This window comes from Melospiza melodia, chromosome 17, assembly GCF_035770615.1.
Source record: "Melospiza melodia melodia isolate bMelMel2 chromosome 17, bMelMel2.pri, whole genome shotgun sequence".
NCBI lineage: Eukaryota > Metazoa > Chordata > Aves > Passeriformes > Passerellidae > Melospiza > Melospiza melodia.
Window position 1 is genome coordinate 6,848,223 of NC_086210.1, and position 71,272 is coordinate 6,919,494.

General features: G+C 51.6%; 1 non-coding gene and 3 pseudogenes across 1 annotated transcript; 3 read left to right on the plus strand and 1 right to left on the minus strand.

The window, feature by feature from the left end:
- Positions 1-6,603: 6,603 nt before the first annotated feature.
- Positions 6,604-6,686, minus strand: LOC134426096 (small nucleolar RNA SNORD45). Its single transcript, XR_010029873.1, has one exon. It is a non-coding gene; the product is annotated as a small nucleolar RNA SNORD45 (small nucleolar RNA).
- A 6,249-nt stretch (positions 6,687-12,935) lies between these two features.
- LOC134425966 (antigen peptide transporter 2-like) lies at positions 12,936-44,790 on the plus strand (annotated as a pseudogene).
- A 21,234-nt stretch (positions 44,791-66,024) lies between these two features.
- Positions 66,025-66,177, plus strand: LOC134426066 (5.8S ribosomal RNA; annotated as a pseudogene).
- Positions 66,178-67,071: 894 nt separating this feature from the next.
- The window catches only part of LOC134426201 (28S ribosomal RNA), an 8,028-nt pseudogene continuing 3,827 nt past the window's right edge, over positions 67,072-71,272 (plus strand).

The following is a 71,272-nucleotide window of genomic DNA, read 5'->3' on the forward strand; positions in this document are numbered from 1 at the left end:
CCATCATCCACTTCTTCCTGCTGCCATTGGCAGACACGCGGCAGCTGCAGCTCCTGCACTTCTGCCTCTTGCTGGGCATCTCCCTGGCTGCCCTCCTGGGCAACGGCCTCATCATCAGCACCGTAGCCTGTGGCCACCACCTGCACATGCCCATGTTCTTCTGCCTGCTCAACCTGGCCCTCACTGACCTGGGCTCCATCTGCACCACTGTCCCCAAAGCCATGCACAATTCCCTCTGGGACACCAGGACCATCTCCTACTCAGGATGTGCTGCTCAGCTCTTTTTCTTTTTGTTCTTTATCACAGCAGAGCTTTCATTTCTGACCCTCATGTGGTCCGACAGCTCTGTGTCCATCTGCCAAGCCCTGCACCACAGGACCCTCTGCCCCCTGGCAGAGCTTGTGCCCACATGGCAGCAGCTGCCTGGGCCAATGCCTTTCTCAATGCTCTCATGCACACGGCCAATACATTTTCCCTGCCCTATGTCATGGCAATGCCCTGGGCCAGTTCTTGTGTGAAATCCCCCAGATCCTCAAGCTCTCCTGCTCACACTCCAGCCTCAGGGAACTTGGGCTCATCATGCTTAGTCTTTGGTATTTGGTTGTTTTGTGTTCATTGTTTTCTCCTATGTGCAGATCTTTAGGGCCCTGCTGAGGATCCCCTCAGAGCAGGGACAGCACAAAGCCTTTTCCACCTGCCTCCCTCCCCTGGCTGTACCTCTGTTTATCAGTACTGCAGTATTTGCCTGCTGTTGCAGGCTCCCAGCCAGGTAATAATTAGCATTGACTCCATGATTGCAGAAGGCTGATCCATCGCTTTATTCTACTACATTACATCATATCATACTGTACTTATTAAGAAACTCATCCCCTTTCAGACAGTCCAATACAGCTTTGATCTAATTGATCAATCAATCCAAACACCATGCAGTGGCCAGGCAGAGCTGTCAGCAAAGGAAGGGCCCAGCCAGGTGGGGCAGCCGGGGGATGCCGACAGCCTGCAGGGACAGAGGCGCAGGGCAGGGACACCGTGGGACAGCCTGGGCTGCACAGGGCACAGGGATGGGCAGCAGCTGCAAGACAGCCCTGCCAGAGCCAACTTGGGCAGCACTTTGGCCATGGCTGCTGGCCCTGGGGCCAGGAGGAGACAAGTGACCCTTGCAGGCCTGGGGCCTCATTGCCTCCTTGTCCCTGCTCAGCAGCCTGGCAGGGGCTGCCCCATGCTCCTGCCCCTGGCATTGCACATCCCCACATGCCAGTGCCCATCCCGGGAAGAGCCCTGAGGAAGCAGGGAGGGACAGGATCTGCCTGGCCAGGGGCTGGGGCTCAGGCCTTGGCCCTTTGCATTCCTCAAACACATCCAGGTGTGCTCAGCACCAGAGACACCTTTGCCTTGTTTGTCCCCACCTGCCTCCAGTGTTCTGCTCTAGCTGGAACCTGGGGATACTTCCTCAGTTGCGTCCCTCACAGGGATCTATTTTAAGTCCAAGAAACTTCAGTGTTTCAATAGAACTGAGTTCTTGAGGGTTCGGTGACATCACTGAGGCGGTTGTGACATCACAGAGCAGGATATGAGACTATATGGATATGAGGATATGAGGATATGAGAGCAGAGTCTGCCATCATAGAGGGTGGCTCTGTGGCATCAGAGTGGGTTGTGACATCACCCAGTGGCTGTGTTACATCATAGAGCAGGCTGTGACATCAGAGAACAGATTGTGAAATCACAGGGTGACTTTGTGTCATTGGTCTTCTGTGATGTCACAGCACTTCTGTATGACATCACAAGGTGACACAGAGTTGGCTCTGTGACAAAGCAGGAGGCTGTGTGACATCACAGATATGGCTGTGCGACATCACAGGGACAATGTGACATCACAGGACTGTGTGACATCACAGGTGCAGTGTGACATCACAGAGATGGTTGTGTGACATCACATGGTCTGTGTGACATCACAGGGGCTGTGTGAGGTCCCTGGGGAGGTCACTCTGCCCCAGCCCCCCTCACAGCTCTCCCCAGAGCAGTCCAACCCTACTTGTGCACAGCAGGATTCCCCGTCCCTCTGGGTCCCCCCGCCCCCGGCTCCACAGCCTCCCCCAGAGGATGTTCCACGAGATCGACCCCAGAGCCTGACACGGAGATGGGGGGCTGGGCCCTGGGGGTGGCACAGGGGGACAGGGACCCCCCGGCAGCGTCCCCGCGTCCCCCAGGGCCAGAGCCTGGGCCAGGGCTCCTTCACCCTGTTACGAACAAGGGCTTGAGAGCGCTGAAAAAATCCCCAGCAAGGGAGCAGCAAAAACCAGAGTTAATATTAAGGGACAGCAGCACAGAGTTCCTTGGCAAGAGTCACTCTGCTCCTGACTGGGCACTTCAGGCACACCAGGGAAACAAAGCAACAACAAAACCAAACAGAGTCCAGGTAATCAAACCAGAAATGAACTGAGAACTGTCCCTGTGTGTGTGACACAAAGACAGTGAGGGCAAGGATAAAAGGAATACAGCCTAAAAGCTTAACAGAGCTCAAACTTAACAGGACTTAACTTGTACCTTAATGTTAACTGATACCTTCAAGTTCACAATTTAGCAAAAGAGCAGAGTGTAACAGCATTTAACCTAATTTAACCTATGACTTTGCAATTTAACAGAGGAAAAACACTTTACAATATTTAACTTAGCTTATAACTTATATTAAAGGTAACAACTTAGTTACTAAGAACTACTCTTAGCAGCATTTAAATTCACTTACAGCTTGTGATTTAACCTTACCTACAAGCCTGAGTGGCTCAGTTATCCAAGGCACTCAAACCCCTCAGAGAGCAGCATTTCTGCCACATTTCCCCAGCACAGGCACTCCTGTGTGCACACAGACACAAAGAGTCAGGGCAAGGCGCCTGTGAGCAACTCCCCTGAGGGCAGGCAATGCTCCCTGAGAATGCTTTGGCATCTCCCCAGCGGGCAAAGGATTGAGCCTGGAGGAGTGGGGGGATCAGCCCACGCTCTGTCCTTGTTCAGGATCCCCGAGTGCAGCAAACAGGGGAGTTCCCAGCTGGGAGAGGCCCCACTCAGAGGGAGTCGCTGGCCCAGGAGAGCTCCAAGGGCTCCTTTTGGAGCAGGGCCCCAAGAGAGGGGCTTCAGTCCCAGCAATGGTTCATCCTGGCCGCACTTGGCACCAACAGCTTTCTTTGGCAGGGTGAGAACAGGGATGTTGTGCCACTGAGGGAACAGAAACAGTTCCCAGGGCTGCTGCTAAAGGAACCAGGAGCTGGTTGGGCAGCAGCAGTGCCTGGAGCAGACAGTGTTTGTGATGAGCTGCAGAGGAATCGAGCCCAGCAGCTGTTGGCCAAGGCCGAGGCACAAGGGGAATTTCTCAGCTGGCAGGGTGGCCTCAGAAGGGGAAGGGGGGATAATTCACCCTGTCAGTGAGCTCCCAGTCACTCCCAGTATTTCCACATCCGTGCTCCAAGTGCTGCTCCCAGCCCTGATCAGTGGGGATGGGAATGTCCCGCTCCCTTGCTGGGGCAGGGTCACACGTGAGCCAGGTGTGCAGGGCAGGACCTTGTCCTGACCCCAAGCACTGTCCCAGCTGCAGGATCTGCTTCCCATCGGCCTCTTCCTCCTGCAGCCCCAGCCCAGCTCGGTGCTGAACAAAGGGGCTGGGCTGGGGCCATCCCCCAGCAGGGGCTGCTCACCCCCTCTGCCCCCTCCCCAAATTCTCTCTGGGGCAGCAGAGCTGGGGCAGCCCTGTGGGGAGGGACAAGGGGATGACACCGGCATGCAGGGGTCACACACGGCCCCTGGGGATCCCCCCTCACTCCCACAGTGCCAGGAACACAAACCCCTCCATGGAGCCCCTGTCCCCCAGCAGCACCTTGTGCGCAGGGTCTGGGGGCAGCTCTGGGGGTCTGGGGGTCACGACTGCCCTAAAACCCCCTCCCAGCCCCAGAGCCACTCCAGCTCCATCAAACCAGCCCCCAGATTCCTGCTGTCCCCCACACCCCGAACCACTCTGTGCAATAGAAATGGCCCTAAGATCCATCAAAACTCTTTCCCACCTCTGCCAAGACCCACCCAAGTTCTCTCCAAGCCACACAGCCCTTCCAGAACTCCCAAAACTCTCCCATAGACCCCTCTAGAGCCCCCTTAACCCCTTCCCAGCACCACAAATGGAGCCAAGAGCCACCAGAACCCCTTCCAATCCTCTCAGGATCCCCTAAATTCCTTCCCAGCCCCCCGTGGCACTGACCAGGAGAGGCTTGTGGACAGGAACATCCACAGGTGAGAGCAGCTCAGGCACTTCAGCAGCGTTTTAGGCACTTCCATCCCTTTGGGCTCTTCCCAGAGGCTTAAAGATGTTAGAGGGAGGACTGCAGAGGGGGATGAGGGATGCCAAGAGTGGGATTTTGGGGACTGGCTGTTCCTCCTGCCTGACTCCATCTCTAGAATTCACCAGGTGTTTGATGTCCATAAAAACCTCCAGACCACCAGGATTCAGCCACCCTCAAAAAACCCCAAACCACCAAAATTCAGCAAAAAAACACCCACCAAGGAGTTCCCCTCTCTGGTCTCCCTACTTTGCAGTTCAGGGGCTCCCTCCTGTCTGGGCTCCTGCAGCCCCAGTGTGTATTGGTGTCCCCTCTCTCTGGGCTGCTGGGGCAATCCCAGAGGTTCCTTCCCTGGGCTCCCCAGGTGAGTCAGAGGGGCCCAGGGGTGCTGCCTGTGCAGGGTCCTCATTTCAGCACCCAGGGTACCCAAGGGTGAAAAACGCCAATCACTTGTTTTTAAAATTTTAAAAGTTTAATAGTAATAAAATGGTTATAAAAATAGTAATATAATTAGAGCATTAGTAATTTGGACAATTAGGATTTAGGACAATATGAGACAACAAAAGCAAAGAGTAACAGACGTCAAGGTACCTTTTTCTGGGCAGCATAAGCCCAAAAATGGACACACATTAACCGAGGATTAACCCTTAAAAATAATAACCTGTTGCATATTCACACACCTCATACATGATGCATAAATTCCATTCAAACACAGGATTCTGTCTGGTCAGTGTCAGCTTCTCCCTCTGAATCCTGACAGCATCTTCAAGCCTGAGAGAGGCAGGAAGCAGTTAGTTTCCCCTGAGGTGAGAGCAATAAATTCTCTTTCTCTGAAAGATTTAGGTGTCCTGTGGCTGCCATCTTGCTGTGAGTACCTCATTCCTTTCTTTAAAAAATACCTCACATACACAGTTTCTATTTTAACATTATGTTATAACCTAAACTATATTTAACACAATTAAAAATCAATTAAAAAATCAATACAGCATAACATCCTAACATAACACATAATATTCGTTTTAATATTTGCAAAGAGCCAATCATAAAATATGCATTCTTCACACCATGGGTGTCCCTTGTCCATGGTGCCACCATCTCCAGGCTCCTGGGCTCCCCCTTATCGGGGCGTCTGACACCGCAGGCTGCAGAGGCTCCCCCAGCTCCGGGGCCCCCTCTCCGCTGTGCCAGCCCCCAGCCTGCCGGGCCCGGGCCATCCCCCCGTGGCTGCGGGCTGGTGCTGCAGCGCCTGCCCCGGGCAGCCCGACTCTCCCCCAGGGAGGGTCCCCCGCACCCCCGGCCCAGCGCTGGTGCTCTGCCGGCACCAAACACCGGGACCCCCAAAATTCTGCCAGGCCGGAGCCGCCAAGGGGCGCCCGGCCCTTGGCCTGCTATAGATTGCAGTATTGGCTTTGTGCAAATGTTAACATGGATTTTATATGGGTGCTGTTAAAATAACTTTCTATATGGGTGCTGTTAAAAAAACTGTTATAAAGATACAGTTTTTATTTCTGTTGTTAATTACCAGCTATCAGCACTCATCCTCTGAAGGCAGTGTGGGCAGCGGCCAAAACTGAAGATGATAAGAAAGGACCAAAACCACAACCAAGGAATACACATGCCCTAAAAAGGTGGAACTGAGGAGGACCCATGCTAAACAGCTCTTGGAATACGGAAACTTCTTTGGGAAAAAAGTTTACTATGCATAAGTGTCACAGACATCTTTTATGGAAAATCCTTTCCTTAGGATTTTTCCTCCTGAAGAGCTGAGAGGCCTCAGGAACAAAATGTAAACATTGATTATCTGCTGCTGTGGAACACAACAGGTGGATCTGTGATTGGTCTCATGTGGATGTTTCTAATTAATGGCCAATCACAGTCAGCTGGCTCGGACAGAGAGTCCGAGCCACAAACCTTTGTTATCATTCCTTCTTTTGCTATTCTTAGCTAGCCTTCTGATGAAATCCTTTCTTCTGTTCTTTTAGTATAGTTTTAATATAATATATGTCATAAAATAATAAATCAAGCCTTCTGAAACATGGAGTCAGATCCTTGTCTCTTCCCTCATCCTTGGACCCCTGTGAACACAGTCACAGTCAGACTAAACAGCAAGCTGCAGACTGAACTCACAGATGCACATTTCACCTCAATCCAAATGGATTTCTCCTCTGGAAAATTCCACCTCTGCCTCAGAGCCCTCTCCCCAGGCTGCGCCCCAGCCTGGCCTGAGCACTCGATGCCAGTAGTGGGAAAAGCTGCACTGCCAGAGGGATCGGGGGCGGGCCGGGCCTCAGAGCAATTCTAGAGCTAAAGCGTGAAAGACATCAGAGCCGCTCAGATAATACATGCCAGCGCTCATCCCGGGCCCGGCCACCGCCTCCTCCTCCTCCTGCTGCTGCTGGGGCCCTCCCAGCCCGGAGCCGCCGTTTCCAGCGCCCAGGGCCGCTCTCTGTGGCTGCAGCCCGGCCCTGCCACAGCAGCCCTTGGCCCGGCGCTGGAGCCGGTGCCGCTGTTGGCAGCAAAACCCACCCCGGGCAGAGCCGCCCCGGCCCGGCTCTTCCCGCGGCCTCGGCTCGGCCCCGCCGCCCACATCGCCCTCAGCGCCCTCAGCCCTCCGCCGCCTCGCCGGGCCCTGGGCCTCAGCGCCCTTCGGGGACCGCGCTCGGAGCAGCGACCGCTCGGGGCACCGCGGATCGGCCCAGCCCTGCACCGGCCCCGATCGGGTACCGCGGATCTGCCCGGCCATGCTCGGCCCCGCTCGGGCACGGCGGATCTGCCCGGCCCCCCCAGCCCCGCTCGGGCACCGCGGATCCGCCCAGCCCTGCACCAGCCCCGGGCCCGGCCCGCACCACGCACCCGCTGCCGCCGCCGCCGCTCCGCTGCCAGGGACACGCGGCCGGAACGGGCAGGGCCGGGCTGGCAATGGGACCCGCCCGCAGCCGCCTCCGCCTGCCCCGGCACCAATCAGCGTCGTCCACCCAACGCAATGGGCATTTTGAATAACGCGCGGTTTCTGATTGGCTTTTGGCAGATATTCAAACGAATACTTTGTGTGTTACGTTAGAAAGTGATGCTGTATTAGTTTTCTTAAGTAGTGTGTTAAATCTAGTTGTAGATTGTAACAAAGCGTTAAAATAGAAACTATGCTATGTAAGATACTTTTTTTTTTAAAAGAAAGGACGCACACCAGTCAGCAGCCAAAGGACACCTCAATCTTTCAGAGAAAGAGAATTTATTGCTCTCTTATCAGAAGAAACGAACTTCTTCCCGCCTCACTCGGGAAGAAGCCGTCAGGATTCAAAGGAAGAAGCTGACACTGACCAGACAGAATCCTGTGTTTGAATGGAATTTATGCATCATGTATGAGGTGTGTGAATATGCAACAGGTTATGGTTTTTTAAGGGTTAATCCCTTGTTAACGTGTGTCCTTTATCAGGCTTATTTTGCCCAGAAAAAGGTACCCGGACATGCATAACTCTTTGCTTCTATTGTCTCTTATTGTCCTAATCCAAATTGTCCAAATTATTATTACTCTAATTATATTGCTATTTTTATAACCATTTTATTATCATTCAACTTTTTGAAAATTTAAAAACACGTGATTAGCGTTTTTCACACTTTTTAACACCAATTCGTACATTAAAAGCAGGCATAGCTTTATTTTGTCGCTGGGATCACCCAGCCCCAGCTCTTTCACTCCCCAGCTGGTACCTGTGTCACAGGTGAGCCGGGAGATGATGCTGCCCTCAGGAGCTGGGGCCCAGCACCCAGGTGCAGGTGAGGTGCAGCAGTTCTTTTCAGGGATTCTGAAGGTGAAGGAAAAGGAAGTTTATTTTCTGACTAACATTTATAGGTTTTTAAAAGTGACCATGGATTGGAGGCTGAAAGTGCCATCTCTCAATGACACTGGACAAACCAACAGTTTAATAAATTTCTTTTCTTCTATAAAAGAATGCAAAACAAATCTCAGGAGCTCATTCCTTCCAGAAAGATTATTGATACTGCTCTAGAAGGCACCTGGGAACAGCATCTCAATCCTGCCCATGTTTTCCCAAAATCGCTCCCTGCAGCAGGAACAGCTGGGTGCAGTTGTCACTGCAGATGTTCAGGCACCCAAAGCAGCTGCAGCTGTTTGTGAGCAGCAGAGCAGATATTCCCTGTGCCACCACCTTTCCATAGGGATACAGAAGCTCTGGTTCTGGGGTATGTGATCCTGGCTGCTGAACTCCAGGGAAATCCACATTGCTCATTGGAAAACCCACCTGAACTTTTCTTTTAAATGTGATGGAGAAATGTCTCTGCATCCAGGGGCTACTGTGGTGCTAAATCACCTGAGGAGTGTTGGGGTGTGCAGGAACCCTACAAGTAAGGGATCAATAATCCCTGGACAGAAGCTGGGTAGCTCAGGATCAATAATCCCTGAACAGGAGTTGGGCTGCTCAGGATCAATAATCCTGGACAGGAGCTGGGTAGCTCAGGATCAATAATCCTGGACAGAAGTTGGGTTGCTTGGGATCAATAATCCCCACACAGAAGTTGGGCTGCTCAATCATCTGAGGAGTACTGAGGTGTGCAGGAACCCTACAGGCAAGGGATCAATAATCATTGGAGAGAAACTGGGGTGCTTGGGATCAATAATCCCTGGACAGAAGCTGGGCAGCTCAGGATAAATAATCCCTGGACCGATAATGGGCTGTTTAGAAGAAATAATGCCTGGACAGAAGCTGGGCTGCTCAGTTTTAATATAATATATGTCATAAAATAATAAATCAAGCCTCCTGAAACACGGAGTCAGATTTTCATCTCTTCCCTCATCCTTGGACCCCTGAGAACACAGTCACATAGCTCCCTCTCAAATACGTCTGCATGCAATTTCACAACAAGTTCATACATATTCATTCTACTGATTTCCTGTTACATTTCCTGTGAATTTTTCTTTATCAGAAAGAATTCCTGGGGTCATTTTGACCCTGCTTTCCACAGCAGCCTCTCTCTCTGTTTCAGAGTTCAAGGGCCCCCCCTTTATCTCTGTCTTGGGCTGCAGCAGTTTCTTAGAGCACAGGCTTTTGTCAGAACAGGCAGTCAGGCTGTCACAGACATCTCTCCTGAAAAATCCTTTCCTTAGGATTTTTCCTCCTGAGAGGCTGAGAGGCCTCAGGAACAAAATGTAAACATTGACATTATTTACTGCTGTGGAATGCAACAGGTGGATCTGTGATTGGTCTCATGTGGTTGTTTCTAATTAATGGCCAATCACAGTCAGCTGGCTCAGACTCTCTGTCCGAGCCACAAACCTTTGTTATCATTCCTTCCTATTCTATTCTTAGCTAGCCTTCTGATGAAATCCTTTCTTCTGTTCTTTTAGTATAGTTTTAATGTAATATATATCATACCATAATAAATCAAGCCTTCTGAAACATGGAGTCAGATGTTCATCTCTTCCCCAACCCAAGAACCCCTGTGAACACAGTCACCGTGAAGTTCTACCTGTTTGTTATTGTAATCACCAGTCGTTTTAGTTAATCGCTTCTTTTGTATCGGGATGGCCCTGCCTGAGGCTAAATTGATGGCCCTTCTCTCCAAACAGTGAGAGGACGGGATATGGGGGGGGGGGGGGGGGGGGCATCAGAGAAAATGCAAAATAACCTCGGGACCAGCATGCCATGGGAAGCAACCCCACCAAACTTACTGAAAAAAACCCCAAAACAACGAGCCAATACAGAATTAAGAGATCAGAGTGATGTCTGGAGGTGAGGAACAAAGTACCGAGCCTGCAGAGATGCTGAGAACCTTTGTTGCCTCTCACCCTGAGCAAAGACCTCAGCTGCCAGGCTGTCACAGCCCAGCTCTGTGATGGCTCAGCGGGGATGGACAGAGGGGTCAGGGGTGTTATAAATAAAAAAATCTGCCAATTTTTTGGGCAAAAAAGGGTTGCAGAGTGAACCAGTTATACCAGTTGCTGCCAAGGTGAAGTGTCACAGACATCTTTTCATGAAAAATCCTTTCCTCGGGATTTTTTCTCCTGAGAAGCTTAGAGGCCTCAGGAACAAAATGTAAACATTGATTATCTGCTGCTGTGGGATGCAACAGGTGCATCTGTGATTGGTCTCATGTGGATGTTTCTAATTAATGGCCAATCACAGTCAGCTGGCTCAGACTCTGTCCTAGCCACAAACCCTTGTTATCATTCTTTCCTATTCTATTCTTAGCTAGCCTTCTGATGAAACCTTGTCTTCTATCCTTTCAGTATAGTTTTAATGTAATATATATCATAAAATAAAAAATCAAGTCTTCTGAAACATGGAGTCAGATCCTCATCTCTTCCCTCATCCAAGAACCCCTGTGAACACCGTCACAGGTGGGACCCCCAGCTCTGCCCTTTAGTGGACAAAGCTGCACTTTCCTCCTCCTCCGAGTCACCCTGGGAGCAGTTTCGGACCCATCGAGCTTCCCAACCTTGAGCTGATCACTTTTAATAAAGGCATTAAAAAGGAGAAAAAGTCTCCTGCCCTGTTTATTTCACCCGGTGTCACCCACCTACCCAGCCCCAGGGGCCACACAGCGCCTGAGGCGTCCTCCTCCTGTGCCACCAGGTCGGTGACATGGCCCGTGAAGTAGGGGGCGGCCACCTCACCGGTGGGGACACAGCATCAGCATCACCACGATGGGTGGTGACCCCTGAATTGAGGGAAGAGGACTGGAAATTGTATCCTGACCACTGCCAAAATTGTGTGTTGAACCCCAAAATCAGATCCTGATTTCCCAAACTGGGTGCTCAAAACCTCTAAATTGGGTCCTGACCCCTCAAATTGGTTTCTGACCTCGCTCAAATCAGATTCTGCCTCCCCCAAATTGGGTCCTGACCCCTCAAATTGGCCTTGCAACCCCCCACGGCATCCTGTCCCCCTCCAGTTATGTCCAAAAAGCCTCAAAATCAGATCCCAAAGCCTCTCAAAGGGGTCCTGTTATGTCCAAATCGGATCCCAAAGCCTCTCAAAGGGGTCCTGCTATGTTCAAATCCTCCAAATCAGATCCCAAAGCCCCTCAAAGGGGTTCTGCCATATCCAAACCCACAAATCGGATCCCAAATCCCCTCAAAGGGGTCCTGTTATGTCCAAACCCACAAATCGGATCCCAAAGCCCCTCAAAGGGGTCCTGCGCCTCCGGTCGGGGTCCCCCCGTACCGAGAGCAGAAGCCGACATCAGCTCCCCACCAGCGTCCATCGCCCGCCCTCGGGCCCCAGCAGGGCCAGGAACCGGCGAATGGGGGGAGACAGTATCGGGGACACGGGGACCGGTGGGTTCTGCTGTGTCCGGTGGGTCTCGGTCTGTCCTTCGGGCTCCCGGTCCTGCTCCCGGTTCTTCTCGCCGGTGGTTCCGGGCAGTCCCGGGGGCCCGTGCGGGCCCCGGTGCTGCTCGCAGCGTGTCCCGGTCCGGACCGTGTCGCCCTCGGACGGTCCCAGTGTGCTCCCGATGCCGGCCCAGTCCCTTCCCGGCAGCCGCCGCCGTTTCCCGGAACGCGCGCGCGGGAATCCTCGCCTGACACGCCCACGCCTGAAATGGCGTCTGTGATAGGTCAAAGCGGAGGTGACATCATCGGTTGCCAGGCAGAGGGGGCTGGAGTGGGTTTGAGAGGCGAAGGAGGCGGTGCCCTGAGGGGGCGGGGCCCGGGCAGGAGGAGGCGGGGTCTGGGCGGGGATGGGGGCGGAGCAGGGCGGGGAGAGGGCGGGGCAGAGCGGGATGGGCGGGGGCTCGAAAGCGAAACCTTGACGGAGCTTTTGGGAGCTGGACTGGGAGCACTGGTGTGAACTGGTGAGTGCCCCAAGCTGGACTGGAGACATTGATGTGGACTGGGGAGCTGAGAGGGCTGAACTGGGAGCACCGTAGTCTGGACTGGGAGCACTGGTGCGGACTGGGGAGTGCCTTGTCTGGACTGTGGAGAGTCCCAGGCTCGACTGGGAGCACTGCTGGGGACTGGTGAGTGCCCTAAGCTGGACTGGAAACATTGATATGGACTAGAGAATGCCCCAGGCTGGACTAGGAAGTGCCCCAGGCTGAACTGGGAGCACTGGTGTGGTCTGGTGAGTGTCTTGTCTGGACTGGAGAGTGCGCCAGGCTGAACTGGGAGCACTGGTGTGGACTGGCAAGTTCCCCGAACTGGACTGGGACCACTGGTGTGGACTGGAGAGTGCCCCAGGCTGAATTTGGAGCACTGGTGTGGACTGCTGAGCTCAGGGGTCTGAAGTGGGAGCACTGGTGTGGACTGCTGAGCTCAGGGGGCCAGACTAGTAGCACCGTAGTCTGGACTGGGAGAACTGGTGTGGACAGGGGAGCGCCCCAGGCTGGACTCAGGAGCGCCCCAGGGTGGACTGGGAGCACTGGTGTGGACTGGTGAGTGCCCCAAGCTGGACTGGGAAGTGCCCCAGGCTGAACTGGGAGCACTGGTGTGGACTGCTGAGCTCAGCGGGCCAGACTGGGAGCACTGTAGTCTAGACTGAGAGCACTGGTGTGCACAGGGGAGCGCCCCAGTCCTAACTGGTTTTAACTGGTGTCTCCACAGGTTGTTGCTCATTCCCCGGGAACCCCACAGAGAGCACTGTCCGTACTGGTCCCACCATGGCGCTGCCACCCGCCGCTCTCCTGCCCAGTGTGCTGCTGGTGTGCTGACGCCCTGGCACTGGTGTTACTGGTGCCGCTGGTGCCGCTGCTGGCGCCGCTGGGCGTGCTGGGCGTGTGGCTCGAGGCTGCCCTGCGCTTGCCCATCCTGGCCGCGGCCACCCGGCTGCCAGCCCCTCGCCGTCCTTCCGGAGCCACCGCGGCCGCCGTCACGGCCACCGCCACCCCCGCGGTGTTCGGAACCTTCCGGAGCCTCCTGGGGCCGCTCGGGGCCGGCCCGGGGCTGTTGGCGGCCGCAGCGCCCGCCTGGCTCGGGGTCACCCACGCTGCTGCCGTGCTGGCCTGGGCCGCGCCCCCAGCCCCCGGCAGCGTCCCTGAGACCCCCGGAGGCGTCCCCAAGGCTCCCAGCAGCGTCCGGCGCGCTCTGGCACTGACCTGGGAGCAGAGGAACGTCCTTGGAGCTGCTGTCCTCTGCCTCATGCTGGCTGTCGTTGGTGGGTGACTGTCTTGGTTTAGGGCAAATCTGGGAGAAAACCTCCAAAAGGGGCCCCTCCAGAAAGCAAACCCACACAACCCGTCCCCAAACCAGTTCAGGAAAGATTCCTCAGAGAGAAGTGGGAAGAACCTGTTTATTTAACAGGCAAAGCACACAAAATGAACAATACCAGATGACAACATTCTTTCACCACTCTGAAAAAGATGACAAATTCAGAAAGTCTCTCTTGGGGGTGGTCGCTCTGTTGTCAGTCCCTCTGGTCCTGGGGCAGCTGCTGCAGCCACAAGGTGCAAACTCTCGGTGTTCCCAGGTCCTGGTCTGGAGCAGGCTCAAGTAGGTCCAAAAAAGGGAAAGGAGAAACAGTCCAGGGAAAAATTCGGACTGCTTAGCTAAACTAAATAATGAGCAGAAACAAAAGCAAGAGCGAAGCAGGAGCAAAGCAGAAGCAAGAGAAAAGCAAAAAGCCAAGCAAAAAGCAAAAGCAGCACCATCTGTGTCTGTGTCCCGCCAGCCGTGGGGGAGCGGCTGATAGCAAAACCAAAGCAAAACTTTCACTCTTCAGAGCCAGTCTTGAAAGCACAGAACATGATATCCAGCATAAACAGAACACACAGATGGGGATACAAACATCCTAACGTCACCTTAGGACGTTGACATGTGGTGACAGGCGTTGACATCCCCAATTTGGGCTCTGCAGCCCCAAATTGGGAACCCCCCAATCTGGGATACCCCACCAAATTGGATGCTGGTGCCTTAAAATTGGGTGTTGAGCTCCTAAATAGGTGATGACCACCCTAAAATAGAGTGGTGACCCTCCTAAATTGTGAGTTGACCCCTTCAGTTGGGTGCTGACCCTGCAAAAATGGGGTGCTCACTTTCCAAATTGGGTTCTGACCCTGCAAACTTGACTGTTGGTCCCCCAAAATTGGGTGCTGACCATCAAACTAATGGTCTGATGCCCAAATATGGATGTTGACCTCTAAGACCTGGGATCTTAAGGTCCTGATCTCCTATGTTTAGGTTCTGATCCATAAAATTGTGTGCTGAACCCCCCCAAAATTGGTACTGACACTTTAAATTGGGTGTAAAATCCCTAAATTTTTTCACGAAACCCCCCAAATTGGGTCCTGACTTCTCTAAATTGTCTCCTGCCCAAATCGTGTCCCGCCTTTCCAAAATTAGATCCCCGCTCCCCAGACTGGATCCTGCCCCCCACAAATCAGGGTCCCCCTGTGTCAGTGGTCTCACCCGTGGTGATGCAGCCTCGGTGACACCCAGGGGAGATGGCGGGGCCGTACACCACCGGGAAGGTGCTGGATGCCATCGGGAGTGGGGACGGAGTCACCGCTGGAGCTGTCGGGATGGTGGCGGCTGCTGGAGCCACAAGGTGGGTTGGAGCATTCCCAGGGCCTGTCCCCATGTCCCCAACGTCCCCGATGTCACCGTGTCCCTGTGTCCCCACAGTGTGCTGTTTTCTGGCTGCCGGGGGTCTCTCTTCATGCTGTTGATGGCGCGTCTCCGTCAGAGCCTGAGCCTGCGGCTTTTTTCCCACCTGGTGCACCAAGACCTGGACTTCTTCCAGGGAACACCAGCAGGTAATGGGGTACGGCCCAGCCCCATCCCCCCCGACCCATCCCACCTGTTCCATCCCATCCCAGCTAGTCTGTCACCCCAGTCCCATCCCCACCATCCCATCCCATCCCGTCCCGTCCCGTCCCGTCCCGTCCCATCCCATCCCATCCCATCCCATCCCATCCCATCCCATCCCATCCCATCCCATCCCATCCCATCCCATCCCATTTCCACCATCCCATTCCCACCATCCCATCCCATTGATCCCATCCCATCCCATCCCATCCCATCCCATCCCATCCCATCCCATCCCATCCCATCCCATCCCATCCCATCCCATCCCATCCCATCCCATCCCATCTGTCTGTTATCCCATCCCACGACTCCATCCCCATCATTCCCATTCCCACCATCCCATCCAATTCCATCCTATGCCATCTTCCTGGCTTCATTCTACTCCAGTGTTCCATCCTGTCCCCATCCCACTTTCCCATTCTAGCCACTGTTCTGTCCCCATTATTCTCACTCCCGTGCCTCCACCCTGTTGCATATCCCCAGCTGCCTCCCACCATCCCATCACCCCATCCCACCATTTCCTTTCCCACCATCCCATTTCCCCTGTCCTGCCCCATTCCACCCTGACCATCTCCACAGCCATTCCCATCATCCCATCCCACTGCTCCCCATTACATCATTCCCATCCCAAATGGGATCATCCATGATGGGATCATGGTCTCACCCACCACAATCCCAACCTCTTTTCCCACCCTGCAGCTGAGCTCCTGGCTCAGTTTTCCATGGAAGTGCCACGGGTGTGCAGGGCAGCACCGAGTGGAGCCAACCAGCTGCTGCGGAGCCTGGTGATGGCCCTGGTGGTGGGGGGGTTCATGGTAGGACTGGCACCGGAGCTGGCACTGCTGGCACTGCTGGAGGTGCCCCTTGGAATCGCCACCCGCCGCATCCAGAGCACCCGCAAACAGGTCAGGAGTAGGAGGGAAAGAGTGGGAGGGGACTGAAGAAAGGTGGGAATGGTGGAGCTGGGATGGAGGCTAGGGGAATGGGATGGTGGGGATGGGATGGTGGGGATGGGATGGGATGGGATGGGATGGGATGGAGAATGGAAAGGAGGATGATGGAGGTGGAAATGGTGGGATGAAAGGGGATGAAGACAAGGGGAATGGGATGATGGGGATGGGATGGAGAATGGAAAGGAGGATGATAAATGGTGGGATGAAAGGGGATAAAGACCAGGGGAGTGAGATGGTGGGAGTGCTGACATGAGGATAGAACAAAATGGTCGAGATGGGACTGGTGTGGATGAGAAGAGAAGGATGAGATAAGGTGGTGGGTATGGGATGAGACAGTGGGGATGGGGATGGTGGGATTAGGAGAATGGATGGGAATGGTGAGGGTGAGAGAGAAGGGCGTGGGATGGCGGGAATGCAATAGTGGGGATGCAGTGGGTGTGGTGGGATGGGATGTGGATGGTGGGCCCGGAAGGTGATCTGGGAAAGTTGGAGATCCCCTGTTGCTGCCACAGGCCCTTCAGCGATCCATGCTGGAAGCATCCGCCCGCACAGCCACAGGGGTGCAGGAATCTGTTGCCGCCATTGAGACCATCCGAACCTTTTCGGCAGAGGAGGAGGAGGAGGAGCAGCACAGATGTAACCTGGCCAAGGAGCTGAGGCTGAAGGAGCAGATAGAGCTGGAGCTGGCAATCTTCGTCCTTGACTACAGGGTCAGGGGGGACTGGGAATGGGAACAGCAGAGAATGGGGATGCCAGGATCAGGGATGAGGACACTGGGAATGAGAACACTGGGACCAGAAATGGGAAACCAGCGGCTAAGATGGGGGCACTCAGAGTACAATGGGGACACCAGGAATGGGGACAACAGAACAGGGACATTGAGTTCAGGAACGGCATGGCAGGAATGGGAATGGTGACATTAGAAACAGGATGGGGACACTGGGATAACGGTTGGGAACATCAGTGTGGTGGTGTTTGCAGGTCCCCAGGATGAGAAAAGAGACAAAATTCTTGACTTCATGTTTCAGAAAGCTGATTTATTATTTTATAATATATATTATATTAAAAGAAAATTATATACTAAAGAAAGAGAAAGGAGACATTAGAAAGCTAGAAAGGAATGAATAATAAAATCTTGTAACTCAACAGAGAGTCTGACACAGCTGGACCTGTGATTGGTCATCAAGTAAAAACAACCACATGAGACCAATCAAAGATGCACCTGCTTCATTCCACAGCAGCAGATCATTATTGTTTACATTTCGTTTCTGAGGCCTCTCAGCTTCTCAGGAGAAAAATCCTGGTGAAAAGATTTTTCAGAGAATATGTCTGTGATAGATCAGGATCAGGAATAGGGACATCAAGAGTAAGATGGGGACATCCAGAACTGGAACAAGGACACCAGGAACAGAGATGAGGCCACCAGGAACAGAGATAAAGACACAAAGGAGTGGGATGGGGACAGGCAGAATGGGGACACCAAGAGTGGGTTGGGGGCAGATGGAATGGGGACACCAGGAGTGGATTGGGGGCAGATGGAATGGGGATACCAGGAGTGGGTTGGAATGGGAGCAGATGGAATGGGGACACCAGGAGTGGATTGGGGGCAGCAATATGCCTGTCCCACCTACAGGTGATCAAACTGGCCATCCGGGTCATGGTGCTGGAGCCACCAGCAGCTCCGTGACGGATCCATCACTCCTGGGGTCCTCGTCACCTTCCTGCTGTACCAGGACAGAGTTGGTAACCATACCCAGGTGATCCCATGGAATGCACGTGTTTGTCCATCCGACCGTGCTTCTGTCCATCCCGGTGCCACCCCCTTCCTTCTCCCCAGGTGCTGCTCTACGGCTTCAATGAATTCCTGACCAACGCAGCTGCTGGACAGAGGATCTGGGAATACCTGGATCGGAAACCCGCAGGGAATGTCGGGGGGACGCGGGAGCCCCCCGAGCTTCAGGGCCATGTCACTTTTCAGAAGGTCTCCTTCACATATCCTGGAAATCCAGAGCACCCTGTGCTGAAGGTGGGTCTGGGGGGAGGTGGGGTTTCCCAGGGGTGGGAATTTTGGCATCACCTGCTGTCACAATCCGTCCTTACAAACGGGTTTCTTGATAGTTCATGGATTGATCTCAGGGTGCAAAAAAACCAATACGGCACAGGAGATTTGCAGTAATAAAACGAATGCAGCTTTATTGAATGACCACCACAAAATGCAGTAGAGGGATTAAGGGAGAGAAAAAGATAGAGAGAGAAAAGAGAGAGAGAGAAGGAGGGGGATATAGCTACCAAATGCAGAGACAAAATCCTTTGGTCCAGTCCAGTCGAGGATCCGCCTATTACGTCGGGGAGATCTCAGGGTTGCAGTCCATCTGGACCCCAATTATACTCTTTTTCGATGGGGGAAGGGGAATGGATTTTGCAACCGAGTCAAAGGTAGTTTATTGTATCTTCGGGAAGGAAAGAATAATGTTTGGAAAAGGGGTACACACAGTCCATGTTCAGCAGTGGGTGTGAGCCATTGTTTTCGTGGTCCACTGCTCACACCTGCAACATCCATCTTGCTTTGGTTAGGTTGCCTCCCCCACACACCTCTCCCAGGTTGGGGGTCTCAGTCCCAGTCCTTGGAAAGAGTGTGGGGGGCCTTTTCGCATGGGGGTTTCATGTCTTGGTCTTTGATGGAGAGGCTTCTTACATCTCAGTTCGTCTGTCACGGCAGTTGTAAGACAAGTGAAGGGTCTTTTGTGGGGGACCACCCAAAACTCAGGAGAAGTCCAGCCAGGCAAAGAGGGGACAGCTTCCAAGGCTACTGTTGCAAAAAGGCAAGGTGCCCCCTTCTTCTTCTCATTGGGCTCAGTGTAGCATATAGTAAATACACCTGTGGACAACAGCTTAACAATGCTCTCAGGTCTCGGGGCCTTGTTGGCATGTGACTTTCTCCTTCAGAACCAGAGATTTTAGACAGTGGGGACTCTTCAGTGGTCCCCCAATGATGATGGTGAGGCAGATGAGGAATATTTCAGACAGACTCACACACCTGTCCCCATCCCACAGGACATGAGCTTCGAGGTGCGCTCCGGGGAGGTGACGGCGCTGGCGGGGCCCAATGGCAGCGGGAAGAGCACGGCCGTGGCGCTGCTGGAGCGGCTGCGGGATCCTGGCAGCGGGACAGTGCTGCTGGATGGGATCCCGCTGCCAGAGTATGAACACCAGTACCTGCACTGCAAGGTGGGACAGCAGAGACACTGAGAACACTGGGCATGGAATGGGGAAAATGGGGACAGGGGTCAGGGGACAACTGTGATGGTGTTCACAGGGGTTTTTGGATGAGGGAAGAGACAAGGATTTGACTCCATGCTTCAGAAGGCTTGATTTATTATTTTATGATATATATATTACATTAAAAGTATACTAAAGGAACAGAAGAAAGGATTTCATCAGAAGGCTAGCTAAGAATAGAATAGGAAAGAATGATAACAAAGGCTTGTGGCTTGGCTCTCTGTCTGCGCCAGCTGGGTTGTGATTTGCCATTAATTACAAACATCCAACATGGGCCCATCACAGATGCACCTGTTGCATTCCACAGTAGCAGATAATCAATGTTTACATTTTGTTCCTGAGGCCTCTCAGCTTCTCAGGAGGAAAAATCCTAAGGAAAGGATTTTCCATAAAAGATGTCTGCAATAAACAATGAAATGGAACTGGGACCACAGGAGCATGGGAGCAGAAATGAGGATACTGGGAAGAGGATGGGGACATCAGGAATAGGGTGTGGACAACAAGAAATGGGATAGGAACATTGGGAAATGGGATGGGGATGAAAGGAATGGGGAAAAGTGGAAAGTCAGGGGTGGGGACACTGGGGACACAGATGGGGAGAATGGGATCAGGGATGGACACTATGGGGACACCAAGGTGGCATGGGGTCATGGAACAGGGGTGGGGACACCAGGAGCCAAGACAGCATCATAGGGCTTGGGGCTGGGGCAGGTGGTGCTGGTGGAGCAGGATCCCGTCCTGTTTTCTGGAACGATCCGTGAGAACATCCTGCTGGGGCTGGAGCACTGCAAAGAGTCAGAGCTGCGGGAGGCCGCCATTGCTGCTGGAGCCATGGAGTTCATCCAGGGGCTGGAGCAGGGCTGGGACACTGGTGAGAGCTAGGGGGATGGATGGGGCACCCCTGGGGCACATCCCCCTGATCCCAGGATCCTCTGGCAGCGATGGGAGAGCGGAGTGGGTGGCACATGGTGGGGTGTGCGGGGGATCCCTGAGGTCACATCCCACTGATCCCATGGGATTGCTCACGCAGGTCAGATCCCACTGATCCCATGGGATTGCTCACACACTGGTGAGGGAGTGTGGGGGGCAGGGGAAGGGGGGGGAACCTCTTGTGCTGGGATCCCACTGATCCCAGGGTCCCCCCGCAGAGGTGGGGGAGTGTGGGGGGTGGGACAAGAGGGGAGAACAGGGCTGCACCCCACTGATCCCCTGTGGTCGCTCCCACAGAGGTGGGGGAGCGCGGGGGGCGGCTGGCAGCGGGGGAGCGGCGCCGTGTGGCCCTGGCCCGGGCTCTGCTCCGGCGTCCCGCCGTGCTCATCCTCGATGAGGCGCTGGATGATGGAGATGATGGAGCGGTGAGTGGGGTGGGATGGAGGGGGTTGGTGTGGATAGGGGTGTAGTTGGTGAAAATGGGGTATGATGGGATGGCTGGGATGGCTGGAATGGGATGGTGGGATGAGGTAGTGGCAATAAGGGATAATGATTGGCATGGAGTGGGAATGATGTGATGAAGACAGGGATTGGATGGGGTGGTGTGGGTCAACGAGGTGGAGAAATAGGACAGGATAGTAGGATGGGATAGAGACCAGGGGTGTAGGATGGCAGGAAAGTAGAATCAAAGGATGAAGACAAGAAGATACGATAGGGTGGGGTGGGATGGGGTGGGAATGAAGGGGATGGGAATGCTGGGATGAGGACAGAGATGGAGTGCAATGGGAAGAGTTGGAGTGGTAGGAGTAGGATGGGATGGGACAGTGGGAATGGGGATAGTGTGGGCAGGATGGCATAGTGGGCATGGGGATGGGATGGAGAACAGGGAGATGGTAAGAACAGGATGATAGGATTAGGGTAGGACTGAGAGTGGGATGGTTGGTGCGTGGTCACTGCGGCTCTGGCACCAACTAGGCATTGAAGGCAGTGTTGCTGACGTTTGAAGAGGTCCAAGAGCAGCTAACACCTGATTTTGAGAGGTCTTTGCCTGTTCTTGTAAGCCTAGCCCTAACTGTGCTACGCATTCATTTACAAGCCCTTGCCAATGAGCATTGAATAACAATTGCTGAGGCTGAGTAAAGATCAATTTAGCTATCCTCATGACAATCATTCACCAAAAGAAGAAGACTGGCATCAAAAATAAAATCTAACATCTGTTTGGCTGGCTCACTTTTCCCTCCAAACTGACTAACAGTAGACCTCAGTTGAGACAGCAATTTCCAATCAAGGGCTGTAATAGTAGCCTGCATGCCCCCTCCTTCTTGCAGATTGAATACAACAGGACAAGCCAGCTGGGTAGCAGCACTGATAAGCTCCCCATCCCCCTTTTTCATAGCGTCTCTGGCAAGTGCAGCCCAGGCCAACCTCCACTCCCTTGCAATAGCCCCTGCTAGGTCATTTTCCGCCCCAGGGATCGGCTCATTGATTTTCGGGAGATTATCGGGTGGTCTTGGCCATAGTTCATGTTGTTCAGGGGGTGTGGAAGCCTCAGAAGCGCTCTGTGTAGCCTGGCTTAAAGCAGAAGAGGGTGGCGAAGCAGGTAATAAGACCGTCCTCATTGCAGGGGCTAATGGTAATCCCCTATCCTGATCGTACCCCCTGTCCTGATCGTAATCTTTATTACACCCATGAGCAGCGGTAGCCTGCTGGGCAGCCTCTTTCTCAGCCTGAAACTGCAATAATTCATTGCGAACGACCCGCCACAATTTACCTAACTTCTTGGCAGTTTTATCGCCCTCTAAAGTAGCCTCCCATAATAAATCACCAAATTTACGCCACTCCGTTAACTCGTGAATCGTATGGGGATTAATAAAAACTCCCCTATCGTAGCCATAAGCCAAAAGCCCTGGTAAATCCTTTTGCAAATCTGTCCCCTTAACCTGCCTTTTTTGTAAAAAGGCAGTCAATAAATCATATGCTGCTTGCCTTTTCATACCTAAAATCGTCAGTGCTGTTGCAGCCTCTTCAAGGTCCATGCAGCACGTATCACTCGGGCTTGCCTGTACGACACCCGAGGCACGACGCGTCTCAGCTTCTTTTTTATCTGCTTTTTTTTTCTGTTCTCCGCGTTTTCTGCCGTCTCAGCTGCTTCTCAGGACCTGAGCCGTGTCTTCACTCCTCCATGGTGCATTGCCGTATCACGATCGGGTGTCACCATTTGAGGAAGCAAAGGGAGCTGACCCATCCTAATTGATCAGCATCGAACTCCGATTTATTGATCTAGCTTACACTCTTTTATAGTGTTGTTAATTAAGCTTATATATATTACAAAACCCGAGCTCATCATTGGTTGCAGATTACACACCAACCCCTCTTTGTTGCCGATACCTGTGGTTTTCTTGTTGAGACTAATACTTGCTTTTCTCATCCTGTTATTGACTTGTTATTAACTGTTCTCAAGGCCTCCATGTGTCCCTGCCACCACAGTGGTGACAGCTGTGTCCCCTCAGTGTGACTGTGTCGGTGTCACCCCAGGTGTTCAATCCTCTGAGGTTGTCTGGAGAACAGCAAGGGACAGTCCTTCCTGCCATCCTTCATCCCCTTCTCTGCTGGCCCCAGGTATGTGCTGGAGTGGGGACAGGAGTGTCCCCAAGTGCCACCCCTGTCCCTGGCTGGGTTCACAGTGGGATGACAGTGACAGTGGGGACGTGGTGGCAGGAACTGCATCAGGCAGAGCTTTGCCATGGCTGAGATGAAGGTGGTAGTGGCATTGACACCGTCCCAGCTGGTGCTGCGGAGGGACAACATGAGGTCACCCCTGTGCCGCAAGCCCGAGCTGATCCTGCGTGCCAAGGATGGGCTCTGGCTGCTGCTGGAGCCACTGGTGGGAGTGGCCTGAGTGACACGGGTCACCAGGACATGGGGACATCCCACAAGGCGGGTGTCACAGCCAGGGGAAGAGCAGGGAATAAATGGTAGCATGAAAGGGACAGTATCATGGTGGTGGTGGGGATGTGATGTCCTTGGCCATGGGACACCTCATGGCATGGACATGACAACCCATGGACTTGTCCCCTAGGCCACTTGTGTTGCCATCCATGGCCATGTCCCCCTGTAGAAGTCCATCCGAAAATCCTTCATTTTTGCCTCACAATTGTCATGAGAAAAGACTACCGAAGGGTTAAAGCTGTTGAGCCGGTTGGGAAAGAAAGTCTCCTGCTTATCTACTGTGTTCACAAGTGATGTTTGCAGAACACGCCATGCTGTACTCGAAGGGGGCATGCTGCCCTTTTCTGGACAATTGAACTGGACTTTCTTCCAAACTTCTGATCTGGCTGGGCTGAGCTCTGGGGTGGTTCCCCTCCGCTCCATAAGAAGACCCCTCTTGCCTGTCTCCAACCACCGTGACAGACCAACAGAGATGCGAATCCCCTCATCAAGGAACCAAGAACCCCTCTGGCACCCTATTGTCACCCCCATGGCACCCCCATGGCACCCCCATGGCAACCTCCTTCCAGAGACTGGGACTGTACTCCCTCCCAACTCAGGGAGGGGAAAAACTTAACGTACATGTGAGCATTCGGCCATGAAAACAATGGACTTCTCCCCTCCATGGAAACCTAATTTCAGTTACCTTCCCCCAACCAAGAACAGTATATATATTGGGGTTCAGTCCGACTGTCCTTTGAGTACTCCCCAAGACGTGTACCAGCGAGTTTCGGCGGCGGGACCCCGAAGACATCACGTTTTGGTAGCTATACCCCATTCCCTGATCTTCTTTCCTCCCTTTTTCCTTGTCTTACCTTTCTCTTCCCCAGATCCCTTAACCTAACACATATTTAGCTGTGGTTATAATCAATAAAACTGCACCTTGTTGATTTGTTACTGCAAAACCCCTGTGCCTTGTGTTGGTTATTTTTGCACCCAAAAATCATTCGTCACCCGTTTATTTCGGGCGGACCTTCACACCCCCATGTCCTCACCATGGCCATAGAGCCCCATGTCACCATCTCTATCTGTGACACCCCCCCATGCCCAATATCGCCATCCACAGCCATGTTCACACCCATGTCCTTGTCCCCATCCCTAACATGTCCCCACCCATGTCCCACAATGTCACCATCCGTGTGATATTTAAATGTCTTTATATTTACCCCAATGTTGGGTGAAGGGCAAAGAAAAATGAGAGAAAATAAAGGCCAAAATAAAAGCATTTACGTGTCCATGCTGGCTGAGGATCCATGTGCTTGGGTGGGTAGAAATGACCTGTTTAAAGAGGGATTTCCACTCCATTGTCTCCAAAATCCTGGTTTTTTGCCCCAGTCCATCACCATTTGGCAGTGGAAGATGCTGGTGGGCCAGAGAGAATTAGAATCATGGAATGATTCAGGTTGGAAAAGACCTCCAACACCATTTGGAATTGCTGGATGCCACCCGAAGCAATGATTGGATGCCAAAGGTCAGACTTTTTGGTGTCAAAAGTAAAAAAAATGTGCTGTCCCCTATGAAATTCTGATGTCAGTTTGCATCCCAATGGATTTTTCTATGGCTGTGTCCAAGTGCCCAAGGGAAGCCAGGAAGATGTGGAGACCACCAGCCAGGTGTCTTCCCAACATGGATCACCAGGACCATGGATGACCAAGTCTCTGCCTAGCGAGGGTCACTGTGGACTATCCAGTGGAGGTCCCCAACGGGGGATGGAGTTGAAGCAGCGCTCAAAGCTCTTCCTGTCACTGTAGGACACAAAACAACACGAGCACACACATTGCTGCTCTCAAGAGGGAGAAAAGGTGAGTTTATTTTCTGACTCCAACATTTATAGTTTTCTGAAAGTGACAGTGGATTGGAGGGTGAAAGTGCCACCTCTCCAATGACACTGGACAAACCAACAGTCCATCAAATTTTTCTTCTTCTAAAAAAGAATGCAAAACAATAAGTTATTTACAGAAACTGTGTGAGAAAATTTGCTACAAGAATGTAAACATCAGAAGGCCTAGAAAATCTTAAAAAATCAAGGCGACACTCTTCCTGCACACAGGGCACTTGTAGGGCATCCCTTACTGCTGCCTCCCTTGGTGTTGGGTCACAGCAGAGTTCTGGGAGAAGCTCTTCCCACACTTAGGACACTGTCAGGGCCTCTCCCCAGTGTGGATCTGCTGGTGGGTGACAAAGGTGGAGTTTTTCTTAAAGCCCTTCCTGCAGTCAGGGCAGCAGAAGGGCCTCTATTCTGTGTGAATCTGCTGATGCTTGAGGAGACAGTATTGGCTCTGAAAAACCTCTCCCTACACTCAGAACACTCATAGGGCCTCTCCCCAGTGTGGATCCTCTGGTGCATAATCAGGCTGGAGTTCTGGCCGAAGCTCTTCCCACATTCTCCACACTTGTAAGGCCTCTCCCTGGAGTGGATCCTCTAGTGCAGAATCAGCCCACTGCTCCTCCTGAAGCTTTTCCCACATTCCCTGCACTTATAGGGCCTCTCCCCAGTGTGGATCCTCTGGTGGACATTCAGATGGCAGCTCTGCCTAAAGCTTTTCCCACATTCCCTGCACTTGTAGGGCCTCTCCCCAGTGTGGATCCTCTGGTGCAGAATCAGGCTGGAGTTCTCGATGAAGCTCTTCCCACACACTGAGCACATGTAGGGGCATTCCCCAGTTTGCACTGTCTGGTGGATGATCAGGCGAGAGCTGTCACGGAAGCCCTTCCCACATTCTCCACACACAAAGGGTCGTATCCCAGTGTGGATCATCTGGTGGAGTTTTGTCAGTTTCTGGGCTGTTTAGGTGACCTGGAAAGGCCCGGGGTGGCCTTGGACAGCCCGCGATTCAAAGGACGAGAAGAGACTTCAGATCTTTTCTCGGTCTCGGCGTTTATTAATTGTTTATCTAAAAGATTTTCTTTCAGCCCAACAGAGGTCTGCTCAGCAGCCAGCCATGAGCACACTGCGAGCCCCCGGGGCAGTCACCTATCTTTATACTCGAAGTTATGTATACAATATTTATCATTTTTCCCCAATACCTTTTACCCTTATTAACCAGTGCACTTTTAGTAATAACTAATCCCAAAGTGCCAACATCACCACAGAAGATGGAGGCCAAGAAGAAGAAGAAGAAGAACAGGACACGCCCCAATTCCTCCATCTTACTTCTTTAGACCACCCTGTACAGAAATCCTAAACCCTGTGTTTCACTCTAACTAACTTATCCCTTCACCATTTACCCCAGTGAAATCCTCCTATCCTCATACAGGTGTTGTCTCCTGTGTAGGATCAAAGTCCAGCCACCAGACACTTCTGGCAACATTCCAGAACTCCCGAGCCCCCCAAGGGTGGGCTCGGTCACTCTGCACCTCAGTCCTGAGGCACTGAGATCCCACATCTTAGCTCACTGTTTCCAGAGGTGTTGTTTGCTATATGCGACACTGAACTCGAAGGAGCACCCTGCCCTTTTTCCTGAACAATGGTCCTGGAATTTCTCCCCGCCTCCTGGCCTGGCTGGTTTGAGCTTTAGCGTGGTCCCTCCTCCAAGAGAAGACCCCTCTAGCCTGTTCTCAACCATCGTGATAGACAAGTAGAGATGTAGGCCTCTTCATCAAGGACGCGAGACATGAAACCCCTGTGTGAGAAGGCCCCCTCTCACCTTCTTCCAGGGACTGCGACTGAAACCCTCCCAACTTGGGGGAGCTGTGCAGAGGGCAGGGAGGAAAGCTGCCCAGAGCAAGCACAGGTGCAGGCACTGGGCCATGAAAACAATGTTTCTCGCTTACTGCCTGGCTCGATTTTGTGTACCCCTGAACAGACACCATTCTTTCCCCCTTGTTGCCTTCTCAAGGCGTGGCGACCAGGTTCTTAGTCCAGCACAGTGGCCGTAACCCCAGGGTCACTCGGTCCATATGCTCCTGACACCAACGTGGTGGACAGCAAATGGCGTTTATTGAGGGGTCACAAGGATTTTTATAGCTTGGGCAGTCAGTGTCATTTCCTTCTGCTCACGTCCTGCTGCTCACGTCCAGGTACGGAGCAAAGGTCTGACTGCAGGGTGGGGGGGATGTCCTGACTGACCGTACAGCCCGACTTCTTCCGCACACATATCCCTAACTCTCCACGTTTCCCTCCTCCCTCACAATTAGTAAAAATCGTATAAAATTATAAAATGTAGAGGTTACAAAATTTCATGGGTTAGTAAAATTAGTATAAAATTTTAAGTGTGTTAGTAACTGGTATGCCTTAAAGTAATTGTCGGCGCTCGACAAACATAATGTTAAGCGTTTCTAAACGCTTTTTAATGAATAGCACCAGTTTGTTTAATATGCAAGGCCCAAAGATTAGGGTTAGTAAGATTATAGCAAGTGGGCTGTCGCCTTCTGATGCAAGGCGAGGTGACCTGGTTCCGAGGAAACGGCACGGCGACCCAAACTCTCCAGGGTCACTCGGGCCAAGAACACACACAGACACCAGTATGGTGGACGGTTCAAGACCTTTATTGTCCCGTTTCGTCGGGTTTTATACCGGGAAAGTTTTTTCCCTACGTCAGGGGGCTTTACTTTACTGTAATTGGTTAGTAAGGAGTAGAAAGTTACTAATGTTAGGGGGGACTACATTCTTGGGTGATCTCTTATCACTAGAAGTTAGGGGGAGAGGAGCTCTACTGCTTTCCGTAACATCGCGAGATTTTCCGAGCATTTGACCCTATCTACTACATCTCCCCCCCCTTTTGTACAAATGAACGAAGTAGTCATATACATGGGTACTGAGCTGAGGCATGGGGTTGTCAACAGAGAAAGGGGTTCGGTGAACCTGGGTAGAAAATCTTGTGACTGGCAGTGTTCTGTGGTCGAATTCACAGCAGTGAATTGCCGGCCTATGAACAGGATGTTGGCCCGTTCTAGGCGGGTCTGAATGAATGAGATCAGCTTGTTCAGCAGGCATGGTCTGAAGGTGACAGCTAAAAGCAGCACTGCCAATGGACCTGTTAGGGTAGAAATTAGGGTGGTTAGCCATGTTGATCGATTGAACCAGGACTCGAACCAACCCTGGTGGGCTTCCCTGTCTCTCTGTCTCTGAGCCAGTCTGTTTCGGAGTTCTGCCATGGAGTCTCTCACGACTCCCATGTGGTCTGCATAGAAGCAACACTCCTCTTTCAAGGTGGCTGTGGAGAGCATTATTAATAATTGGTTAGCTGAGAAAGGCCACACTGATATAATGCCACTGGTTAAACTGAAGGAGAAAAGTCAGCAGTCAGCAAGCTGAAAGGAAGAGTCAGCAGTGACCTTGCTGCAACATGAGGATAGGGAGTTGAGATTAGTCCTGAATACATCCTAAGAATATGTAGAAAGTATCAAAAGTAGAACCATAGGAATGTAGAAGTAGGCGTAGGTGCTGATATGTAAGCTGACCAATCCTGAGCTCAACTTTTGCAATATGTATGAAGCTCATTATTAACTGTATTTAACCCGCCGTACTGATCAATAAAACCGAGCCTGTGATGATCAAAATGATGTCCTGGTTCCCTTCCGTCGACAAATGGTGGAGAATGCGGGCATAACCGAATCTCTGCCCTTTTTCTCGGATTAAAAGAAAAAGGGATTACGCCACGGTCCGGAAGTTGGGTTTGGGTCCCAGCAGCCGGGACGGTGCCGGAATTTGAAGCACCCTTAAGGTTCACAACTGTGACTTAAGCCAATACGTGTCCGCCGGAGCCTGGAGAGCTGCAACAGCGCGCGCTGATTAATAGGTATGGATAGGCAAGCGGCATATGATTTATTTACCGCCTATTTAGAGCGGCGTGGGATAAAAGGGATAGATTTAAAAAAGGAGTTACCAGGGTTATTAGCTTATGGCCATGCTAAGGGTATCTTTTCTAATCCTCATACAGTTCATGAGTTATCAGAGTGGAGAAAGTTTGGGGAAATATTGTGGGATACAGTACTAGACGATGATAAGTCAGCAAAGAAATTCGGGAAGTTATGGCGGGTGGTGTATAACACGTTACTTCAGCAGGTCTCTGAGAGAAAGGCAGCAGAAAGGGCAACAGAAGCTCATAAGAGGAATATAGGGTATGGTCGTGAAGATGATCCCCTGGCACCCTCTGTAACTAAAGTACTTATGCCTAAGAGTCCCCAGCAAAGTGGTGTGGAGGATTTCTCTATAGGCGCAGTGGAACCGTCTGCACCTTTTCTGTCAGAGGGGGAGGGCGAGTCGGATGGTGGAGGTAGGAGCAAGCCAGCTTTGCCTCCGCCACCAGCTTCAGGCGGGTCGGATGGTGGGGGTGGGAGCAAGCCAGCTTCGCCTCCGCCGCCAGCTTTGCCTCCGCCGCTACCCCTCAATGAGCCGGCTCAGGTTACAGCTTCGGTGGGGGGGTCACCTCCCCCGCCCGAGGCGGCTCCAGCGGGGGGGCTGGTTCCCCCCCGCAGGCTGGCTCCGCGTGAGCCGGCTCCGGTTTCACTGTCGGCTCCAGCGGGGGAGGGGGGGCTCCCGCTTCCCCCGCGCGAGCCAGCCTCTGCTTCACTGCCCCCCCCGCGCGAAACCTCGGTGTCTGCACCGAAGCGCCAGCAGCATAGCACCCTTAAAGGGCCAGATCCCATCCCAGGGGCACACCGTGATCCATGGGGGGAGATGGCTAAACAGAGGAGGGAAGCTTGGGCTGCTTTGGCAAAGGAAGTAATGCAAATGGGGGATGGTGAGGCGGTGGAAATAACTTCTAGTCTTGCATGTCCAGTTACATACACACCACAGTATGATGCACAGGGGAACCTTACGCATAATATAGCAGAATATACTCCCTTAGATTGGAAGCTGTTAACTCAGCTACGTTCTACGGTTAGTCAGTTTGGAGTAAAAAGTGAACCTGTTAAGCAAATGTTAGATTATCTTTTTAATACTCAGATTTTATGTCCTAATGATTTAAGAGGAATAGTTCGGTTGATATTTACTCAGCATCAGCAGTTATTGTTTAATGCACATGACCAATTACATGGAGTAACAGTAAAGGAGCTGATGGGCTTAGAGGCATTTTTACGTACAGAGGCACAGATGATATTGGGAGCTCATAAACTTACAGAGTCTATGTGGTTAGTGCGTGCTGCAATAGATATGGTTAAAGAGCCAGGAGGGTTACCGGCTTATATGGGTATTAAGCAAGGAAGGGAAGAATCATTTGGAAATTTTATCGATAGAACAGCTACTGCTATAGATCGGGCTGGTGTTGCAGGGCGCTATTGAAGCAGGTGTGCTTTGCAAAATAGCAATCCAGCAACCCAGAGAGTGTTAGCTACTTTAGGGGCAAATTGGACTATTGAGGAAGCATTAGAGTGAATGGCATTAATGCCAACAGCTTCACAGGCATTTATAGCAGAAGCCTTAAAGGAATTAGGATTAGGGTTGCAAAAGCATAGTCTACTCAAAATCGGGTGTTAGCTGCTCTTGCTCCTCTCCGAAGAGGCTCACTGGCAGTCATGTAAAGAGGCTCGAGACCATTCATCAAGTGTTACCGATGCGGCAATGAGGGACAGACGCAAGTTGCCGCCGTGACATCAGAGACACCAGCTGCTGCCGTAACATCGCTGCCACCTCCTGTCTGCAACCCGCAACAACCGGGAGCCTCGGCTTGGACTTATCAGCAGCAGTAGACGTCACACTAATGACAAACCGGCCTGAGAGGATACCCACTGGAATAAAGGGTCCTCTTATACTAAATGGACAAACATGTGGAGCATTATTGCTGGGACGTTCCTCTATAACTATGTTGGGATTATTTGTTTTGCCTGGTGTTATCGATGCGGACTTTACAGGGGAAATACAAATTATGGCTTACACCCTTTATCCTCCGATTAAAATTACAAAAGGACAACGCATTGCACAATTGGTACCACTGTCACAAATGACATCAGGAATACAATCATTTACTGGGCAAGCACGGGATGAAAAAGGTTTTGGCTCTACTGGTGTTACACTTTTAACTGTGGATTTACAAAATAGACCAAAACAAAAGGTTGAAATTACCTATGGGCATCAAAGCATAACCCTTTATGGATTATTGGATACAGGAGCAGATACTAGCATCATTTCTCCAGAAGCCTGGCCACAACATTGGCCTCTATTTCCCTCATCAAACATGCTCACAGGAGTGGGAGGATTTACATTGGCAAGCAGGTCGCCGTCTTTGTCTGTGTGCATTGAAAATCAACAAATATCTGCTGTGTTTTCAATTGTTCAACTGCCTCCTACAGTTTCCTGCTTAATTGGAAGGGACATTTTAACACAATTGGGAGTGGTGTTAACTAATCAGCACCCTTTGGGGTAATTGCCATTGCTTGGACTTTCCCCATTCCACTCACCTGGAAAACGGATACACCGGTGATGGTTAAGCAATGGCCATTAAAAGGGGAGAGTCTTATGCATGCCCATGAATTGGTACAGGAGCAATATACAAAGGGACACCTGCGACTGTCCACAAGCCCTTGGAATACACCTATTTTTGTAATCAAAAAGAAATCAGGGAAATATCATTTGATACATGATTTGAGGGCTGTAAATGACCAAATGGAACCAATGGGGGCCTTACAGCCTGGTCTTCCAAATCCAGCTATGATTCCAGAACACTGGCCACTTTTAATTATTGACCTAAAGGATTGTTTTTTCACTATTGGCCTGCATCCTGATGACATGAAGAGATTTGCTTTTACTTTACCAGCAATAAATCGTGGGGAACCAGATAAAAGATTTGAATGGACGTCTCTTCCGCAGGGCATGCGCAACTCTCCCACTTTATGTCAACTTTATGTTGATGCAGCATTACAGCCACTACGTCGTAAATGGCCAGCAACTATAATATATCATTACATGGACGATATTTTGTTTGCACAGCAACAGCCATTCTCCTCTTTACAGATTAACACCATTAGAAATACTCTTGCTGCATATTCACTTGTTATTGCTGCAGAGAAAATTCAGACTACAAAGCCCTGGAAATATTTGGGATGGACTTTGACGGATCAAATAGTAATACCACAAAAATTGGAATTACAATTGGACATTAAAACTCTACATGATGCACAGAAGTTGCTGGGAGACTTACAGTGGCTGAAGCCTATTGTGGGAATACCAAATCACTTATTAGAAGCCCTACGGCCTTTGTTAAAAGGTGTGGACCCTACTACTCCTGTACACCTGACAAAGGAGCATCATCTTGCCTTGCAGCAAATTAGTAACTGTGTACAGCAAGGGTATGTGTCTTGTCGACAACTCGACCACCCCATTGACCTTACTATCTGGAATAGCCCTTGCCACTTGCTTGGTGCTCTCTCTCAGTTGCAAAAGAAAACGGGGGAGATACGGGTGTTGGAATGGTTATCACCGCCACTACAGCATAAGAAAACAATACTTTCAAAAATTGAACAATTGGCTGCATTAATCAAAAAGGGGCGTCTCAGAATTCTTGAAGTGGATGGTAGAGAACCTGCTACTATTAGATTGCCTATGGAAAAAGAAACCTTGGACTGGTACTTGATAAATTCAAAGAATTTACAAGAAGCATTATTGATGTCACCTGCTAAAGTAGAGACTAGTAAATTAGTGCCTAGAGTTTTGCAATGGATGACAGAATGGAACTGGATTACTCGACCTTTAAGAGAAGAAAACCCCATAGAAGGAGCTATTACAGTTTTTACAGATGCAGGAAAGAAATCAAGGCGTGCTGCTGTTACCTGGCAAGAAAAAGGACAATGGAAGCATCAACTCCTCACAGCAGACCCTGCAGATAGCTTACAAACTTTGGAATTGTTAGCAGTAGTATGGGCGGTGTCCAACTTACAGGAGCCTTTAAATGTGGTCACAGACTCTATGTATGTTGCAGGAGTAGTCAAACGAATAGAGGAAGCAGCAATTAAGGAAGTGAATAATAAACGATTGTATGAGTTACTGATACAGTTAAGGAAAGCTTTACGGGAAAGAGCAAACGGTACCCTTAAGCAGTATATTGAAAAACATCAAGATTTGACAGATCCACAAGCATGTTTGGCTAAGGTTTTGTATGTGATTAATCATTTATGCATTTTTGGGGAAGATGATACCCCCCCTGCAATGAAACATCATCCAAGGTCAGGTCAGGAAAATACTAAGGAAACAGAGGTCTGGGTTAAGTATAAGAACCCAAGTTCAGGATTATGGAAAAAACCTGCAAAAGTATTATATTGGGATCGGGGGTATCTTTGTGTTTCCTCACCTACAGGGCCTTTGTGGGTGCCTGCTAAGTGGACTAAACCTGGTTTTGATGCAGCCTCTGGTGGATCGCCTTATGGAGGAGGACAAGGAGCGACTGGGGAAGAAACTGCTTCTAGTCCTACGACCACTACTGTTACAATTGAAGGGGTACTCGGAAGCGGTGGACAGAGCACTGACACGTCACTACCGGACGGCCCAGGAGTTGATTGGTTTCATTGACTCATTATCAACTTTTCACTTAACAGATCCAGCGAAACTACATTGCCTTGACTGTCACAATTCACATTGTGCTGCCTGGATAGCTCTACGTTGTGGGGGTTGTAAAAGAACTTTTTGGATAGAACAATCATTATTACGGGATTTGTGGTGTCATACTTGTGAACACGAGCATACATGGGGAAAAAGCTGGCAAGATGAATTAAGGAGACAAACGGGGCAAAACGCATATATAGCTTTAAATCTTTATGAGTCTCCTGAACAGAAGGTTCTTGCTTATTATCGATGGGAAATACAATGTATTGTAAATAGAATTAAGGTTCAAAGTAAATCACGTATAGTTTCTATAAGGTGTAGGAAATTAGTACCTTTAACACAGCATTCAGTTGTAGGACCCTTCCAAGGGGATCCTGATAGAGCATTAGATTGCTGCACTGATAAGTTGAAAAAATTAAGTTTGAAAGTGGCAGGACCAGTGAAATTAGGAGCAGCAAGATTGAAGACAGATAAGAAAAAGAAGGCAAAAAAGGGAACGGTCTCATTTGAATAGGGGTATCAGTGATTGCTAATTAATTTTCTATGATTAGAACAATTTTACTGTTGTGGGACCCTCGGGAGGATATAGTTGTTGAGGAGGATAACGAACAAGAACTACGATTACGAAATAAGATACACCTTGTGTTAAAGAAAGACCTTGAGCTGTTCGCCTCATATAGTAAAAAGGCTGAAGAGGCTTTGCGATCACCACCATTGAATTGGTTGCTTTGGGTTGAAGATACACAATTTTATACTGGTCCTTACTTACATTCGCTTCCTTGTTATGTTTGCAAAAAGGATAAAGATAAATGCTATGCATGGGTAGCTTTGCATTGTGCAGATTGTAATCAGGTTTATTGGTATTCACAGAAGTCATTGGGATATTTATGGTGTACATCTTGTTTTGGAAAGTGGATTCGAAATCATATCTGGGTTAGAGCTCTTGAACAAAGTACTGGCCTGCCAGGACGGACAGGATTACAGCTCTTTGAGAGTGCAGAACAAGTGGTTATAGCATATCTTAGGTGGAAGTTACAGGAAAACCTTAGAATATTTGAAATTACTAAAGCCTCACGCATCATAGCAGCTCGCTGCAAAGCTGATTTGCCTTCAAACTTACCTCGTGCTGTACTTGTGAGCAAGGATGCTGATTTAGAATTAGATCAGTATATCCAAGAATTGACTCAGCCTTACAATAGACAATCTAGCAAACCAGGGAAAAGACAGCGAAGAAAGAAAAAACAACGTAAGCAGGAGGAAGAAAAGGAGAAGCAAAGTAAGCAGAAAGAAAAATGAGGTTTGTTTTTGTTATACTGCTCAATGCTGTAGCAAGTGAAGCAGTAGGAGTAACACACTTTAGTCAACCAAGGGAAAATTTATGGGTAACGCTTGCTAATCAAACTAACCAATCATCACTTTGTCTTAGCCTTGGAGGAGTCACTAACCCATTTCGAACATGCCTGGTGGGACTTCCGGTGTGGTCTCCTGGAGAATTTTGTAGTTTGATAAACAATCAAACCTTATGTATGTCTAACATGTCAAACATCACATTGCCGGTGCAACAAGGGTATACTGCAGGTCAGAGTGATGGCTATCGTCAATGCTTACTAATCCAATCACTTAACACCTCTTTGCATTCTCCTCCTGAAGAATTGGATCTTTTTGGAAGTACAAATGCCAGCATATCTAACACTACAGCTGGTGGATGGTTTAGCTTCAAACTTTCGGGTGCTCAGAATTTAAACCAACCTAAAGAAACATGGGCCACCCTAGATTCATCCCTGAATGTGAGTGAATTCTCTCCACAGCATTACAGTCAATGTAACGGCACAAATATCACAGCACCAATGAAATTACCCACAGGAATATTTTTGATTTGTGGAGACAGGGCATGGAATGGTATACCAGCTAAACCACAGGGTGGACCCTGTTTTTTGGGAAAATTGTCACTGTTTCATCCTAATGTGTCCTTGCTAATGCAGCTGAGTCAAAATTCAAACAGGAGAAAACGTAGCATACATGACTTAGACTGCAGCAAGATAGGAGATCCACGGTGTTGGGGCACATTCAAACAGGTGGTGGTTTCAACTATCTTACCAGGAGGATCTGCCAATAAAGCCATGAATTTAGCAAAACAACTAGGATGCTGGGCAAGGGATGAGCTGAACAAGACATCACAAATTCTAGACATGTTAACTGCAGATGTGCAAAGTGTTAACCATGCTGTTTTGCAAAATAGAGCTGCTGTAGATTTTTTGCTCTTAGCACAAGGGCATGGATGTGAAGAGTTCGAGGGAATGTGTTGCATGAATCTGTCTGATCATTCAGTGTCCATTCACACTAAGATAAAAGAGTTACAACAGGGACTTCACAAACTTAAGGAAGAAGACGGTTTAGGAATTGACGAATGGCTTAAAGGCCTGGAACTCGGACCGTGGCTGAGGAACCTTGTGATCTATGCTATAAGACTGCTGGGTGTAATTTTACTGTTTTTGCTTATTTTGCCTTGTATCTTTAACTGTATCCAAAACATGGTCAGCCGTACAATAGCAAAAACATGGCAAACTAATCTCCTTGCTCAAGAAGAAAACGGGGGAAATGTGGAGAGCATTATTAATAATTGGTTAGCTGAGAAAGGCCACACTGATATAATGCCACTGGTTAAACTGAAGGAGAAAAGTCAGCAGTCAGCAAGCTGAAAGGAAGAGTCAGCAGTGACCTTGCTGCAACATGAGGATAGGGAGTTGAGATTAGTCCTGAATACATCCTAAGAATATGTAGAAAGTATCAAAAGTAGAACCATAGGAATGTAGAAGTAGGCGTAGGTGCTGATATGTAAGCTGACCAATCCTGAGCTCAACTTTTGCAATATGTATGAAGCTCATTATTAACTGTATTTAACCCGCCGTACTGATCAATAAAATCAAGCCTGTGATGATCAAAATGATGTCCTGGTTCCCTTCCGTCGACAGGCGGCACACAGGCCCCCTTGCTGCATGAACAGGAGGTCTAGTCCTCGCCTGTTCTGCAAGACCACTTCTGAGAGTGAGGAGACTGACTTCTCTAAAAAGGAGATGGATTTCTCGATCCTCTGCGGGTCCTCGTCAATTGTTGTCTGCAGCTGTGACAGTCTTTGGTGCTGGGTCGCTAGGGCTGAGACTCCTGTGGCCATTCCTGCTGCTCCTGGGCCTAGCAGCATTGCGACAGCTACACCTGTTGCTATTTCTCTTTTGTGGAGCCGGCTGGGCTCCCCGAGATGGCGATACACTTCTTCATCTGCGCGGCACAGGGCCCTAGGAACAATCAGAACTTGGACACAAAAGTCGTTAGAGTCATCGAATTTGGCAAGGAACACACACGGACTCACTCCAGATTGCTGGCAAACCCACATCCCAGACACGGATGGGACTGCCCACTTACTGTTTTTCCCGTTGGGTTTGACAACTTCGGTGCAGACATTGCCTTTCCGCCTAGCTAGGGTTACATTGTCAAAGCATCTGCCCTTGCCTGTTACTTGACTCAGGGTGATTCCTTTGTGGGGGGTGTCCCCTCTACATTGGTTGGGTGCATCTGCTGTGGGGTAACTTAAGGGAGTGTTTAAAGCGACTCCTTTCTAAAAGGGAGGTTCGACGTTGTAACAGAGCCAGCAGGATTCGGTTAGGTTAGGGTTAGATTCGTTCAGGGATAGGAAGGTAGCTTCTAACACACGAAGGATTGGATCTAAATCTGACTCGGCTAAATGGTCTACCTGAAAGGACATGTGTGTGGAGTGTGGGGAATTGGGGTCTACCTTTGGCCGTCCTGGAAACAGGTCGGTGATGCGGAGCACGAAGGATGGGGTGTTCAGTGTGGTGATTTCTCTGAGCACCTTGTCACTACTAAGGTGTTGCGTGACCCACTTGAACGGCCGATGGGGGTTGTGGTCTCGGCTGACTTGCCCTCTGGCAACAAGCCCCAACAGCAAGATCACACAGAAACACCATTGATGCTTGGGTCTCACCCGTGCGGGTCTCTCGGGTGCTGCCTGACGGCTTGGTGGTCGGTCACTTTCCTCTGGAATCGGGATGTACGTGTCACGAGAACATCCCATGAGCAGGTCCTGTAAACAGAAACTCGCAACTCTCGTCAGTCTCATTCTGCTCGCTATGGAGGTCCGGCTTAATTGGCTTAAGTGGACACCACCTGATTTGCCGTCCCTTTTGACAGCTGCGTCGTGGCTCTTGATGCGAATGACTGACACGGTGCCCTCTCGTGAGGAGAGTGCTTCTTCCAGCATTAGGGCTGCTGCTGATGTTGACACTCCTGGTCCCCTTTTTGTGTGAAGCGTTAAAGCCACCAACTGAGTGCTTTTCCACGCCCGGGACTGCCCTCCCACTCCGTTCACTGGAAGGACTTCTTTGAATTGCCAGTGTCCGGGCCAATGTGCTTGGGGAAAAATCGTGCAGTCTGATCCCGTGTCTGCCCAGAACTGAAACCCTATGACGTAGGGATGCTGACTGCCGTAAAGGCGGCATGTCCCCCACACCATCAGGGGTTCCTTCCCTATTCTCATGGCCAAGGCCACCCAGGGATCCCACGCTGGGGCGTCCCCTGCTGTTCCCGTGACTCCGGCGCGGCTTGTGGCGGTGGGGGGTGCGAAAGCATTACTGGTGGTGGTGTGCAGTTCTGGCATTGCGTTGTAGGTGGGGATGTAAAATTGACTGCTCCCTGTGGGGGCATGGGGTACGAGGGCCCCCTGCCCCACTGGGGGTTGCTGTAGTTGGGCCGCTGCACATTCCAGATGGGAGGGGGCTGAACACGGCCCGGCCACCCCCTCCCTCCCCCGTTTCCCTGGGGCCTGGATCTGCATTCCACAGCTAAATGTCCCTTCTTCCCACATGCCCAGCACGGTCCCCTAAGTTCTCCTTCTTGTGGTGGAGCAGCTGCTGATAGGCACCTTGGCTGGGGGCAGTTTGCTGCCACGTGGCCTGCCTGGCCACACTCAAGGCATGCCATCGCACTGGTTATTGCAGTGTGGATCGCTGCTTGGATGGGAGCAAGGTGTTCCTCCTTTGCCACGTGTCTGATCATGTCGGCTATGTTAGCCCCAGGTGGCAGTGATCTTAAGATGTCCTTGGTGGCTGAATTGCATTGCTGGCGTAGGCAGTCTGCCAGCATGGGACCCTTCGCCTCTGAGGGTAGCGCAGAGAAATCTAATGCGGCCTGAAGCTTGTCCACAAACTGAGTGAAGCTCTCACTCTCACCCTGTTTTATGGTGGACCACGGGGCAGGTTTAGCCACTACTTTGGAAGCAGAACGAATGGCCTCTCGGGCAGCCCGGGTGGTTGTCATAACTTCATGGGCCCTTAATCCCTCAGCCTGAGCCTGGGGGGTGATCATAGTGGGGTCTTTACCCATCAATCTCTGTATACTGGAGCCGTGTAGTGCATGGTCAGGTCCCGTTATCTGGGCTAGCTCCTTCGTGCATTGATCCTCCCACTCTTGTTCAAAAACAATCATTCCTGCCCCATCGAAAATCATCCTACACGTCTGTTTGATGTCAAAGGGAAGCATGTCATCCCCCCCAAAAACCCCGTCTATGAGTGTGTTAACAATGGCAGAATTAATTCCCTTGTCTGCAATCGCTTTAATAATCGCCTGTACCTCTTTTGGATTCACTGGAGAATAGGTCCTTCTTTGGTTTTCGCCTGCCCCCCCTACACGGACAGGGAACACTAACTTAGCTGAAGGGGTGTACTTGGCGCAGGCTATCTTTATTTTTCGCCAATCTGTAAGCGGGATCTGGTCTTTCTCTGATGACCCCTTCACCCATGCAGGAGCGCTGTGACTAGAGACTTTATATGCTGTTGCTCTCCCTCTGTTAAGGCTAGTATCCAAACCGGAGCTCCCCAACTCCCTCTCGGACTCATCCCGGCTCGGGTCTGAGTCGGAGTCAGATGTGGAATGGCCGAGCACTTCCGGGCTGCTCTGCCTTTTTCTCGGGCTCCGACCCCGCCCCCACCTGCGGAGGGCGGACCGTTCCCTTCCCCTGGGGTCCCCCGCCTCCTGCTGGGGGAGGTCCTTGCCTTATGTGGGCTTAATTTGAATAGAGCGCTCTGATTGGTCTCACCCTCCACCGCGGGGAACGCCCCCCCTCCCCGCTCTCCCGCGCATGCGATGTTAGGCGCGCTGACTCCATTTCCGCCCTTTTCCCCCTCTTCTCTTCCGCCCTGACCATGCGGTTGGTCGCCATTTTCGAGCCCATATGGCGGCGGAGAGATCGTATCGATCCGGGCGGTTTCTGACCGTCCCGCCGCTTCCCGCGCCTCCTCCGCCAGCCCCCCGCAAAAACACTGCACCCGTTGCTCTGCCTCCTGCGTCGGGTCAGCAATCGGCGGGGGGGAGACGGGTAGAGGGGCCGCGGTTTTGTCGAGGGGCTCCGGGGGAAGACTGGGATCTGGCGGGCTCCACGGGGGGGTTGGGGGGTCTCCCGGGGGTTCTGGGCTGGGGTTCGGGGGGAGGTTGGACGCGCCTAGCCCCCGCACATCCCCGTCTGCAATCTGATCACTTTCCGGGGTGGTCTGTGTCTCTGCCCCCACCCCTAGCTGCGGAGTAGCTATTAAGCAGCTTCTGGCAGCTTTCCAGGTTTCTTGCTCTTCTCGAGCTTTTTGCAGAGCCCGGATGACTCTGCCCCACGATTTTAGGGCTTTCCTCGAGCCCGAAGACATGGTATCCTCGGCCAGGGTTTTCGTACAATTATCCCACACGTCCGGGTGTAAAATATCCCCGGGGCTCTCTATAGCCCCCAGCTTAGTCAATCTCGACAATGCGAGAGTCGTATCTTTAAGCTTACAATCAATTCCCCATCGTGTGCACACTTCACTTATGACCTTTGTTATAGCTTCCATGATTCGAGGGCGTCCCCTCCGCTGCACAAGGCCAGCTGTGCAGCCGCCGTCCTCTGTCCAGGCGATTCCCGTTCCCCGAGCACTGGTTCGATCCCGGGTTTCCGGCACCACTTGTCGCCTTCTGATGCAAGGCGAGGCAACCTGGTTCCGAGGAAACGGCACGGCGACTCAAACTCTCCAGGGTCACTCGGGCCAAGAACACACACAGACACCAGTATGGTGGACGGTTCAAGACCTTTATTGTCCCGTTTCATCGGGTTTTATACCGGGAAAGTTTTTTCCCTACGTCAGGGGGCTTTACTTTACTGTAATTGGTTAGTAAGGAGTAGAAAGTTACTAATGTTAGGGGGGACTACATTCTTGGGTGATCTCTTATCACTAGAAGTTAGGGGGAGAGGAGCTCTACTGCTTTCCGTAACATCGTGAGATTTTCCGAGCATTTGACCCTATCTACTACAGTGGGCCTATTAGGGTAGAAATCAGGGTGGTGAGCCATGGGCACTGGTTGAACCACGACTCGAACCAGCTCTGTTGAGCTTCTCTGTCCATTTTTCTTAGGTTTAGTCGGTTTCTCAGTTCAGCCATGGAGTCTCTCACGACTCCGGTGTGGTCCACATAAAAGCAGCATTCCTCTTTCAAGGTGGCACACAGGCCTCCTTGCTGCATGAACAAAAGGTCCAGTCCCCGCCTGTTTTGGAGGACAACCTCTGAGAGCGAGGAAAGGGATTTTTCTAGGGAAGAAATGGATTTCTCAATCCTCTGCAAGTCCTTGTCGACAGTCATCTGCAGTTGTGCCAGTCCTTGATGTTTTGTTGCAAGGGCCAAGATGCCTGTGGCAGCGCTGGTAGCTCCTAAACCGAGGAGCATTGCGATGGTGATGCCTGTTATCACTTCTCGTTTGTGGAGCTGGTCAGGTTCCTCGAACAAGTGGTACACCTCTTCTTCCTGGTGATACAGGACTCTGGGGACAATTAAAACTTGGACACAAAAGTCAGTAGAATGATCGAATTTGTCAAGGAGTACACATGAGCTTACCCCGGATCGTTGACAGACCCACATTCCCGATGCAGCTGGGATCACCCACTGGAACTTCCCTCCCTTAAGTCTGACGAATTCCCGGCAGACGTTGCCCATCTGCTTTGCCAAGGTTGCATTGCCAAAGCATTTGCCTTGGCCCGTAACCTGACTTAGGGTGATGCCTCGCTGGGGAGTGTCCCATCTGCATTGGCGTGGATTGTCTGACTTTGAGAAGATGAATAGGAGATCGAGGGCAACACCTTCGGAAAAAGGCGGTTGTGCATCATAGCATAACCAGCATGACTCTGTGAGGTTCGGGTTGGATTGGTTTAACGATAAGAAGGTAGCATTTAACACGCTTAAGAATGGATTGGAGAGGGTTGGTTTGGCTAAGAGATTGGATGGGGAGGAGGTTAGTTTTAGCATCTGTGTTTTGTGGCTAGAACTGCTGTTAGCTGTGATCCCCTTCCTGGGTCTACTCATTGCTAGAATCGGATTGGGTCCGACTGATTGGGATATTGGAGGTGGGAATCTGATAATTTGCATGTTCACCCAGATGCAGCGAGAGAGATAAATAAATGCTGTCCACACTTTGCCCGTGGCCCAGCCATCATTGGTTGCAGGATTGTCATTATATAGCCTGTGCAGGTGTGCTGTTTCCTGCCTTGGAGCAAAATCACGTACCCACCCATATCAAATTTTGGTTTGAGACAGCTGTGGGGAGTATACCTAATTTGCAGGAACTTATCAGGCTGTTGTGGTTTCCATCTATTGCTTGTCACAATAGTTTCACACCCCCAATATCCACAATATCCATACCCTGGGTAATTACAGTAATTTTTTCCTGGGTTGGAAGCAGGGCACCAGTAGGTCTGAAATAATGTCGTCTCCTCAAATTTGGGGTGCCCTGTATGCGAGGGAAAAATGTCTTTTAGCCTGAACTCGAAAGATGGGGTGTCGGCTGTAACAATTTTTTTGATGACCCCCTCACCTGAGAGATGGCGTAGAACCCACCTGAATGGCTGGTGAGGGGGATGTTTTGTGTCTGCCTGTCCTCCACCTGCTAACCCTAGAAACAAGATCACACAGAGATACTGTTGCTGCTTTGATTTTGATGGTGCGAGCTTCTCAGGTGATGTCGGGTTGCTCGGTGGTCTCTCTCTCTTTCCTGGTAGTGGGGCGTATGGGTTGCAGGGGCGTCCTGACTGGGGGCAGTTTACTGCCACGTGGCCTGCCTGGCCACACTTAAAGCATGCCATCACACTGGTTATTGCAGTGTGAACTGCTGCTTGGATGGGAGCTAGGTGTTCTTCCTTTGCAACATGTCTGATCATGGCAGCAACATTGGACCCAGGTGGCAGTGATCTTAAAATGTCCTTGGTGGCTCAGTTGCATTGCTGGCGTAGGCAGTCTGCTAGCACAGGACCCTTCACCTCTGAGGGTAATGCAGAGAGATCTAATGCTGCCTGAAGGCGGTCCACAAAGTGAGTGAAGCTCTCACTCTCACTCTGCTTTATAGTTGACCGTGGGGATGGTTTGGCTATTACTTTGGAAGCAACACGGATGGCTTCTCGGGCAGCATGGGTTGTTGTCATAACCTCATGGGCCCGCAGGCCCTCAGCCTGCACCTGGGGGGTGATCATAGTGGGGTCTGTGCCCATTAGCCTCTGTATGCTGGAGCCGTGCAGTGGATGGTCTGCCCCTGTTACTAAGGCTAGCTGCTTTACACAATTGTCCTCCCATTCCTGTTTAAAAACGATCATCCCCGCCCCATCGAAAATCAGCCTGCAAGTCAGTTTGATATCAGAGGGAAGCATATCATCACCTCCAAAAACGCTGTCAATGAGTGTGGAAACCATGGCAGAATTAATCCCCCTGTCTGCAACCGCTTTAACAATTGCCTGCACGTCTTTCGGGTTTACCGGGGAGTAGGTTCTTTGATTTCCGCCTGCCCCCCCACACGGACCGGGAACACCAGTGTGGCAGACGGAGCCCACTACGCACAAGTCATTTTTATTTTCCACCAGTCTGTAAGCGGGGTTCGATCTTTCTCTGATATCCGCTTAACCCACGCAGGAGTGCTGCAGCTAGTGATCTTGTATGCCGCTGTTCCCTTTTTGTTAAAGCTCAAGTCAGTATCGGAATCGTCCTCTGACCACCTTTCGAGCCCGTCCCAGCTCAAGTCAGAGTCCGAGCCGGAAGCCGACTGCCTGGAAATTTCCAGGCTGCTCAGCCGTTTTCTCGGGCTCCGACCCCACCCCTTCCTGCGGAGGTCAGGCCGTTCCTTCCCCCTGGGCTCCCCCTGCCTCCTTCTGAGGGAGGTTCTTGCCCTATAGGGACCTAATTTAAAATGAGCGCTTTGAATGGTCTTACGCTCCTTCTCGGGGGCCGCCCCTCCTCCACGCTTGCCCACGCTTGTGCTGTTCACCGAGCCTTCTGCATTTTCACCCCCCCGTGTCATCATTCCAGCCCTGGTCACGCGCTCCAGCACCATTTTCAAACGCATATGGCAGGGGTGCCTTTTTATCAACCGCGTCGGGGTCCGATATTATAGCAGCATTCCGTGCCTCCTCTGCTAGCCCCTGCCAAAACGTCTGCGTGCGCTCCCCCCCCCCGATGGTGAGTCTGGTCGCTGAGGGGGTTCCGGCGTTCGCGCCTCCGTGCACCTGAATGGGTCAAAGTCCTCCGCGGTTTGCGTCGCTGCTCCTACTCCCAACTGCGGCATGGCTAATAAACAAGTTCGCGCGGCTTTCCAGGATTCTTGCTCTTGCCGAGCTTTTTGCAGAGCCTGGATAACTCTGCCCCACGATTTGAGGGTTTTCCCTGAGCCTGAGGACATGGTTTCCTCGGCCAGAGCCTTCGTGCAATTATCCCATATCTCCGGATGGAGAATATCTACTGGGCTTTCTATAGACCCTAGCTTTATCAGTCTTGGCACTGCGAGAATAAAATCCTTAAGCTTACACTCAATACCCCACTGAGTGTGGATCTGACTTACGACCTTCGCAATAGCGTCCATGCTCCTCACTGGTCCGGGGGCATCCCCCCCGCTGCACTAGGCCAGCTGTGCAGCAGCCAGTTCCTCGTCCAGGCGATCCCCGAACCCCGGGCGGTGATTGTGTCCCGGGTTTTCGGCACCAGATATTGCCTTCTCAAGGCGTGGCGACCAGGTTCTTAGTCCAGCACGGTGGCCATAACCCCAGGGTCACTCGGTCCATATGCTCCTGACACCAACGTGGTGGACAGCAAATGGCGTTTATTGAGGGGTCACAAGGGTTTTTATAGCTTGGGCAGTCAGTGTCATTTCCTTCTGCTCGCGTCTGACTGGGTGCGGCCAGGTACGGAGCAAAGGTCTGACTGCAGGGTGGGGGGGATGTCCCGACTGACCGTACAGCTCGATTTCTTCCGCACGCATATCCCTAACTCTCCACAGCCCCTGAAGAGCTTTGTTTCGGTTGTGAAATTCATTCCCCCTTCCCCCAATGAAAAATAGTATAATTTGGGGTCCAGATGAATTGAATTGTGCCTCCAAGATCTCCCCGGACATGGCCTGGCAGACTCCATCGGCTGGATCCCAAAGGATAACTCAGCATCACGTTTGGTAGCTATAACCCACCCCTCCTCTTCCTCCCTCTTTTCCTTATTTTCTCCTTTGTTCCCCCGGTTCCCCTCACCAATGCATTTCTGTTGTGGTTATTTCAAGAAAATTGCACTTGTTGATTGTTACTGCAAATTCCCTGTGCCCACGTTTTTTTGTGGTTGTGTTGGTTTTTTTGCACCCTGAGATCACCCCTACGAACCATCACATCATCCATTCACTAGGACGGATCATGACAAATGGTCTCCATGATTCTACGGGGCCTTGCAATGTCACAATGATCTCCATGGATCCACGGTGCCCCTCAGGATCACAACGGCCCTTTGGCTCCATAAGGCCCTGAAATGCAGCAATGGCCTCTTGGTTCCACAAAGCCCCGCTGCTTCACACTGGCCCCTTGGGACCATGCAGCCCAACAGAGCCGCAATGATGTCCTTGTTTCCACGAGGCCCCACAGTGTCACAATGGTCCCTTGGATCCATGGTACTCTGCAGTGTCACAATTGCCCCTGCGTGTCACAAGGCTCAAAAAAGTCACAATGGTCTCCATAGTTCCTCAAGACCCCACAGTGTCACAATAGCCCCATGGATTTCATGGTACTCACAGTGTCACAATGATCTCCTTGGTTCCACAAGTTCCTACAGTGTAACAGGCTCCACAAGGGCTTGCAGTGTCACTATGGCCCTTTGGCTCCACAACGCCCCGCAGTGTCACAATGGTCTCCATAGGAAGGAAACAAGTGAGCCCCAATGTGCAGGGGCAGATGAGAGGCAGTCACCAGAGGCCAAGGCTAGCCAGACTTGACTGTATTAGCAGATTTTATCTGGGAGCAATCCGTGGATATAGGGAATTTTAGAGGTGGAATCCTAATTTCAGCCATGGGAGGCTAGACAAGAAAGACAGTTCTTTTCCATAGGAATAAAAGCACAGAGCCCCAGTGCCTCATGGTCAGATGGGAAGTGGTCCTTGGCATGTCTAATTCAGTGGGACCTGTCAGACAGCCCCCAGGAGGCCAAACCAGGCAGACCTGTTCCATGTTCCCCTGATTTCATGGAGTCCCATACTGTCACAATGGTCCCCTTGATTCCATGAGGTCTTGCAATGTCACAATGGTTTCTTGGTTTCATGAGGCCCACATGGCTCCATGCGGTTCTGCTGTGTCACAATGGCTCCTTGTTCCTATGGGCCCCACAGTTTGATCATTGACCCTTGCTTCTATAGGGTCTCTGAGTTGCACAATGGCCTCCTTGATTCCATGAGGTTCCATAGTCTCACCGTGGTGTCCTTGGACCCACATTGTCACAACTGACCCATGGTTCCATGAGGTTCCGTAGTGTCACCATGGTCGCTGTCAGAGGCTGGATGAGATCGACGTCCCGAGACACCTTGGGATGCTCGGAATGCCCGTGTGGGGCCAGGGCCAGGTCAGGCCTTGGTTTGTGGTGGGACAGAGCCCCGCTCCCAGCCCTGGCCTGGCAGAGCTGTCAATCACACAGCAGGGGGTGATGTTAACCCAGCTCTGCTTAGCCCAGCTGTTAATCAATCAATCACACACTAGCAGCTGGTGCTACCCTGGCTCTGATTGGACAAGCAACTGACAGTCCCACCCAGAGGCGGGCTCATGAAGGCCCAGGGGGTTAAAAGCCGGAGCACAAGGCCAGACCATGGTCTGGGTCCTGCCTTCTCCTGGGGTTCCTTTGTGAGCAATGCTGGAACCTGAGCAGTTGGCACCTATGTGTGTGTCTTTCTATGGATCTTCTGTCTTTCTGTTGTTTGCTATTTCTTCTCCTTCTAATCTTACTTAGCTGGAACATTTTTGGGTAACTTAACATCTTAAGGGATAAAGGTTTTTAGATTAAATTTGCTAAGTTATTGAATTTAATGCTATGATAAGGGTTTCATATTGAAGCGGATGTTGTATTAAACCCTTTGCAAAAGTTCCTTGATTGTCTATATTTTGCCAATAATATTTTGTGTCATTTTGACCTCTTAGCTACATTGATCAGAGCATGGTGCTGGTATCAGTGGGCTGTGGGTTCAACCCTGTGTGGGCCATTCACTTAAGAGCTGGACTTGATGATCCTTCTGGGCCCTTCCTACCAAGAATATTCTTTGCATCTGTCCATGTTGATAATATCTGGTTGGTGTTTCTCCTGTGCACCAAATTCGAGTCAAGGAACCTTTGGTTACCCCCAGCATTTCAGTGTTCTGGGGTGTTGCAGCCCTGCAGGCTCACAATGGCCTCTTGTTTCCATGAGGCCCCACAGTGTCACACTGGCCCCTTGGTTCCATGGGCCCCAACAGTGCCACCATGATCCCCTTGGTTCCACAACTTCCCACAGTGTCCCACTGGCCCCTCGGTTCCCTGAGGATCTGGAGTGTCACACAGGTTTATGCCATTTGTCCTTGCTGCCCTTCACATCCCCCTGGCCCACAAACAGCCCTGAGCCAGACGTGAGGGACAGGCCCTGCTGTTCCAGGCTGGGCTCAGGACTTGGCCTTTCTGCTTCCCCCAACCAGCCCAGGCCTTGCCCAGCACTGCAGTTCCCTGCTCCGAGCCTTGGGCTCCCTGCAATCCTGGCCTCAAGGATCTTCTCTCAGCAGTCCCTGGGCAGCCTTTGGCACTCCCTGCCCTCACTGGGGCCCAGCCATGCTCCAAGACACTTGGAGTTTTGCTGCTGACTCCTTGAGCAGCTTCTTCATCCTTCTCTCTGTGCCTGAGGCTCCTGGACCCAGCTCCAAACCCACCATGGGGATCATGAAAATACAGAATGCCCTCGGGGGCTCTTTGTCTCTCTTGCATTGTCTTTGAGTCTCCAGGGCTTGTGCAGTGATTAGAGTCAGTTTGGAGTTCTGTTCAGGAGGATAATTTCAAAGCGCACCTCATGATTTTTAGTTTTTTAATCACGAGTATTTTTTTTTTATTTTTCAGTTCAGAGAAAAGGTAACTGAAGCTTTCCCCAAGTGATCTTGATGCTGAATGTCTCCTTAGGAGGTCTGGGTGCAGAGAAGAATGACACCCTTGCAGGCTGACTCTGTTTGGACAACCTGCTCCTCATCCCCAGCCTCACCATGTCTGACATCGTCCACCTGGGATTAACATCCCAAAATATAAAAAAAAAAGTAATTTATTCTTTATTTTTAATATTTTCCAATTAAATGTATTAATTGTATTTATTTCTTATTTGTAATAATAGTTGTTTCATTTTTGTTACCTAATTTTATATTTATATCAAAAATCTATCCGTGTTTAGCAACCAATAAAATTAATGGTAACTGCTTCTAAGTATCACAATTCCCTTCATTCACTAATTCACCTCTATTGGTTATTAATTTTTCCTCTATGCTAATTCGCCCTATGTTTAGTCCTTTTGTAATGTTTTTAATCCTGTTTTTCTCACACATGGTTCAAGGGGGCACTTGGGCTTACACGGAGATCATTTTGGGGCACATTTGGGGCAGTTTTGGGTCTGGGGAGGGAATTCAGAGAGAACTTGAGCGTCGGGAGAACACTTGGGGGAGCCGGGTGGGAAATGGGGGGTGGGGGGAAGCACTCAGGGATTCTGAGGGACAATTCGGGGCCCAGGGGACCCCTTGGGGATGCAGGGAGACCCTTGGAGATCAGGGAGGGGAATTTGGGGCCCTTCGGGGTCCGGGCGGGCCCTTGGGGGGCTCTAACGGGGCTCTCTGGGCGCGGGGGTGAAGGCAGAGCGCTAATGGCGCCCTGCAGAGCGCGGGGGTGACGGGAAACGAAGTCTCGGCTGCATTCAAACGCCACGAACGCCGCGGAGCATGATGGGAGCTGTAGTCCCAGAAGTAGCTCCACTGCAGCACTTGGAGGTCCGGGCAGCCAGTTGTGGGTGCGGGCGGCCACTTCGGGTCCTCAGGGGGCACCTTCGGGGAACCTATGGTGCCGGGAAGCCCTTGGGGGACATCTGGAGAGTCGGCCCCTTTGGGGCACGGAACATGACGGGACTTGTACGGCCGGAACAGGTTATGTCGGGGCTCTGGGGTCGCAGGGCATATTGAAGATGGTGGTCCGGCTACAAAGATGCTCTACGGTGCGCAGAGCATCACGGGAGATGAAGTCTCGGCTGCAATGGCGCTCAGTGGATGCCGCGGTGCATGATGGGAGCTGTAGTCCCGAAAGGACCCATTGCTCACTGTCATCCTCCCCAGCCCATTCCATCATTCCAGAGGCTGGTCCATCACAGGGGATGTCCTAAATCCACTCGGTGCCTGCTTCTTCCCCAGGTGTCTGTAAGGTTGCTTTGGCAATGAGTACCACACTCTGATTAAATTCTTTCATGGGGCACCTGTGCCCATAGCACCCATTTCCAAGCTCAGGACAGTGTCCCAGGCAGTGACATGGGACACAGGGTCTGTCTGCAGTCATCCAGCGGTTGTTCTCGCCACCACAGGCACACAGCACTTGCCGTGGTGGGTTTGGGGGATAGTCAGTCTGCCAGAACTCCCCACACTTATATTCCAGCCCTCAGGAGCAAAATCCTCCCCAAAAAGGTTTTTTATTTGGGAGGTCAAAAACTCTTTATTTGATATTTCTGAGCCCAAATCCTCCCTAAATGAGTGTTTCTTAGCTCCCTAAACTGGTATTTCAGACACCAAAATATCCTTAAATTGATGTTTCTCAGCCCAAAATCTCTCCAAATTGCTGCTTCTGAGCTAAAAATAGCCCTAAATTGCTTTCGTTGACACTCGGAGCTCCCTAAATATTTTTTTTTCCCCGAGCCAAAACCCTCCCAAAATCAGTGTTCTGGAGCCCCAAGGCCCCACAGAATTGCTAATTCTCGGCCCCAAAGCTCCTGAGCTCACCATTCTGGCCCCGAAGCTGCTGACACAGGGGTTTCTAAGCCATGAAGTTCCCAGATCAATGTTCCAGAGCCCTGACGCCCCTCACTCACGCCCTGTGCCTGGTGTGCCATCAGCCCGGGGGGTTCATCTCAGCCAGGGAGGCTCCGGGAGCGATGGGCGGGGAGCGCTGGCTGTGCCCATTTCCCACCCCCAGCCAAGGAACCGCTCCCTGACCGGAGCGGGGAAACCTCATTTAGGGGAAATCGGTGTAAAACTGGGAAAGGAGCTGCGGGCAGAGAGGGAGGAGCCCGTGGGGGCGGGAACGGGTCGGGCACAGTGAGCTAGTGAGCTGTATCTATCCCAGTTTTTAAGCAGTGCTTGCGCCCCAGCGCAGAGCGGCTTCTCCCCTGACCTGTCCCAGGTAAGCGCCTGCCCCTTGCTCCCGGGTTTCCTCAGGGCTTGCTCCTTCTGCTCCCGAAACTGATGTTTCTCAGCCCAACAGTTCCCTAAATCGCTGGTTTGGAGCTCCAAAGCTCCCTAAATAGGGACTACAGAGTCCAAAATCGGCTTAAATTGTTTTTTTTGGAGCCCAAAAGCTCTCTAAATTGTTGTTTTTGCTCTGAAAATATCCCCACATCACTCTCCCTGATTCCCAAAGCTCCCAACATGACTTTTTCTCAGCCTTGAACTCCCCAAATCAGGGTTTCATAGGCCTGTGTGTCCCTAAATTGGTGTTTAAGAGCCCCAGTGCTCCCTAAATCAGCATTTCTGCACCCAAATGCTGTTTCAGGTCCCAAAAACGTTGCCAGGTGGGTGAGCCCCAATGCTCCTGAGACTCCTGTATTCTCAGCTGTGAACGTCCCCAAATACCAATTTTTGAGGCCAAAAGTGCCCTGAAATGGTATTACTGAGCCCCAAGTGTCTGGAGACTGAATTTCTGAGCTCTGAAGTTCATTAAATTGGTGTTCCTGAGCCCTGAAGCTCCCCAAGTTGCTTTTCCTGACCCGCAGAGCTTCCTGAGTTCCCTTCATCCTGAGCTCCAGGTGAAAAGGCAGCGCTTGGGAGAGGGAGCACACGGGCCAGCAGCCAAACAAGGCAGCAGCACCCGGGGCTGTGTGAGCAGGAGCCCCGCCAGGGGAAGGGCTGATCCCTGCCCAGCGCATTGACACCACACCTGCCCAGCCACAGGGGGCTGTGGCACTCAGGAACCACTGCCCTGGAGGTCCCTGGGGTGGCAATCCTCCTCCAGCTGTCCTTCAGTCCCGGTGGAATTTCCTAAAGAATATCAGTGTCTGCAACAACAGAAGCGTGACCCTGCCCAAACAGAACTGTCTGCAGCAGAGCAATCAGCAATCTGCAGCCGCCCCTCTGGGCAAGGCCAGTGCAATCACTGTTGGCCATGCACAGCAGTGACACCCCCTCCTCACAAGGCCTTTCGGGCAGTGACCGTCCCTGGGCTGGGCACTGCTGAGGGCCCTCAAGTGCTGAATCCAGTTCTGCCAGAGGGGATTGAGTGGGAAAAGCTCCCTGGACCAACCTGGGGCCTTCACTGAGTTTTGCTGAGGCCTGAAGGAGCCCTGCTGCCCTCCAGGGCCCCCAGGGCTTTCAGTGTCTTTGCCTCATCAAGGCCTAGCAGTGCAGCAGAGGGTGGGGGACCAGTCAGGAAGGGTTGGAGGGAGACCACAAAGTTAATATTTCATAGAATTCCCATTCAAAGTCGATTGTCCCTTCCTGCCCTCAGTCTACAGACACTAATCCAGTTCCTAATTCATTCCTACATAGAGAAAAAATTGTCAATTCAGGCCTTATTTATTTATTTAATGTTATTTTTGATCAATAGCAAAAATTGTTGCTATGACTCTTGCTACACATTAAATGGGAGAAAAGTAAAAAGTAAGTACCATGTTGATTAGGCCCAGCCTGGATGCCATGAATACATTATGGCCTAATGTTTGTTTCTTTGATCTTGGGTGATCAGGAAAAATTTTTAGTCTGAATATGTAATAAATAATTATTTCATGGAGTGAGTAGAACTTAAAAATATAAAATATAAATATTAAAACAATAGCTCACCTTAGCACCCCAGACAAAGCATAATGAGATTTCACCACCACTCATACAATGCTCCTGGATTTAACTCACATGCTGCTATTAATGTTGTATTAGACTCAATGCATAACTCAAAATGTCTAATTTTTTGGGCCTCTGTTGGTGGACCAGACTCTGTTGGTCTCTGGGCAAGAGACATCACTGACAATGCAGAAGAGAGAGTTTTTTGTGAGTTTTTTTGTTTTCTTTTGGCTTGGTTTCTTTCTTTTTGTTGGTTTTGTTTGTTTACCTTTCTCCTCTCTCCCTGCAGTGCCTCATTTTCTTTTCCTTTATCCTCTCCTCTTCTGTCTTTCCTCCTTCATTTTCTTTTTCCACCTCAAAGCTTCCACTTTGGCTCAGGATTGCAGCTCTAGCCCTGCTGAAAATAATTCTCCTGTCTAAAGCAGTTGTCAGGGCTCCTTCCAAATATGAGAGACACAGAGGACAATGTGTCTCTGTCTGTGAGAAGTGGGGTGACCCATGCCTGGAAGCACAACCATCTTTCCATGAGCGGTGATCTGAGCTAATGTCTGTGCTCATCAGTGATCAATGGCAGAGGTACATCCAGGACAACTCCACGTGCACATCATCTACTCATTGTTACTGTTTGAGAAGCCATCACGCTATTGCTCTGCTTTCAGGAGAAAACTCCTCAAACTCTGAGCATTTTTTGCCATTTATATGCTTTCCCTCCTTTCAGACCAGAGCAAAACAGCAAAATGTAGTGGGAGGAGATGGAGCAGGGTTCATTTCTGGGAAATCACCCCTGGCATTTCCTGTCTGATACCTTCAGTTAGACCCGTGGGACAGCCATGGGCCCTGGGGCTGTGACTTCTCTTGGGTCCCTGCCGCCATTTCTCTATTTCTAATCCTCCCCTCTTTTCCTCACCTGGGTCTATCCTCTCCTTGAGCACCACGAAAGCTTTCTTACATGCAGCAGCTTTTGGCAAGGGGTCCCTTAATTCAGTCCAGGTCCTCCTTCTCTGGAACATGGCCAAAGAAAACAGAAAGTCCCAAGGAGCAGACAGCCCAGGGAAATGGAGTGCAAGAAAGAGGGAGAGCAGAGCACAGCAGTGAGTTGTGCCCTGAGCAGACCTTTCCTCACTCTTGAGCAGTCCCTGTTTCTGCCTTCACCTCGTCCCTGCTGCTCTGATGGATGTGCTCAGAAGGGACAGGCAGCTTTGTTGGAAGGGTCAGCAGGGCCGTGCTTTCTGCAGCCAGCTGTGCAGAAGAGGATATTTAGGAAACTTCCCAGTCTGACCCTTCCCAAGGCTCTCTGGCCATCACACTCCGGCCACCAGAGGTGTTCAGTGTTGGGAGGAGCCCCTCCACAGCAGTGGCTGCAGTGCCCCAATGGGCCCTGCTGGACTCCCCACACCCAGCCCCTGTGTCCTCCCTGGTTCCAGCCCAGGTTTCCCAGAGCAGTCTCAGCTGTCTGATTCCATAAAGCCATTTATTCCCAGTGCAGTGACACAGGAATAGCCTGAGATGTTGCTCCAACAGCCTGAGATGTTCCTCCAAGCCCCTCAGTTTTATCCCCTCAGTCTGGATGCCCAAGGCTCGAGTCTGGCTCTTCCTCCCGGGCCCTCAGCTCCTGCTGGGTCTCTCGGTGTCCCTTCCCCAGTGGTGCCACCACTCTTGGTGCCCTTTGTTGGGCTCTGTTGGCAGTTCATGAGCTCTTGTCTGGGGCTCCCACCTGGAGCTCAGCTTGCATCAGGCACTGCAGCTGCCCCAGCCACCTGCACCAGGTGTGTTCACAGCCAGGAGAGGGGAGAGTGGGAGTGAGATGATTTCAGTTTTGTCTTTGTTACCCAGCTTGCTGCTCTATTGGGAATTGCTGAGAAAGCAAAGTAATCGACCCCAAGTGGAGTCTGGTTTGCCCATGGTGGCAGCTGGAGAGGGATGTCCCAGGCTTTATGTGAGCTCTTCAGTTGTATTTTTTCCTCCTATCCAGTTGAGGAGGGGGAGTGAGAGAAGTTTGATGGGCATTTGGCAGCCAGCCTGTAAATATTCTCAGTTCAGTCAAAGAATGAACAGAGACAATTTCTCACAAACTGAACCTAACAATCCTAGGAAAAAAAAAATCAAACCATTATTATCTCTCTTTCTATAACCATTGTTTATAAAAATGGTTTGCTAGAGTGTACTATTCATAGTGCATCAATACTGTGAGAGGTTTTCACCTTAAGACCAATCAGGTCTTAGGTCCACTACTGTTCCTATATGAACTGTATATTTCTTAATACTGTACACGAATAATAAAGTGTCTTTCATGCGTTCTGCATCATGGAATGAGTGGTAATTACTCTCTGGTCGGGACACTTCCTGCGTCGACTCCAGCCAAGGTCACTTGTCCTTTCACCATAGATTTCTTCATAGCTGGTCAGGATAACCTCCAGGATTTGAGTCTGAAGGAATGGAAAATGGTCCCTTGCCTCTGAGGAAAATATGACTGGGGTTGAACACCAGGTTCTGCACTCTGCAAAAGCAGAAGGTCTTAATTTTTACCAAGGAAGATGAAGTGTGTGTCTGTGAGAATTCTCAGAGCTCCAGGGCAGACAAGATGGGTTAGGGACCAGCTGGGAGTGCAACAGAACATCTTATCAACTGCCTTGTCTTCTCTAGTGCTGAGATGTTGCTCACCACAGAGATTTTGCCCCTCTTTTCCCTTGCATTGCAGAATGAACCTAGAGAAAATGATACGGGAGACCACAAGCAAGGACTGAGTATCTTGGAAAGAGCTGTATTCCGTTTGGACAGTGATGGAAGGGAAAATCGGTAAATTAAAAAACCCTGAGTAGATCAGAGGTTTGAGTAGTATATTTTGAGGGATCTATGTGTATTTTGAGGGATCTATGTGTCACAAAAAAGCTCTTAAATGCATTTCTAAAACCTAAGAGGAAATATCATCGCGAAGCTTCCTCGTTTTCATTTTTCTTTTTCTTTTCAGGTGAACCTAATGGCCACAAAAAAAGGGAGTTCATGGCGGCATGACCAAGGAGGCCAATTTGAGTCCATAAGTAAGTGTGGACTCATGGCTCCCATTGCTCTTGCCTGTGCCCATCCTTGGGAACCTTGGATGGGATGTGCTATCCCTGGGAGAAGTGAGGCCAATGGAGATCTCTCCCATGAACACATTGCCTGCAGAACCCCTTCCAGAGCCCAGCTGAAGGCCTGGCCTTTGGGCTGGGATCAGTTTGGTCAGAGGGGTGACCTCCTTTGACCAGGGACACATCCTACTCTAGCGGGGGATGTTGCTGAGCAGGGCTTTGAGGGTCAGGCTGAAATGAATGTGCCAAGGGACAGTGAAGGGGCCTGGGAGGTTCCTCTCCACTCCTGGTGTGTGGCAGAAGGGTCTCACCCTCTCGTCGGTGTCTGTGCTCTGGTGGGACTGAGGCACCTGTGTGGTGCCCGAGTGCTGTGGCAGCTGAGGCAGCTCCCTGGCCCAGGAGAGCCGCAGTGGGCCCGAGGGTCAGGAACCCCCCAGCACTGCATGGGGCTCCTGGGTCACATGTGGTATGTGTTCTGCCCCAGAACCTGCTCAGTGCAGCCCTGGAGTTCCTTGGGGAAAGGTCCTTGTTAAATACCCTGTCTTTGATTTTATTTTCATGTGCATCTGATGTCCAGTGTCTGTGGCTGCTGGCTGTCTGGCTCAGAAAGGTGTAGAAGTGCTATTCAAAGAGCTAAGTAAGTGTGCTGGATCCCATTGCTCTTGTCTGTGGCCATCCTGGGAACCCTTGGAATGGAATGGGATGGGATGTGTTATCCCTGGGAGAAGTGAGGCCAATGGAGGTCTCTCCCCTGAGCACATTGCCTGCAGAACCCCTTCCAGAGCCCAGCAGAAGGCCTGGCCTTTGGGCTGGGATCAGTTTGGTCAGAGGGGTGACCTCCTTTGACCAGGGACATGTTCTACTCTAGCAGAGGTGTTCCTCACAATTAGTAATAATGTCAAAGACAGAGCACATCCCTTCTGGGATTTCCTTTCCTTTCTTTGAGCACTAAAGGAGGAATCTTGCCCTGGGCTTAGATACAGGAACAAAAGGCAGAAGCCTTTCTGTGGAGGTGAGTGCCAGTCCTTGCCCACACTACCTGGAGACTGAACCCTGCCAAGCAGGAAGGAGATCCAGAGCTCTGTCCTGCATGAGGGCTCAGTGCAGTCAGATTGAGCAATCCCACCTGTCCATAAATTCCCATTTCCAAAGGCCTCCAGCCAGTCCTTTGTTACATTGCCCATCCCCATGCAGATGCCCAGGATGCCAGGGTGCAGAGATGTCCCAGCAGGGGGTTTTCCCAGCACAAGCAGGAGAGGAAACAAAAAACCAACCTGTAGAAGACCTAAGAAGAGACCTGTGGGAACCCAGAACATCCCTCTGGCAGTCCAGGATGGCCAGGACCCATGCCAGGGGGCTCAGAAGCCCTGGCACAGAGCCCAAAACACCAGTGGGTTTGATTATGACCCGTGGAGCCAATTACAGACCTTATATGAAGATCAGCAAGCCACAACAGTTTAAGCAGAATATTAGTGAAGTTGTCACGGGATGGAAAAGTAGATTTTGGGGTTTTTGGTATGGGGGTTCAGGAGGCAAGATGGAGGGAACTGGGTGTGTCCAGCCTTTCTCCTCCTTCTTCTTGGCCTCCATCTTCTGCTGTGATGTTGGCACTTACTGATTGGTTTAGAGTAAAAGCTCACTGTCTAACATAGGTGATAGGTATTGGAAAGTAATTGTAAATATTGTATACATAGTTTTCAGTATAAAGACATAACACCGCCCCGGGGGCAGGCAGAGTGCCTCAGACTGTCCTGCTGAGCTGACCTCGGCAGGGCAGGAGAAAATTTTTTATAGATAAGATAAAATAAACAACCTTGAGACTGAGAAATGAAGAGCCCTGACTCCTTCTTCAAGCGTCAGGCTGGGAAAAGAGACTTTGAACTTTTCTTGGGGTCACTCTGAGCAGCAAGAGACCCTGAGACATTGGCATCCCTGGTGGGCTCCAAGAGGGCACCCAGGCGGGCTCTTGCCAAGCAGCCACGCCACAGCCATCAGCCGCTGAAACCTAGCCCAAGAAGGAAAGAAAACAGGCACTCTCAAGGGAAAAATCCAGAAAGAGTATCTCGACCTCTGCTGATAAGATTCATTTCAAGCTCGACCTGGAAAGAGGAGGACCAGAAGCACGCCTGGAAACCCTCACCTGCAAGCTGCTGGACGGTGACCAGGGCAAACTCCGGACTGACCTTGCAGATGATTCAGCTTTTGGTAAGAAAGGTCAAAATTGAGAACATGGAGGGGACACGCTCCCAGGAACAACCCAGCATCTTGTTAGCCCTACAGGGCATGGCAGCCACACACCCTGTGAAAATCTCTGAGAAAAGATAAAACGGCCTTGAAGCTTTTATCCCCAGCAAGGGTAATGTTAGAGGCAATTTCGTGGAATTCCACGGGGGCTGCCAGCTATCAGCAGGCAGCAGTATTCTCTCGAGGATGGGGGAAGTCATCCTGCCATCAGCAGGCGGCAGCTGCCCTTACCGACCATAGAGGGACAAAGGTAATCCCTAGCAAACAGGTGTGGGAGGAATTGGCATCATCTCCACAGTGCCCAGGGTCCCATGGGTCCCCAGAACGCCCAGAAACCCCAGAACTCTCAGGGGGAGGAGGGCGGAGGGGGTCGGGGAAACCGGGGCAGAGCCGCTTCTCGGCGACTGGCGAACCCGTGCCACGGCGGCGCCGGCCGGCAGCAGCCCGGGGGGGCCGCAGAGGCGGCCGTGGGGGCTGCGGAGGCCGGCGGGGGCCCACGGGGGCAGCGGGGCAGTCGCAGGCACAGCAGCGGCGGAGGCGATAGCGCGCACGGCGGTGCCCGGATCGCAGCAGCGGGCGGTCGGCAGCGTGCAGGGCACGGCCGGCGGCTGCGGGGGCAGCGCCGAGCGGGGCCGGGCCGGGCGGAGCGCGGGAGCGGGAGGCGCAGGGCTGGCTGCGCTGGCGGCGGGCGCATGCGCCATGGCGGCGGCGGCGGTTTCACGCAGGGGGTGCCAAAGCCGCGCGCGAAGGGCAGAACCCGCGCGACTGCGATGGCGGCGGCACCCGGGGAACGCGCACGGGCCGCGGCAGCCGCGCCGGGCGGGACTGAGGCGGACGGGACGGGACGGCTGCAGCGTCCCTGCGACCGCCACGGAGCGCGGCAGGCGCCCGCTGATGACGCACAAACCCGGCAGTCGGAGCGGGGCGGGTTTTTCCCCAGTGCGCAGACGCGGCACGGACGCGGCCGAGCGGGGACCGGAGCCAGAACGGGACCGGGGCAGCGCCGGTGTCGGTCACGGGCACAGGGGGCGTTCCCCAGACCGCGCCTGCGCCGAGAGAAGCGCCGGGGAGGCGCGCTCGGGGCGGGGGCATCCGCACTCCCGTGAGGGCACCGGCAGAGAGCGGGCGCGGTCTGGGTGCAGAGGGTGCCCGAGGGACCGGCCCTGCTCCGGTCCCACGGCAGCGGGCACGCAGCCGGCCCCGGCAGCCAGCACACAGTTTCAGCCTCCATCAAAATCTCAAGCTGGAGCTTTTTCGCGGGTGCAGCGCATGTTGTGTGAGGCACACCGAACTCCTCAACAGCCCGGTCCCACAGAAGTGACGGAAACAGCATTTACCAGATGATCAGGCTTCAGATGCAAAAGATGGACATGTAAAAAAGCTGTCCAAAATCAGTGTAAAGTGAGAAAGCACACAGACTTTTTCCCAAGATACAGAAAAAAGGGGAAACCAGTGCAAATCAGTGGTATTTCAAATACGAGGTAGATGGAAATCTTCTGTTGTGAAAAATGCCTCTCAGGGAGGGAAACCACCATAGAAAGAAAGAAGTATTAGTAATGATTCAATTACCTGAAATGTCTCTGAAGACAGAGCATTTGAGAAATATCAATCAGATCCTATCTGTGGGTCACCAGCTGATTCTCCAATGATTCACAGTTTTGCTGGTATGGAGTTTGTAACCTTTGTTATTTTTGGATTTTATAGGTGATACTGATAAATAAGGATTGTTATTAATGCTATATGAATACTTTAGAAAAGTTGTCATAACCCCTTCAAATACTTCCTGTTGATAAGTTGATTATATAATGAGAATTCTCAGAATTTATTATAAGAATTATGATCAAGGTATTGTTGTAATATTTACAGCCAGCTTTCATGTGTTTCACTGTCTCTTTGTGTGATCATCTGCAAGACATGTGTCTCTTCAGAATCTTGTCTTTTTGTTTCTTAACTACTCATGTTTTTTGGGTTTCTTTTAAATCCAGATTGCCAGTTTTGTGGTTTTCTTCAGTTATTATTTCTTCAGTTATTATAGAGTACTTCAGCTGAGAATTCAAGAGGTTTGCTGTGTTTGAAGAATTTCTCTCCTGACAGAAGTTTCGGAGGGATTCAATTCTTTAATAATTTGATTGAACTTTAATTGTAAGGTTTCCTATTCATAATTGCTGTTTTTAACAGTCTTGTTTTAAAATGTATTAAGTGATGTCCATCAATTAGAGTTCGAACTCTGGCCAAGTTCTAGCTCTACTTGAATGGAATGATTGACAATCAACCCAGATGTTTTCTGCAACAAGAAGTATTCAAGTCGTTTTGGCTTGGCAATTTGACCATGTATGATAGCTGAGCCTGTTTTCAAAGGGAGTTTGGAGAAACATGAATCCAGACACGAGTTCTCCAGTTCTCTGTTGTTTTAAGGTTCATCAGCTGTCGCAGACTCTGGGATGACAGTTCAGTGTTGCAGTGATTGATAACTGTATGACTGCAGATGTGTTATTGGTTATGTGTATTATCTGATTGATTTCTAATCGTTATCTTACATTTCCCTATGCAATATTGCATAGAGACTGAAACAGAACAGACCAATGTTTTGTTTTCATATATGCGAAAAGCCAATCATATAATGTGACTTTTTCACAGTGCTGGTAGCACGTAGCTGCAACCCAGCTTTGTCTCCCCTTCCCAGGGAAGTCCTGCTCCATGACCTTTATCTGCCTCCCCAGCAGCTCAGTGTAGGAAAAGCCACTTGAAGTGGCTGATGGATTCTCCCTCAGTTTTTTGCCAGAGGCTTTGAGCCAGGAGGTTCTCTGGAGGGACGCTGGCTCTGGAAACCTCTCCTGAGCTTGCAGGTGTGGAGTAAAACTCCCTGCTGGGCCAGTGAACAACAAGTTATCCTCTGATCCATCTGGGACCCCCATGGCTTGGGGTCAGCCCTTGCTGGGGAGCTGCTGCTTGGGAGAAATAGCCGCTCCCTTTTCATAAGTTTAGAAAGGTTTATTAAACCTTATCAAAAATACAACAGAAGACTGAATAGAGAAAATGTTATGGCGCCAGGAGCAAAGGATTTTCCGCACCATGTGCTCACCCACACAATGGAGGTTTTGCCTTTTAAGCCTTTAGCCCCTCCCAAAATTCTGTCCATTGACCCCTTCTTCACTGTGGAGTGGTGGAGTTTACTTCCTCAAATCTTGATTGGAGGTCAGATGTCACCGTAGTGACAAGGTGACCCTCCCAAATATCCCAACCCCAGGTGTCCCTTGATAACAACTGAGGGGGTAAAAGAAATTTTTCTTAACCTCTGTACATGGTATTTGTCTGTTAATTGTGAGAGTCAATCATTGTGGCATTCACATTCTCTGAACAGAAACACATAATTCTCTCTCTCAAGTTTTTTTTTTCCTGGAGAAGCACAGAGAAAAGAAAGAAAACAATTCTTATCTCTATCATGTGGAATGTGTTAGGAAGATTCTTTACCTGAAATGATTTGTCAGTTGGATTCTGCTGAGGACTGTTTTGTTTCCTTGGCCAATTGGAAAAAGCTTTGTCCTGGCCGTCTGGAGACAGTCACAAGTTTTCTTTAGTATTCTTTAGGATTCTTTGTAGCATAGTATGCATCTTTAATATAGTGTAGTACAATGTAATATAATTTAGTTTAATAAAGCAACTGTTCAGCCTTGTGAATCAATGGAGTCAGCTGCCAATCATTCCCTGCAATGGGGCATCCTGCTTTTTGATAAATCATCGCATTACTCATCTCTCACACTGCAGCTCCTCCCCAAGTGCTTTGCTCTCCTGCACTCACACTTCTCTCTGCCAATCTGTGGCTTATTAAACAGTCTGCTGGCTTTGTCTCTCCTGTGGCTGCAGGCAGCATCGATTCCTGCAGACACGGAGAGAGCTGTGGCTGGAAAAGTTAATGGAGGGGAAAGAAACAGGGAAGGAGAAGGGCTCTGGTGAAGATCGCACTGCCCTCCTGAGGCTCCCGGGGGAGAAGGCAAAGTTGCACCAAGACCCCATGCTGTTCTCTGATGACATTTTTTTCATTGAGCCAATGTAAGTGATAGTTGAAAACCTCATTTTCCTCCTATTCTTCCTCCTCATCCTCCTCCCCCTCTTCCTCCTCCCACCTACTCTACCCCCGGCTGCGGTCACTGGGCAGATCCTCAGCTGGCTCGATGTGCTGGGAGGGAGGACATTGAGTTTCTGGTGCACCTGCAGAGCTCGCCTAAAAATGCCAAATGCTAAAAGGATTTCTGCCCTGGAGGCTCAAGGCAGGGTTGGGAGCCTGACAAAGCCATGCTGTGCTGCCAGGGCTTGAGCTCAAGGGCACTCTGTGCGTGTCCTTGCAGTGTCCACAGGGAGCAGTTCTTGTAGGCAGGGGCTCCCCCCACATGTGAGGTTCAGCAGAGGCTGTTGGACCACTGCCAGCTCACACACTGACCTGAAGCTTGCAATGGTTTGCTGGGAAAGTGAGGCCAAATTCAGCCTACGGCTAATCATAGAAATACCAATCCCCTCCTGTAACCACGCCTTGCACTATTTCTGAGTGTCTCTTCCAGTGTCCTCTGTGAGCCTGGACACAAGGGTGGAAGGTTGAAATGGGCCTTTGGAGTTGTGCTGCACACAGGGACAAAAAACCTTTTCCTTTTCTGTTTCTGCAAGCAAACCACCATGTCCTGCCATCAACCAGAGTCCTGATTCTGAGTACTGGCATTGTGAGAGACAATGAATGCCTGGTGTCTGCACAGTGCAACATCCCTTCTCATCTTGGAGTAAACCCTAGAATAATGCCAGCCTCTGTTTTCTTTCAATACAGGTTAAACTAATATTTTTATTTCCCAGGTTCTGGTTCTGGGCAAATTTGGGAGAGAACCCCTAAAGGGGCTCCTCTCGGAAAGAAGATTCAATCGGCCCCTGCCCCCAACCAGTCCTGGAGAAAAGACCTCCTTGAAGTGGAAAAAACCTGTTTATTAAACAATAAACCCTAAACAGTATTAATCAATAAAACCCCTTGCTGCTCCAAAAGAGATGACAAACTGAGAAAGTCCCTCCCTGGGTTGCAGCTCAGCTCACTCAGTCTCTGATCAGTCCCTCTGGTGCTGGAAATGTCACAGGCCAGGCTCAGCCCGGTGGCCACTGGTGGAGCTGTTGGTGCTCTTCTGGTGTTCAGTCCAGAGCAGTTTTGAACAGGTCCAAAGAAAGGAAAAAAAACCCCACAGTCCAGGGAACTTCTTTGCCTCAGCAAGCTAAATTAACTAAAAGCAAAGGAGAGCTCTGTCCCGCTGTCTGTCCATCCGCAGACAATGCAGTCCAGGAGCAGGAGTGTGGAGGAGTGAGTGGAGTGTCTGAAAACAAACTGCTGCTTCTTCTCTCCCCCCTTCACTCTCTGCAACAAGTCCTAAAGGTGCAACACTTATTATTCAGCATAAACAGAACAAGACGATTTGGGATAAAAGCATCATATAGTCAACCCAAGACAGGGATCATGTTCTCTTCTTGTGAAGAGCCACCAGTGCACAGTGGCAGTAGCATCCCACTGTAGCTGAACAGCTGACCATTGAGAGCTTCCAGCGCTTTGTTGAGCTGGGTTTGGAGTGTTTCCTTGGGCTCCTTGTGTTGTTCACTCATTACTAATGCTCTAAACAGAGGCTTACAGAAGTGTGGTTGAAAACAAGAAATGTGAAGTTTGAAGAGAACTGTTTTGCTGTCTCTTTCTGCTGTAGGAGGGAGAAATTGGGCCGAATTTTTTGGCCAAAATCAAGGTGACCTTCAAACCCCTGGAAGCACTGGAGTATGGAAGTGTGGCTTACTGAAGCATCTCAGGTACAGCTCCTTTGCCCTGCTTCTCTCCCCCTCAGTGAAGCCATGGTGCCAGCCTGAGCCCACGGGGCTCCCATGGAAGTGCTGGGAAGAGTCCCTGGTCAGCAGGGCAGTGCTGGCACATCCCCCCTGGCCCTGCAGCTCCCAGGGAGTCTCCTGTGCCAGGCCAGGGCTCAGAATGCTGTGTGTGCCTGACTGATCCCAGAACAGCCCAGGCAGTGCAGGGAGAGGTTTTCATGCCATGGCTTTGCCAGCATTCCCCCAAAGGCCAGAGAGCTGCAGAGCAGAACAGCTTTAGTGAACAAGCACTCAGCCCCTGCAGGCCCCTGGCCTCCAGGATGATGGGTCCATTTGACATGGATCCATCATCAGGCAGCAGGAGCTGAGTTACAAATGTGTTCCCTGAGCCTGGATCACCTCCCAGTGCCCAGACAGCAGCAGAGCAGAGGTGACTGAACCCCCCTGAGCCCAGGGTGTTGGTAGAAGGAGCGGCCTTGGCCAGCACCTGCCTCCTCCCTTTGTGGGAATTGAGCCCTTTCAACTCTGTCTGTGGAAATAGAACACAGTGCTGTGTCAGGAGTTGGGGACTTTGGCAACGAAGTCCTGTGTTCCTGGGCCAGGTAGTTTGGCAATTGCCAAACTCTGTAGGAGCTTTGTGCCTTCACTGAATGATTTCAAAGCTCCTCTAAGTGCATGGGAAGAAAACCACAGAATCACAGTATGTTAAGGATGGAATGGACCTTAAAGGCCTTTGGGCAGGGACACCTCCCCCTAGAGCAGGTAGCTCCAAGCCCCATCCAGCCTGGCTTGGAACACTTTCAGGGCTGGAACCTCCACAACAGCCCTGGGGAACCTGCTCCAGTGTCTCACCACCCTCAGAGTGAAAAATTTCTTCCTAATATCTAAGCTAAATTTCCTTTCTTTCAATTTATACCTGTAACTCCTTGGCCTGTCACTACAAGGCAGCAGAGATGTTTTAAACTCAGCGGACTGGTGGCTGAAATTGGAAAGCAGCCCAAGGAATGGGTTAGAAATTAGAAGTCAGCCCCAAGGCTGAGGGAAGAGGAGGGTCCATATCCTCTCCTGCAGCATCAGGAGGTGGTTGCATCCAGCTCAGAGTCAGGGTCTAGCACTGAGGCAACCTGGAAAATCCAGTATAACAGAGGGAATGTTTGTACTGCAATGGACATCTCTCCCCAGGCTGTGAGAGCAGGCTGCCCCTGCAGCTCAGAGGGGAAGGCCAAGGACCCTTGGTAGAATTCAGCTCTCCTACTCTGAACCTTGGGAACATTTCCATTGACACCCCCCACGTCTATGAGCTGAGCAGCAGGGCTTGGGGTGGATCCTGATGGCTCCTGAGGCAGGAGGAAGCCTGGTGGAAGTGTGAAATTGCTGCCGACCTGGGCAGTTGTGAGCAGGGAATATTTGATCTACTGGTGAAATCTGGGAGGGTCTGAAAGGCGTGTCTGTTGTTCATGAAGCCCCAGTTCCTTCTTTGGGAATCAGCTGGGAGGCTTGCTGCAAAACGACCCCTTGGTATATGAAACGAAGCCTGGGTCAAAAAGGGATGTTCAGAGGCTTTTGTGGCAGTGCCAGACACAAGGCACCTTTGGACTGGGCTGTTCAGAAGCAGCTGGAACAAACTGGCTGCCTTTGAGCTTCAGTCCACTGCAGACAGCTTCCAGTCAAGTGTCTCCTGCTTATTGCTGCAAGTCACAGGAAAGCCATCCAGCCTCCTGGCTCAGTGCTGGCCCTTGCAAAGGGCTTGGGAGTTCTTTCCCTTGCTGACCAGTCCCTCACCACACTTCAGCCTTGGTGCATCTCTGGCTCTAGAAAGAGAAAAGTGTTCCTGGGAATAAAGCAAAGCATTTTTCTACCTATTTGCCTCCTCCCCAATAGTGTCAAGTTTGCAAAAAAAACCAAAGAGAGAGCAGCTGAAAGAGGTAGAAAATGAGGCACTACATCATGCCAGACACTTCCAAAAGTTTAGCTGTGGGAGGCAAAGACATGCTGAGTTTTCTTACCAAAAGATGATGCTGTCTATACATTTTGATGCTGATGCCTCATAATCAATGTATTGTTTTCATGACATGGGAAAAGGTGAATGAGTAGATGGTGCTGTTGGAGCTGTGCTCAGTGGGGCAGCAGCAGCTCTGGGGTGATTCCCTACGCAGCTGCAATCAGCCCACGTTGCTCTCAGAGCCAGGTCTGAATGAACTTGGTGATGCTGATCAGAGGTGCACAGCTCTGTGTCCATGGGATAACCCCAGGGTTGTGGACTCCAGTTCTGTGGAGCTGCCACTGCTTTGCAGGAAAACCCAAAGGCAGAACTTGTCCTGTTGTATTTTTTTGCCATTCATAGCATCGTCTGCTATTTCTGGGTATTAATTGCGTCATTAGACAATAACTCACAAGAAGGGAAGATTCCACATGTATTTCCATTTTGCTTTCTTGCTGCTGCAGGTGGAACTGATTAACCTAGGAGCTATTGATGCTCCCTTCACCTATAGCCCTTCAACTGCAAAGGTGAGCTTCTGCTTCAAGTTTGCACCTGAGGATGGCATCATTGCACCAGGTGGGACCCAGACTGCTCAGATCTCCTTCAGTGCCACCATAGTGTGGAGGTTTGAGGAAGAATTCCAGTTCAGTGTGGCTGGATCTCCTATGTCTGCACTCCTGACTATCAAGTAAGGACGGTCAAAGCCAGGCACACGCCCGCACATCCTCAGCACAAGAGAAAGGGGCGCCCCATGTGAGCGGTCCCAGCCCCTCCACGGGTGCAGGATTGGTGCCAAAGCCAGACAACTCTTAGTGGTGGATCACTCGGCTCGTGCGTTAATGAAGAATGTAGCTATCTGCAAGAATTAATGTGAATTGCAGGACACATTGGTCATCCACAATTTGAACACACTTGTGGCCCCATGTTCCTCCCAGGGCTACGCCCATCTGAGCGTTGCTTGACGATCAGTCGCCATCCAGCGGCCACCACGGTGGTGCGGCTGGGGTTGCCTCACAGGCCAGTTGACTGTGGTCAGCGGCGGTGGTGATGGTGGCTCACTGGTGCCCGGAGGGAAGGCGGTCAGGGGTTTGGCAAGGGATGCGTTTCCCTCGGCAGCCTCAATTTTTTCCCTGTGACCCAGCAGGCGTCATAATCGTCATGGCCGTCATCGTCACTGTTGCCGCGCAGGGCTTTCATCCCCCTATATGCAGACTCAGGGACTGCTCTGTAGTTCCCCACTCCTGGAGTGAGCCACTGGGGCAGAGTTTGTCCTTGCAGGGCCCGTACCGCGGTACGGTGGTGGTGGCAGCTGAGGAGAGTAAGAGACAGTGTTGAAAGCACCGCCATGGGCCGAGAGAAGGGAGAGGGCAAGAGGGAGATGAGGCGCAGGCCTCGCCCCCAGCCTCCCCCCCGCGCGGGTGGCTGTCTGCAGGTGGGTGCTGCGGGGGTACTGTGCCACTGCGCGTGCGCATGAGGCGAGAGCGCTGGGGACAGATGTTCCGACCCCCTCCTCCCTTCACCTGCCCTCCTCCTCTTCTGTTGTGGTCTCAGGGCGCAAATAGCACCATGGCTTTTCTCTCTCTCTCCACCAAGGCCATCACGTGCCGCCACTCGGCTGGTCCCCCATCAGGGCTGTCTCTGCCACACTTCCTTTTCGGTTCTCATCTCCGGGATGGGGCACTCTGTCTCCGCTTCTCTCCCTCTGGCTTTGTTTTCCCCTGGCGCGTGGGCGCCAGTGGGGGAGGAAGGTGAGGGTAGTAGGTGGAAGAAGCTGGCTGGCTGTTGGCCTGTTGGCATTCTGCTTCTTTAGGAGCTGTATGGGCCAGGAGGTGTGGCCAAGCTTTGGCCTTGCGACCTCAGATCATACATGGCAACCCGCTGAATTTAAGCATATTAGTCAGCCAAGGAAAAGAAACTAACGAGGATTCCCTCAGTAATGGTGAATGAAGCGGAAAAGCCCAGCACCGAATCCCTGCCCCGCAGTGGGGTGCGGGACATGTGGCGTACAGAAGCCCCAATCCCTGGCGGTGCTCTCGGGGGACCCAAGTCCTTGTGATCGAGGCCGCAGTCTGCGGATGGTGTGAGGCCAGTAGCGGCCCCCGTCACGCCAGGCCCGGGGCTTCTCGGAGTTGGGTTGCTTCGGAGTGCAGCCCAAAGCAGGTGGTAAACTCCATCTAAGGCTAAATACTGGCATGAGACCAATAGCCAACAAGTACCGTAAGGGAAAGTTGAAAAGAACTTTGAAGAGAGAGTTCAAGACGGCGTGAAACCGTTAAGAGGTAAACGGGTGGGGCCCATGCAGTCCGCCCAGAGGATTCAACCGGGCGAGTTGCGGTCGGCATGGGTTCAGCGGAACCTCACCTCTGCCTCCCTTCTGTCCCCTGGGCGAACCCCGTCTGCGGGGGCGGGCTGGGGGATGCAGGCTGGTGCGGGCACTGCTGCCCAGCCGGCAGCTGGCCCTGGCCGGGCACATTTCCTCTGCAATGGTGCGCCACGACCGGCTCCAGGTTGGCTGGGAAGGCCTCCGATGGCCAGGTGTTCCAGTGCCGCACGAGCAGCAGCAGGTGTTACAGCCCTCGGGCATCAGGTCTCGCCAAATCCCGGGGCCGAGGAAAAGGACTGCTGCCGCGCCCTCCTCCCCCCACATCGGCGGTGCTGTGGTGGGGGGCATCGTTTCCCTGCCTCTCACAAGGGTGGGGGGGGGGCGGCATCATCACAGCGCGGCGTTTCGCGCAGGGGTGTGGGGGCTGGGCCTGCCAGTCCCTGGCACCACTGTCAACTGGGGCAGACTGTCCTCAGTGCGCCCTGACCGCGCAGCGCCGCTGGGCCAGGCTCACGGGCCGCGCTGGGGCGCCCGGAGTCCGCAGCAATGTCGGCTACCCAGCCAACCCGTCTTGAAACACGGACCAAGGAGTCTAGCACGTGCGCGAGTCAGGGGCCATTGTCGAAAGCCCGCGGCGCAATGAAGGTGAGGGCCGGTGCGCGCCGGCTGAGGTGGGATCCCGGGTGCGTGTCGCGCCTGGCAGCCCCGGGTGTACCACCGGCCCGTCTTGCCTGCCGCCCCCTCGTGGGGCCGGGGAGGTGGAGCGTGAGCGTCCGTGCTAGGACCCGAAAGATGGTGAACTATGCCTGGGTAGGGCAAAGCCAGAGGAAACTCTGGTTGAGGTCTGTAGCAGTCCTGACATGCAAATCGGTCGTCCGACCCGGGTCTAGGGGCGAAAGACTAATCAAGCCATCTAGTAGCTGGTTCCCTCTGAAGTTTCCCTCAGGATAGCTGGCACTCGGCAATGGGCAGTTTTACCCAGTAAAGTGAATGATTAGAGGTCTTGGGGCCAAAACGATCTCAACCTATTCTCAAACTTTCAATGGGTAAGGGGGCGGGCTCACTGGCGTGGAGCCACACCATGGAATGCGAGTGCTCAGTGGGCCACTTTTGGTAAGCAGAACTGGCGCTGCGGGATGAACCGAACGCCGGGTTAAGGCGCCCGATGCCGACAGTCATCAGAGCCCAAAAATGGTGTTGGTTGATCTAGACAGCAGGATGGTGGCCATGGAAGTCGGAATCCGCTAAGGAGTGTGTAACAACTCACCTGCCGAATCAACTGCCCTGAAAATGGATGGCGCTGGAGCGTCGGGCCCATACTCGGCCGTCGCCGGCAGTACGATGCCCGCAGGGGCTAGGCTGCAACGAGTAGGAGAGCCACTGCGGTGCGCCTCGAAGCCAGGGGCGTGGGCCCAGGTGGAGCTGCTGCAGGTGCAGATCTTGGTGGTAGTAGCAAATATTCAAACGAGAGCTTTGAAGGCCAAAGTGGAGCAGGGTTCCATGTGAACAGCAGTTGAACATGGGTCAGTCGGTCCTAAGCGATAGGCGAGCGCCGTTCCGAAAGGGCATGTGATGGCCTTTGTTGCCCTCAGCCGATCGAAAGGGAGTCGGGTTCAGATCCCTGAATCCGGAGTGGCGGAGACGGGCGCCGTGAGGCACCCAGTGCGGTGATGCAACCGATCCCAGAGAAGCTGGTGGGAGCCTCAGGGAGAGTTTTCTTTTCTTTGTGAAGGGCTGGGTGCCTTGGAATGGATTCATCCCGAGCGAGGGGCCCTCACCTTGGAAAGCATTGCGGTTCCAGAAGCATCCGGTGAGCTCTCGCTGGCCCGTGAAAATCCGGGGGAGAGGGTGTAAGTCTCGCGCCGGGCCGTACCCATATCCGCAGCAGGTCTCCAAGGTGAACAGCCTCTGGCATGTTGGAACAATGTAGGTAAGGGAAGTTGGCAAGCTGGATCCGTAACTTGGGGATAAGGATTGCCTCTAAGGGCTGGGTCGGTCGGGCTGGGTCGCGAAGCGGGGCTGGGCGCGTGCCGCAGCTGGACGAGGTGCTGCTCGTGGGTGAGTGCGCTCCGCGTGGCCTGCCCGGGCACCGGGGTGTGCACGCGCGCAGTGGCGACTCTGGACACACGCTGGGCCCTTCCTGTGGATCGCCCCGGCTGTGGCGGGCGCCGCCTACTCCCCCCCTCCGCCCACCCTCCGCCTTGCCACAGCTGGCGCCCCAGTGGCGGCCATCATTGTTGCGCACCGCTGCCCCAGCGGTTCCCGCCGGTGGGGTTCCCGCGGTGTGCGGCCAGTGCGTGCGCAGCCGCAGCCAGCATAGGCTGAGTGGTTCGTGCGGGGGAGGGTCCCCGGGGGAGGGTCTCCGGGCCAGCGCCCCGCCTCAGTCAGTGCCTAGCAGCCGGCTTAGAACTGGTGCGCACCAGGGGAATCTGACTGCTTAATGAAAACAAAGCATTGTGAAGGCCTGAGGCGGGTGTTGACGCGATGTAATTTCTGCCCAATGCTCTGAATGTCAAAGTGAAGAAATTCAATGAAGCGCGGGTAAACGGCGGGAGTAACTATATTTACTAACTGGGCATAGTCGCGGAAGTCGCACCTCCTCGTGGTCCTGCCGGATACCTTCGTGGTAACTGAGTCGACTTCTGCCCCAGTGTGAGAGAGGGCGCATATCAGCCCTCCCTGTCATTGGACTCACCACCCAATGATAGTTTCACGAATTGCTGAAACAAAAAGGTTGGCACAGTTAGTTCGCTGTTGCACAGAGCCTTGTCCATGGGCTGTTGTTGACACAGTTGGTAGTTTGAGAGAGGGTCAGCTACTATATGCTTCTACTCTCACTTGGACTTGTCACTTTATTGCTTACCAGACTGACAAAATGGCTTTGCGTTATATCTTGACTACCACTCAGACTGACCCATTAGATCTAAGGGTCATTGATGTCAAATTACCATCTATGCCCTGTGTGCCCAGGGAAGAGGGATTCGATCTTGTAAGTTTGGAGTTTTTTAACTCCAGAATTGTTAAAGAAGATGGTGTACATCATGTGGATGTTTGGTAGGGTTTGGGGCAACTCCCTGAGCCCTATGAGATCTCCCCTATGGGGATGGCCCAGGATGAGGCTGAGAGTGCGGTGGGAGGTACCGAAGAGCCCAAAACACCTGAGGCTGAGAGCGCGATGGGAGCTAGTGAAGAGCCCAAAACACCCGAGGCTCCTCACGGGTCTGAAGGTGGTGGTACAACGCCAAGAACACCTGTCGTGTCCATGCCTGACAAACAACCATCTTGTCCTTGTTGTGAGACCTGGTTTACTAGGATGTTGGGGCTGATTGACCATCTCAAAAGGGCGCACGGGCAGAGAAAGATCATTTTCAGGTGTTCAAAATGTGGTAAACAAAATATAAAATACCACAGTATCTCCTGTCACATCCCACGCTGCAAGGGGGTGGTGTGTGTGGCTCCCACTGGGGAATGGGTCTGTGACGTATGCCAACGTGGGTTCGCTACTAAGACTGGCCTGGGTCTGCACAAGAGAATAAGACATCCTCTTCTGCGAAATGTGGAGCGGATTGTTGCTTCTCATCCCAAAGAGTCATCGGCCTGAGGGGCCCACAAACGGGTATGGACTAAGGAGGAATAGGCTCTTCTGGTACAATTGGTGGACAAGTTTGCCAGTAAGCGGAATATCAACCAACTTATAGCGGAGCATATTCCAACTAAAATGGCAAAGCA